The 72089-nt window shown below is 44.0% G+C and overlaps 2 protein-coding genes and 2 pseudogenes across 4 annotated transcripts; 3 read left to right on the top strand and 1 right to left on the bottom strand.

The window, feature by feature from the left end:
- Positions 1 to 32438: 32438 nt before the first annotated feature.
- Positions 32439 to 37780, top strand: LOC136545293 (leucine-rich repeat receptor protein kinase HPCA1-like; annotated as a pseudogene).
- A 75-nt stretch (positions 37781 to 37855) lies between these two features.
- LOC136545305 (probable dolichyl pyrophosphate Man9GlcNAc2 alpha-1,3-glucosyltransferase) lies at positions 37856 to 41905 on the bottom strand. 3 transcript variants are annotated; one of them, XM_066537337.1, is made up of 7 exons: positions 41395 to 41905; positions 41118 to 41307; positions 40891 to 40998; positions 39661 to 39822; positions 39025 to 39277; positions 38713 to 38941; positions 37856 to 38575 (listed from the first exon to the last, which is right to left on the bottom strand). In XM_066537337.1, exons 1-7 carry the CDS (start codon positions 41793 to 41795, stop codon positions 38557 to 38559), a joined length of 1362 nt encoding a protein of 453 aa, XP_066393434.1. In that variant the 5' UTR covers positions 41796 to 41905; the 3' UTR covers positions 37856 to 38556. The 3 variants fall into 3 exon arrangements, with proteins under 3 accessions (XP_066393434.1, XP_066393426.1, XP_066393441.1); XM_066537344.1 differs by lacking the exon at positions 37856 to 38575 and having other exon boundaries at positions 38659 to 38801; positions 38875 to 38941; XM_066537329.1 differs by having other exon boundaries at positions 37857 to 38941.
- Positions 41906 to 42620: 715 nt separating this feature from the next.
- Positions 42621 to 49659, top strand: LOC136466186 (cation transporter HKT2;4-like). Its single transcript, XM_066464625.1, has 6 exons — positions 42621 to 42898; positions 42993 to 43128; positions 44570 to 45117; positions 45211 to 45456; positions 45557 to 45682; positions 49518 to 49659. The coding sequence occupies exons 1-6, from the start codon at positions 42621 to 42623 to the stop codon at positions 49657 to 49659; spliced, it is 1476 nt and encodes a 491-aa protein (XP_066320722.1).
- A 14644-nt stretch (positions 49660 to 64303) lies between these two features.
- Positions 64304 to 67646, top strand: LOC136466176 (protein PHOSPHATE STARVATION RESPONSE 1-like; annotated as a pseudogene).
- The last annotated feature ends 4443 nt before the right edge of the window (positions 67647 to 72089 follow it).

The raw sequence follows: 72089 nt of genomic DNA, 5'->3' as shown, positions 1-72089 counted from the left end.
AGCTTGCATATGACCTTATTGAATCCCTGCAACCTGTTGATTTTGCTGAACTGTATGTTGAACAGGTAACTGTCCTGACCAACCATTACTAGAACTCATCGGTATAAAACTTACCGATGGCTGGTAATTTGCTGACATTGTTGGATAATTATAACCAGTTTGAGGCATAAACTGAACCCCAGTTTGACTCATAACAGGGGCTTTCTGCTGCATCGGCAGTAAGCTTGCCGATGGATTTGAACTGGATGTTTGAACCAAAGGCATCTGGAAACCTCCTGGAGTTGGTTGCACAATAGTTGCTGTGGCATATTGAGGCACTTGGGCCATCGGCGAAACAACCGATGGTATAGGAGCTTTTCCTACTGCGTCAAATACTTGAGGTAACCCAGGATTGAAAGCAGATGACTCCGGAGGCATACCATATCTCCACCAATTAGCAGGAATCTGGCTATTCTGAGACATAGGGCCTGACATAGCTGATGCCGCTAGATCTGTATTAAGCTGAACTCGTCCTACCAGATCTGATCGTATCGGTGTAGATTGAATATTAGGTAAGCCTATCGATACTGGAGGAGAAGTAACTTCTGTACCCACAACGGCCAAGGGAGCCGATGGAGTATTAATAGATACCGGCTCTGGTTGATGATAGGCAGGCCCAACATAATGCGGTGCCGTTTGTCCTTCTTTGAGAGTTCGAACTACAGCATTATGAACAGTATTGGACAACACATTGGAATGATTAATTAAAGCATGATTTACTGCAGAATTAACCATCTTTTGAAGTTTACCAGAATTGGAGTCAAAGGTAACCTACCGAGGCAACGACAAATCTTGCTTCTGGATGACTTGTCCACTCTTGTTCAGGCTAAACGATTTCAGACAAAGCTGTCTATATTCTTCTACAGCTTTTTCCATAGCCTGCCTCTACTCTTCCTTAAGATCTTCTTCTGATACCGTGATAATGTTCTCTGAATTGATCTCGGAATTGAACATATTGATTGGATTGATTGGTCCCACCGGGCGTGCCAAAAGATGTGTTGATGCAAAAGTGGATCTGCAAACACAAAGGGCTAATACCCGAATCGATATCCAAAGCGTGCTAGTCGATTTGACCTGTTAATCGACAAGGATGAAGATACGAGCACTTTGGTCCTGACAACAGCGATACGCCCGGAAGTCACGGCCAAGAGGTACTCACGCGGAACTCGAGAATCACCGAAGGTTGCACTGCGATGCAACTCGCCGAATCAATGAGAACTCGTAAAAAGAAAAATGTGCAAATTGATGAAGTCGCCGAAAAGTAAGTAGATGCAAATAGGAGTAAAAATTGGTTTTGATATTGATTCATATATCTTTTACATTGCCCTTCAATCCATATTTATACCCTGATCTAAAGAGACATAACCAAACATAACTAGGACACCAAATCCATACCTAAGGAAATACGCGACTCTTACATGAATCATATTCTAATAAATACAGAAAAGGAAATCAACTCATATCTATTTCCCTGTCCGCCTCAATTACGATGGAAATCTCACCGACCTCCTCTCCATCGGCATACTTCCTGTTTCATTGGCAGTAGTCTTCAAACCTTCCTTCATCGGCATCGACAATAACACCTCCAACCTCATCGGCAATGCCCGAGTCTAAATCAACCTTTCCATCGATCACCAGCAATCATCGGTAACCATCTTTACAAGCTGACTTTCATCGACTGTCAGCGTATACAGTAACTTTCCTCCTGCCGATTAGTCCACTCCGATCATTTTGACACGTGCAAAAAATGGTGTCAACAGCTATAGGAAGCGCAACCACCATTACCGCGGTTTACTTTTGCATCACAGGAGAAAGGAGGGAGCCGGAAGGGGATGAGCACTAGGGTGGGATAGGTAGAGCGAAAGCCTCTGGACCCAAAAGGAAAGGAGCCCAGTGAAAGCCTCTGGATCCAAAAGGGAAGGAGCGCCGGGTAGGACGGGTAGAGCAGAAGCGTCCCGATCAATTGTTCAAATTCGGAGGTCCGGGCGCTAGTATTTCCCTTTCTATTGAGTTGCCTGAGGGCCCAAACGTGTAAACATGAGTCGGTTGTAATTATTATTTTATGTAATCGTGCTGGTTAGGATTCAAACTTTAAGAGCTTTGGCCCTGGTATCATGAATGCATTTGCATCGGCCAATTTTGTTGGATATGTATCGAGTATTATGTACAAGTTTAGTTACACTAAGACTCTGAGTTGTATTTGGCAGTATAGGTTGATGTTGGACTCTATAGCCCGGTCTTCTCTTAAATACGAGAGAAGGGCTGCTATTGTAACGATGATGACATAGCGACAGATTCGCAGGAGGGTGGCGGCACGCTGCCGGGACCTGGAGCGACTGGTGTTGCCCGTATTAGGGAGGAGCATCTGTAGTCGTGCCTCAGGGACGTAAGCTTCGGTTGAACCTCGTTAACAAATACAGTGCCTCTAGTGTCTATGTGATCTTTCATATTCGTCTTGGTAGATCCAAATGACGCTTCCACGCGCGGAGATTAGCGGACAGCTCACCGTTGTGGGGGCTAATTTCTAACAAATTTTACCAATATAAACTTAAGCTATAAGCTAGGCAAAATGAGCAATTATTCCTACTTCGATATTTTTGTCTAATGTGACTGCAGTGAAGACTGAAAACTAAAAACTAAAAAGTTAATATTGGCATCTATCGTTTAGACAAAGACCTCATGGAACTTGGTACCTTAGAGCATATATAAGAGACTCTATATATATCCTTTCTAAATGCTATTAATAGAGACTGTGGTGAAAACTATCTTTCAACAACTTCTCTAAATGGTTATGCAAATATAGCCATCTTGTATTTTGGATTTTTCGCTAGCCAAAAATAGAAGACGAGAATAGCTCTCTAGAGTGCGCATAAGATATAGAAGAACTGTTGGAGAGTGAAAAGATATAGAAAACGATTTTTATATAAATGACTCTCCAAATAATAATTAGAGATAAAATTTAGAAAGGCTTCTGAAGATGCCTCTTGTATGTCCATCACAATCGGCATTCAAGTTCCGCTGGGCTCCGATGAAGATGAAGCCTGACCTAGTTTGATGATAAGCCCGTCGGCGACCACGTCCGCAAGGACCATGGAGCAAAGAATTTATTACGGCAGGGCCCGCCCGCTCAACTAGCAATGATAGAAGCCCTCCGCATGCTCACAAGTGACAAATGAAACTGCCACCATTTTTTGGAGCAATTTTCTCTTGCAGATACAAGCAACTACCTCTGTGGTAAAATATAAGCGATTTTTATCTAGATAGATAGCCAGAATCCCACTAGTTTGGATCTATCATTCCCCCATGGGGATTGGAGGAAATTGAGCGGAAAATTAGTTCTCATCCTCTCCAATCTTCACGTGGAATGGATTTATCCAAATTAGCCCTTAAGACAAATAGTATTATACCTATTGAATCTCTTCGTGAGTAAGTATTCAGATTTGTCTATAGTTGTTTTTGTTTAAGTCCAAGATATCAGTTTAGATCATAATCACATTCTTTCATTCATATGACAAAACATTCATTTGAGTTGCACGCAGATGTTTAATTGGTTATACATAAATATCCTGCAATTTGACCATGGTTGCTCCACTCTTCGAGATTGTGTGCCTTGCGTTAGGTGCTATGCAAGCTGCTTGGAATGGTTTTGTGCTTCACTTGGAATCTGGTTTATTTGTATAAAATATATCATGTGGAAGTAAAGAAAATACTCCCTCCTTTCAAATTATAGGATCTTTTGGCTTATCCAAATATATTGGTTTTATTATGTATCTAGACATAACGTATATTTAAGTATGTGACATGACTTCCCCGTCATGATCTTGAGCTCCACGAATTCATCGCGAAGGCCTCCACCTCTAAGAGTGTAGTGACGGTGGATTCACTCTTTAGAAAGAGTGTGGTAGACCGACTTTGAGATGGCCATCTTGTATGCTGGAGACGGTGGCAATAAAAATTTGAGTCAAGAATGAGTGATTATCTTTTAATACTTGTTGGTATTTAGTAGGCTGCTATAGTTTTCTGTGTGAAGGGGAAGATGAACGCCTGCCACAAATCCCGGGCTCGGCCGCTGTGCCTTGTTCTATTGCAACATTTTATTTTCAGCTGTCCAGCTGAGCAAATAAAAAGGAAACTTCCAACATAGCAGGAATGATGAAAATTAAGGAAAGCAATATGATGTGGAACCCAAAATGACAAATGCCAAGAGCATTTCCAAGAGTACCTAATATTTTTTTTTCTAAAAATCTAAAATTTTACAACTTTTAAAAAAATATCGGAAGACATAAAGAAGGCAATTTCTAAAAGTTTCTAATAATCCACTTCTCAAATATAGAAGATAAATTTACATCAGGAAGCATATACTATTTCTAAATTATCCTAACCACTTTTATATATTCTTTCTCTCTTGTACATTTGCATCACTGCACCTGCAATAGTACAAGTCAGTTACTAGCTCTAAGCCAACCCTCTCCAGTAGTGCTAGCTCTTAGCAATGACTCATAGTATGATTAGGTCCACATAACACTCTCACATGATATTAGAATATGTGTATGAGCCTAGCTCTTAATCCAGAGATAGCTTTTTTTTCTCTTCTATTAAAATATGAAAAAATACTAAGAGCTAGCTTATGAGTCAGCCATTGCGGGTACCCTCAGGAACACTTTCCTGTTCTTTATTCTTTCCTCGCCCTTCCACCTTTAGATTGGCCGATAAACACGCGCGGGAGAGAAGACACGCGCGACTCGGAAGTGTAACACCCCTGGTGTTACGAGCTTGCTTAGCATCGAGATTTAGGTCCGAGAGGGATTAGCCTAACAAGTTTTCGGGTTTTAAAAATTTATAACGCACGTGAAATGATAAGCGAATCCTATGTGACTCACTTTTATGGGCTCAAATAAATATCCAAGTTAACTTACTTGGTGCATAAAGCGCTAATGAAAATCCTAACGAGAAAATTGGGATAAGTCGTTTTAATTGTTTGGCATGAAAAACAATTTATATAAACAAAAATAAAATATAACTTGTGTGTAATACTTAAGTAAAGATGACGAGCAAGTGGTGTAATTGAAGATGCAACTTTAAATTGTGAAAATAAATATTGTTAACTAGTGTTCTTTGGAGCTCACAAATTAAATTTGAAGCTAAGATAAGCACTTTTCGTTAAGTCGGCAAACACTTGAACTATTGTTTAAAATACCATTTTTGGTGATTTATATTGAGCAAATAGTTAAATAGTGCTTAAGTATTTCGTTCCTATAGTCTAGTATGAAGTATAGGCTATCACATGTAGTATTTCTTGGTTGATGTTACTAAGGTATGGACCTCTTAAAAATTGTGGCAACAAGTGTTCATGGATGTTATGTCCAAATTGAACCCTTGTCTTTTCTAAGTCGGAAAAGAGTGTTGGACAATGCTATTTTGGCGTTTAAGTTCTAACTAAAATGCTTAAATACTAGCTTCATGATTTCATAGTGTTAGTTGCCTCTAAGTGAGTACTTTAGCATGGTGAAGTCCACGGATGAGTTGGAGTTGTCGTGGCGTCGCAGAAATTGCCCTAACTTTGTTAGAACACGCTGTCGATCTTATTTTGGGCTTCGGTAGTGAACTGGCGTTCAGCACAACGAACTCCTGTTGGCACCTCTCTATCTCCCTCGATGCTTACTCTTCGGCCATGCTCGTTGCTCGGACGAGAAGCCCTTAGTGGCTACTAGAATCTTGAACTCTTGCTTTAATTTTAACTGGGCTCTAAGCGGTTGGTTTTAACGCTTTAAAATTTGGGCTTCGCATGTGTCTAGCCGTTTGACCGGGAGTGCGTGGTCACCACGTTTGGTGCGCGCCATGGCTGCCTCTGGCCGCGCGCATGTGTGGGCAGGCTATTGGTGGCCGCCCTCAGCTTGGCTACGGCGTGGCCATGGCTTGGCTATCTTTGGCTACGACGCCTGCTGCTGGCCAATGGCCTCGGCACTCGCCCCTCGGCCGCCACTTCCACCCTGCTGCGCGGCTGCTCCACCTGTTACCCTCCTTGTCTCGAGCCGCGCTGCTACTCATGGCGCTATCCCATGCCCTCCGACTCACCCAGCCGCTGTAGCAATTGTTCCTAGCCGCACAACCCACCAACCAAGCTCGAGCTCGACATCGTACGTAGTCTACAGCATCATGATGCCACGCTGCCGCGTACACATGTGAAAGGGTCGAGATGGCGACTAGAGGGGGGTGAATAGTCCTTTTTAAAACTTAATCATGTTGGCTTACCGAAACAAGTGCGGAATTAAAACTATCGGTCTAGCCAAGACTACACCTCTCTATCTATGTTCACAAGCACCTTGCAAAGATACTAATCAAGCGACAAAGGTGCCGGGCTAGCTAGAGCTCTCCTAACCAATTCTAGAAGCAAGGTCACACAAACCTATGCCACTAGTACTTTAAGTAACAAGGGAGCTCCTACACATGCTAGTAAGCAAAAGCACAAAGCCAACTAAGCTCACTAGCAATGCTCAATAACAAGGCAACCAATGCCAAATTAGAGAGTGCAAATACTTAGCTACACAAACTAAGCAAGCTGACTAACAAGGTTACACAAACCAAATTAGCCACACAAGGGAGCTACTTCTATGCTACACAAGCAAGAAGATAATTAGCAAGCTACACAAGCTAACTAATTATTAAAGCAACAACACAAGCTCAATGTATATAAAAGTAATTGCAAGCTTGTGTAACGGGAATGCAAACCAACGGGAAGAACAAGGTTGACATGATGATTTTTCTCCCGAGGTTCATGTGTTTGCCAACACGCTAGTCCCCGTTGTGTTGACCGCTCACTTGGTGGTTCGGTGGCTAATTGGCATCACCCGCCAAGCCCGCACGTCGGGCGCCACAAGAACCTACCCTGGAAGTGAGGGTAGCTCAATGACATGCTTTACTAAAGTTACTCTTCGCGGCTCCCGCAGGGCGAGCACAATGCCCCTCACAAAGCACTTCTCTGGAGCACCGCACAAGCTTCTTACGGGCTTCCACGGAGACCACCACCAAGCCATCTAGGAGGTGGCAACCTCCAAGAGTAACAAGCACCACTAGCTTGTAACTCGATCACCTAGTGTCACTCGATGCAACCTCACGATGTAATCACACTAGAATCGCTCACTCACACAATCGGATGATCACTATCAAGTATGTGTGAGATGGAAGGCTCTTAAGCACCCTCAATCATGGACACAAAGTCCCCTAAGGTGCTCAGCACCAGCCATGGCCAAAGGCCACTTCTATTTATAGCCCCAAGGGCTAAACTAGCCGTTACCCCTTCACTGGGCAACTGTCGGGTCGACCGAACGCTCCGGTCGTGTTGACCGGACGCTGGACCTCAGCGTCCGGTCGCCCGATGATAGCCACGTGTCACCTACGTTCAATGGCATTCTTCCGATCTCAACGGTCATCTTCTGACCGGACGCAGCAGCTTCAACTGACCAGATGCTAGACCTCAGCGTCTGGTCGTTTACAGTAAGGTACCGACCTTGATCGGACGTGTCCGGTCACACGTGATCGGACGCAGCCCAGCGTCCGGTCATTCTCCGGCTCCTGTGTCACCATGCGTCAGCCTGATCGGACGTGTCCTACCAGCGTCCGGTCACTTCCAGTGCCAGCGTCCGGTCGAAGACCGATGCTGCATGCTCTCGGCCACCACTGATCGGACGCAGGACCCTAGCATCTGGTCACCACGCAACCAGCGTCCGATGCACTCTATGAGATGAAAGGTCCTAATGGCTAGAGGGGGGTGAATAGCCTAATAAAAATTCTACAACAACACTTAACCAAATGGTTAGACAATTATGAGGCGAAGCGAGTGTTGCGCTAGCCTACTCAAAATGCAATGAGTTAGAGCATCTAGTGGCACTTTGATAACCGCATTCCGATACGAGTTTCACCCCTCTTAATAGTACGGCTATCAACCCTAAATGTGATCACACTCTCTAAGTGTCTTGATCACTTAAAACAAAATAGCTCCTTTGGTTTATACCTTTGCCTTGAGCTTTTTGTTTTTCTCTTTCTTCATTTTAAGTTTAAGCCCTTGATCATCGCCATGCCATCACCATTGTCATGCTATGATCTTCATTAGCTTCTTCTACTTGAAGTGTGCTACCTATGTCATGATCACTTGATAAACTAGGTTAGAAATTAGGGTTTCATCAATTCACCAAAACCAAACTAGAGCTTTCAATCTCCCTCTTTTTGGTAATTGATGACAACCCTTATACAAAGATATGAATTGAAATTCAATTGAATCCATGTTGCTTGCCCAAGCATATTTACTATGTGTAAAAGGATATGGACAAGTTTTATGAACCCTAAGTGGTAGCAATTGCTCCCCCTACATATGTGCTAAGAGTTTGGATTAAAGCTTGCACATATGCTTAGATAGGAAATGTAGGAGTCAATGTCTACCATATGATGCTAAGGTATAAAAGATGGACCTTTGAAGCGTGATACTAATCAGAGTGCACCAATATACCATCCTTAGCATCATGGTTAGCTCAATACCACTTAGAAATAATTGGAAGTGAAATCACTAGATATCCTATACATGCTAGTTTGCATTTCATCATTCAAATCTACAACTAGCATACATCACAGAAGCATGGATATTATAAATATGGAACTTATGTCATGCAAGCAAACATATGAAATGCACGTTCAAATGCACCATACAAGTTCATGAGCTTGCTCCCCCTACTTGTGTGCTCAAAATTAAAGTTGATCCCTTTCCTTTGTTTCTCTCCCCCTTATCCCCTTTATCTTTGTTTCTCTCCCCCTTTGTCATCAATGACCACAAAGGTGCTAAATAGAATTACTTGTAGGGTCGAGATTATCAATGTCAATCAATGGGGTGAGGGTCATTTTCCCAAATTTGGTTCAATTCTAGATTATTTCCCAAAGATATTTAACTCGGTTTGATCCAAGGACAAGCTTCTTCACACCTCCAAATAAGGGTTATCTTATACCATGTTGAGTTAAACACTTATAGTTCATTTTCTAGATTAAACACTAGGTTTACAAGCCCATAAACATGTCATATGCCATCACTAGATCAAGTTAAGCATAGAAGCAATAGTGATACCATATTGACATCAAAATCATTTGATTTTCATGAATGAGCCTAATAAGATAGAACCATATGCAAGATCCTACTAAGATTGAAAATATGACTAGATGCACTAAACATGTCCTTAGCAAGGATGTATGTTATGCCAATCAACTTTTACCTTAGATTGCTCGAAGGAGAGGCATGTCATATGAGTGGGGGTTGCATCAACACATATTTGAGAAATCCAATATGTTCAACTCATTTCTTAGCTTGCAAAACCTTTTCTCATACAATGGCTTGGTGAATATATCGGTAAGTTGATCTTTGGTGCCTACACTCTCAATGCAAATGTCCCCTTTTTGTTGGTGATCTCTTATGAAATGATGGCGGACATCAATGTGCTTTATTCTTGCATGTTGCACCGGATTGTTGGTTAGCTTGATTGCACTCTCATTGTCACATAGCAATGGCACTTTCTTGAACTTGATTCCAAAATCACTCAAAGTGGCCTTTATCCAAAGTATTTGTGCACAACAACTACCGGCGGATATATATTCGGCTTCGGCGGTTGATAATGCAACACTATTTTGCTTCTTTGATGACCATGAAACAAGTGATCTTCCCAACAATTGACATGTGCCCGATGTGCTCTTCCTTTCAACCTTGCATCCCGCATAATTCGAGTCGGAGTAACCAACTAGCTCAAACTTTGCTCCTTTGGGATACCACAAACCAATATTTTGTGTATGCTTCAAGTACCTCAATATCCTCTTTGTAGCCTTCAAATGACTTTCTCTTGGTGAGGCTTGAAATCTTGCACACATGCATACACTAAACATGACATCCAGCCTTGATGCGGTCATATAGAGTAGGCTTCCAATCATAGACCGATACAACTTTTGATCCACCATGTTTTCACTAGCATCACTATCCAAGTTGCCATTGGTTCCCATTGGTGTGCTAATGACTTTGCTATCAATCATTCCAAACTTCTTGATCATGTCCTTGATGTACTTGCCTTGACTCACAAATGTACCATTCTTTAATTGCTTGATTTGAAGACCAAGGAAGTAACTCAATTCTTCAATCATGGACATCTCAAACTCATTAGCCATCATCTTACCAAACTCATCACAAAATTCTTGATTGGTTGATCCAAATATGATGTCATCTACATATATTTGCAACACAAATATATCTTTTCCAATCTTCTTGATGAAAAGAGTGGTGTCAACCTTGCCCATGGTGAACCCTTTAGAGAGGAGGAAGTCCCTCAATCTCTCATACCATACTCTAGGTGCTTGCTTCAAGCCATACAATGCTTTCTTCAACTTGTACACATGGTTGGGCTTCTTATCATCTTTAAAACCAGGAGGTTGCTCAACATATACTTCTTCATTGATATAACCATTGAGAAATGCACTCTTAACATCCATTTGATAGAGCTTGATGTTGTGGCCACAAGCATAGGCTAGCAAGATTCTAATTGCTTCCAATCTAGCAACCGGGGCATATGTTTCTCCAAAGTCAAGACCTTCAACTTGTGTATAGCCTTGTGCTACCAATCTTGCTTTGTTCCTTACAACTATCCCATCTTGATCTTGCTTGTTTCTAAAGACCCATTTGGTTCCAATCACATTGTGTCCCTTTGGTCTTTCTACCAATTCTCATACTTGATTTCTTGTGAAGTTATTCAATTCTTCATGCATAGCATTCACCCAATCAATATCCTTCAAAGCTTCATCTATCTTCTTTGGTTCAATGGATGACACAAAAGAGAAGTGTTCACAAAATGATGCTAATCTTGATCTTGTTTGTACACCTCTTGAAATATCTCCAATGATTGTATCCAAAGGATGATCTCTTGCAATACTTGTTGCTTGAAGGATTGGAACTTGATTGCTTGCACTTGCTTGATCATTTGGTTGAGATGATGTACTAGCCATTTGATCTTGATCAATATCATGAGAGTTACTTGCACTAGCTTGATTTGTATCATCTTGCACATTTGAGTTGGAGAGCACTTACACTTGATCATCTTCATCATCATTCACTTGCCTAGGTCTCAATTTACCAACATCCATATTCTTCATGGCATTTGAAAGTTGAATGCCTCTAACATCTTCCAAGTTCTCATTCTCTTCTTATGAACCCTTGGTTTTATCAAATTCAACATCATAAACTTCCTCAAGAGTACCACTATCCAAATTCCAAACTCTATATGCTTTGCTTGTAGTGGAATAACTAAGTAGGAATCCTTCATCACATTTCTTGTCCTTTCTTCAAGATATAGCATTTACAACCAAAGACCCGAAAATATGCAATGTTGGGCTTTCTACCATTCAAGAGCTCATATGGTGTCTTCTCTTTCAATCGGTGACAATAGAGGCGGTTGCTACAATAGCAAGCCGTGTTGATAGCTTCGGCCCAAAAAGATTGACTCACATTGTACTCACTAAGCATAGACCTTGCCATATCAATGAGTGTTCTATTCTTTCTCTCAACAAGGCCATTTGATTGAGGTGTGTACTTGGCCAAGAATTGATGTCTAATTCCAAATTCATCACATAACTCATCAATTCTAGTGTTCTTAAACTTACTACCATTGTCACTTCTAACTCTCTTGATGGTTATTTCAAATTCATTGTGAATGCCTTTGACAAATGATTTGAATGTTGCAAATACATCACTTTTGTCCACTAGAAAGAATACCCATGTGTATCTAGTGTAATCATCCACTATCACAAATCCATATTTATTTCCACCGATACTAGTGTATTGTGTTGGCCCAAACAAATCCATGTGCAATAACTCAAATGCTTTACTAGTGCTCATCATGCTTTTCTTAGGATGGGTGTTTCTAACTTGTTTGCCGGCTTGACAAGAACTACAAAGCTTATCCTTTTCAAATACAACATCTTTCAAGCCTTTAACTAAGTCATGCTTAATCAATCTATTCAATTGTTTCATTCCAACATGACCAAGCCTTCTATGCCATAACCAACCCATGCTAGACTTAGTGAACAAGCATGTAGACAATCTAGCTTCACTAGCATTGAAATCAACCAAGTATAGATTCTCATATCTAAAGCCTTTGAAGATCAAGTTAGAGCCATCTACACTTATGATCTCTACATCATCTATTCCAAATATGCATTTGAATCCAAGATCACACAATTGAGCTACGGATAGCAAATTGAAGTTCAAGCTCTCTACTAGCAACACATTGGATATGCTCATGTCATTGGATATAGCAATCTTATCAAGCCCTTTGACCTTGCCTTTGCCATTATCACCAAATGTGATACTATCATAACCATCATTGCCATTGGTGTTGATTGAGTTGAACATTCTTGCATCACCGGTCATGTGTTGAGTGCACCCACTATCAAGAACCCAATGCCTTCCTCTGGCTTTGTAATTGACCTACAAAAGAAGATCAATTCTTTTTAGGTACCCAAACTTGCTTGGGTCCTTGAAGGTTAGTAACCAAGCTCTTTGGCACCCAAATGGCTTTCTTCTTTGAGCCCATCCATGGTTTGCCAATGAACTTAGCCTTCACACCATTTGTACCCTTAACAAGCATATAGGAAGAATTAAGCTTAATAGAGGATACATTAGCATTTTTGCTTTTGTTGGTGTATTCATGCTCTCTATGACCAACTTGCTTGCAACTAGTGCAAAACCGACCATTGTTCTTCACAAAACTTGTCTTGTGAGGAGCAAAGGCTGCCTTGCCTTTCTTGGGGGTATAGCCCAATCCCTCTTTGTAGAGAGAAGCTCTTTGGCTACCCAAGGCCATAAGCAAGCGGTCCTCACCACCATAAGCCTTAGCTAAGGTGTGAGTGAGCTTAGTTACCTCCTTCTTGAGGTTCTCATTCTCAACCACTAGTGATGTATCACAAGTGAGACCATCACTACTAGATGAGGTGGAAGTGGAAGTGCTACAAGAAGGGTTAGTAGGAGTAACAATGATAGGCATAGGTAGTGATGTATCAATTAGATCACAAGTTAAGCCTACATTGCAAGTTTCAACATGCTTCTTTTTATCTTGTTCATTAAGCAAAGTGGAATGAGCTTTTTCAAGCTTTTTGTGAGCCTTGCCAAGCTTCTCATGGGCATCCTCTTGCCTCTCATGAGATGCATTGAGCTCATCAAATGCTTGCTTAAGGGCTTTTAGTTCCTTTCGCAAGCTTTTGCATTCCCTTCTTGAGATGTCAAAGTGTTCTCTAGCATCTTCTAGCATGTCAATTAATTCATCTTTAGTAGGTTCATCATCATCATTATCATTATCACTATCATGTTCACTATCACTTCCATCATCACAAGTTTGTACCTTAGTGGCCTTAGCCATGAAGCATGATGGAGAGTCAAAGAGAGAAGGCATCTCATTGATTGCTATACTTGCAAGAACCTTCTTCTTGGTGGTCTTGTGATCATCACTATCATCATCATCATCACTTGAGGAAGCATCACTATCCCAAGTGACCACATATGATCCACCCTTCTTCTTGAAGAATGTCTTGTCCTTCTTCTCCTTCTTTTCTTTCTTGTCCTTCTTCTTGTTCTTCTTGTCATCATCATTGTCGCTATTATATGGGCATTGAGCAACAAGATGATCTTTGCTTCCACACTTAAAGCATCTTCTTGACTCATCTTTATTCTTGGATGAAGACTTCTTTCTTCTTGCACAGTAGCCTTTCTTTACCATGAACTTGCCAAACCTCTTGACAAAGAGAGCCATCTTCTCATCATCACTATCATCCCATGAATCATCATCCTCACTTGATGTTTCTTGCTTTGCTTTGCCCTTGGATGATGTGGCCTTGAATGCCACACTCTTCTTCTTGTCATCCTTCTTCTCATCTTTCTTCTCCCTCTTTTCTTCCTTCTCATCATCATCTCTATAAGCATCATCGGTCATGATATCTCCCAAGATTTGATTTGGTGTCATTGTGTTCAAACCACTCCTCACTAGCAAGGTGACCAACATTTTAAATCTCCTGGGCAAACATCTCAAAAACTTGTTTGAGAAGTCCTTGTCCTCTATGTTCTCACCAAGTGCTTTGAGATCATTTACAATCACCTCCATTCGGTGGAACATGTCTGGCACACTCTCATCCTCCTTCATCTTGAAGCTTGCAAACTTTTCTTTGAGGATGTATGCCTTTGCACCCTTCATGGCTTGAGTACCTTCAAATGATTCTTCCAACTTCTTCCAAGCCTCATGTGCCATCTCAATATTTTTGATTTGCTCAAATGTTCTTGCATCAATTGCATCATGAATGACACTTAGAGCAATATCATTGTTTTGGAGAAGTACTTCTTCGGCGGCGGTGGGATTTTCCGGATTACCAATCTCAATTTTGGTTTTTACCACCTTCCACACTTTTCTATTGATTGACTTGATATGTGTGGCCATCTTTGACTTCCAATAAGAATAATTTGAGCCATCAAATTGGGGTGGCTTCTTGGTGTTGTTGATTTGAGCCATTTTAACACCGAAGGTTGTTAAGCCTCAAATAACAGTGACCTCGGCTCTGATACCACTTGAAAGGTCCTAATGGCTAGAGGGGGGATGAATAGCCTAATAAAAATTCTACAACAACACTTAACCAAATGGTTAGACGCCTACTCAAAATGCAATGAGTTAGAGCATCTAGTGGTACTTTGATAACCGCATTCCGATACGAGTTTCACCCCTCTTAATAGTACGGCTATCAACCCTAAATGTGATCACACTCTCTAAGTGTCTTGATCACTTAAAACAAAATAGCTCCTTTGGTTTATACCTTTGCCTTGAGCTTTTTGTTTTTCTCTTTCTTCATTTCAAGTTTAAGCCCTTGATCATCGCCATGCCATCACCATTGTCATGCTATGATCTTCATTAGCTTCTTCTACTTGAAGTGTGCTACCTATGTCATGATCACTTGATAAACTAGGTTAGCACTTAGGGTTTCATCAATTCACCAAAACCAAACTAGAGCTTTCATGAGACCCTGTCTTTTCTGAGTAGGGCGTCGGTGGAGTTTCTTCACCAAGTTGATCCACATCAACTCCAACTCCATCTCCTTTGTAAATATGCCAACAATACCAAGTATACACCACCATGTGTATGTGTGTTAGCTTTTCACAATCATTTCCCAAAGGGTTAGCCACTCAACTTGCCACGCCACTCGATCCTAGTGACGATGCAAAGTTAGAATACTCGAGTGGCACTAGATGACCGATATGCAAACAAGTTTGCTCCTCTTGATAGTACGGCTATCTATCCTAAACCCAGTCATAAACTTCTCTACACACCTATGACTGGTGAAATGAAATGCCCTAGGTTATACCTTTGCCTTGTGTATTCCATTCCATCTCCTCCAACATCGATGCAACACATGCACCAACATGATCAACAATGATATGATCCACTTTATATCATCATGTGATCATATTGGTTCATCGATCTTGACTTTACTTGCTCTTCACCGTTGCCATCATCCATCGGCGCCAAGTCTTGCTCAAGCTTCACCGCCACACGGTCCATCACTCCAAAGCCTTCGACTTGCCCTTCACACTTGTAACCAGTCCATCAAGACAAGTCTTGTTTTGATCTTCTCCACCTTGATCACATGACTCAATGTCATGTTTCATGTGCATTTAAGCTCCTTCATCATCACATGTGTGAGCTTTACAACATCTTCAAGCCATTTTCACCTTCATGGCATATGTTGCTCACACACATGTACCTGTGGACTAATCACCTGTGTATCTCACATAAACACAATTAGTCCACCTAGGTTGTCACTTAATTACCAAAACCAAACAAGGACCTTTCAATCTCCCCCCTTTTGGTAATTGATGACAACTCTACAAAGATATGGAAATTAAGTCCTTTTGGATTCATGTTGCTTGCCCAAGCAATTTTACCATGTGAAAATGATTTTGGACAAGTACCACAAACCCAAAATGGTAGTATTAGCTCCCCCTACATATGTGCTAAAGTGTTTGACTTTAAGTTTGCACATATGCATAGATTTAAATTGTAGGAGAGTAATTACTACCGAATGATGCTAAGATGTATAGAATAAACCTTTGAAGCATGTATCAATCGGAGTTGCACCTTGAAGTTCATCCTTAGCACCATGGTTAGCTAGACATCACTTGGAAATAAAAGCACTAGATACCTTGTGAGATCAATATTAAAAGCAAGGTGTGTCTAGCTATCATCCTATGCATGCTAGTTATCAAATCATCATTTAAGCTCTACACCTAGCATACACCACATAAGCATGCATATTGAATTTAAAAGCTTATGCAATGCAAGTAAGCACATGAATATGCACATATCAAATGCAATCAATCAAAGTTCATGAGCTTGCTCCCCTTACTTATGTGCTTCTCTTGTCCAAGAATTTTGATCCATCTCTTTTCTTCAATGTTGCTCCCTCTTTGTCCATGTCCAACCTTTATTTCTTTTATATCTCATCTCTCCCATTGCCATTGTACAATCTCTCCCCCATTCAATCAAGCTATATCTTTGTACAATCTCTCCCCCTTTGTCATCAATTTCCATAAAAGATGTGCTTCTCATTGATGCAAAGGTATGCATTTGGGGTAGATGGTTGAGGCTTGAATATTGCATTTTTTATGGACATCACTTGATTGTTGGAATGACACCATTTATAAATACCACTTGTAGCTTGTACCACTTGTATCTTGTGTAGGGCTTCTTGAGATACCACACATAAGATTTTTGATCTTGATATCAATTTGTGGTATATCTCCCCTATGTGATAGCATGGGTCATCCATTTGATACACTTGAGCTCTTGTAGGTGAGGGATGCATTCTTCATTTGATGATCACTTAAAGTTGAGGATCACTTGTGGAACCATCGTCTTTCATGGTTGATACTATGTATAGATACCACTTGTAGGAAGTGAATACTATTTGAAAGAATCTTCTAGTATAGAACCACTTGTTTGATTTATCAATAAAGACCATTTCTTGAACATTTACTATCTTCATGAGTACCACTTATAGGATATCACTTGTGAGTTGATCTAGACATTATTTGTAGATTCTTGATAAAATACTTGAGTCTAAATACCATTTGAAACAAACTACATATCCATTTACATTGTTGTCTTGTGCTTGTACTCTTATCACTATCATGAGCTTCTATGATTGACTTGAACTAAAATGATTTGCCTAAGCTTCCAAGTTCAGTTTGAACCAATGACAAGCTTCTTCACACCTCTTGCAAGGGTTATCTTACCAATGTTGTACTTATCACTTGTTAGCAATCCAAATTAAGTCAAGTACTTGGGTTCACTAGCTAATGAACAAATTCATGTACTAACCACTAGATCAAGTAATCATTCAAACAATAGTGGTAGGCTATGAATTTAAACATTTCATTTGTTATGCATGATTCAATGAAGCATGTACTATATGCACTAACCGCATACTAGTAAGGGATGAAATGATCATGCACATTACAATAATACCTTTGCTATGTTGGAGTAGAGGATAGTCACATAGATTCCAATTCATTACTCCAATAGCAATGTGAAGTTCAATTATAAGCTTGGTGAAGACCAATAGATACCATGTTGAATTTCATTCTTCACCCATATGAAATGAATACCACTTATGATCAAGTGCACTTTCTTGTTGTGGTTGACTTGCTTTATCTTTTGATCTTTGCTTGCATGAGAGCATCAATTTGAGAATACCACTAGAAATATCATGACTAGCTCTCTTTTGGGTGTTGCTTGCTTTTCTTGATCAATCTTTTGATTGCTTCAACTAAGCATCTCAAATGTTTCTTGGATCACCACTTTCATGTTAGCCTTCCAAGTACCACACTTGGTTCACCTACACATAGGCGGTAAGCCCCTACACTAGGGAGAAGTGACCTATCTCCAAGAATTATTCTTGATACTCACTTGAAATGACTTGATTGATTGATCCAAGTGATGGACTTAACTTGATGAGTAATCTTAATTCCTTCTTTAAGTCCTTTTCTTTCTTTTTGTTTAAGTCCTTTTCTTTCTATAAAATGATTTCCAATAGTCACTAGAACTTAAACTTCAACTTCATCTTGAGTTTGATCTTGATCTTCCAATTTGAGTACCGAATGTGTGCAAAGTACACTCTACAATCAAGTAGCCTTGTACTCATATCTTGTCATGCTTCTAGATTATTTCAAAACCAAACTTAGGTACCTCAAACACTTGTAAACATGTTTCCAACTTGATGACCTTTCAATCAAAGTGACTCTAGATCAATCCAACATTTGTCACTTTTCTGACAGATTTTGTACCCTTCAAAGAAATAAGCATATCTCCCAAAGTACAAATTCAAATACCATTAAATTTGGTGGAAGTGTGCAATACTAAGTTATCTAGCAGCTGTAAAAATTTGAGCTCCATTTGACTTCTAGATTGCTGCTGTATTTCAATTCTTCCACCACTGCTATATGCTGAAAACTGCTGCACTATAGCTGACAAGATCTATTCCAAAACCAAAGCATTTCTTATCCAATTCTTATGAAAATTGTATAGCATCTTATACCATAAGTCTAGAGCATGTGCACCAATTTTTATGCTAATCCAATAAGATTTGATCACTCAAACATGGCTAAGATCACAGCTAGCTCAGATTCTTAATTATAGGACATATTTCAATAATTGAGCTATACTTTATCAAATGTGAATCAAACTTGAAACTAACTTGTTTGAATACTTCCATAAGACATAAATCCATTCAAACTACTTACTAAAAGTCATCTTATGAGCTTATCCAACATAAATCAATCCAAACTTGATTACTAAGCAATTATCCATTCAATCAACTTATAACAAGCAACTTTGCATATTTATCCAATTCAACCAACTCATATGCACCCAAATGAATTGATCAACAAGAGATATACCTTGGTTAGCTCATGATCATCCAACTAGCAAGCTTCAACTTAAATATTTGCAAGTCATCAAATATATCCAATGAATCACCAACAACTTGAAATTTTCACTTGTATGTTGTAGCATATTTGGACTTCATTCAATTTTTCATGGCATTGGGTTAGATATGCACTAAGCTTCAATGCTTGATTCAACATATGATGATTAATATGAACACAATTGAATCAAGTCTCCAATGCCGATGGTACCTATAATCAATCATCCACTTTTTGATGGTACCCAAACTAGTTTGGGTCCTCTCAAGTTAGGAGCAACATACTTAGGCGTAGCCTTAGTATGAATAGCGGGATGTTTTGCAATTGCAACCAATGAGGTACCATTGCCATCCTTTCTAAACATAGAATCATCATCAATTGAAATAGGCTTAGAAATATCACCTAGGGGACATGAATGTGCCATGTGTCCCCTTTTCCAACATGAGTAGCACTTTCTCTTTGCTTGAGCCTTCTCTTCTTTGCTCATGTGGTGCTTCTCATTGCCTTGCCTCTTATGGATTGCTTGAGCCTTCTTCTCAAGCTTGGTAGAACACTTAGAGGCAAAGTGTCCCATATTTTCACACTTGAAGCACTTGATGTGAGCATAGACTTTCTTCTCATCTTCATTCTTGCTCATCATCTTGGCATCTTAAGTTTGCATTAGATGCCTTGCCTTTCCACCCCTTCTTGTTTTCTTCTTCTTTATCATCAAGTCACCACCATCTTCATAGTTGATCTTGATTTGAACTTGGGGTGTCTTCTCTTGCTCAACTTGTGGCTTTGGTTGAGGCTTCACTTGTTGCTTCACCAATTGCTTGGTTGGGCACATTGAGGTAAGATGACCCCAAGTGCGGCACTTGAAGCACTTCACATGCCTTAGCCTCTCTCCTTCTTTTATCTTCTTGAGCTTCTCAATGTTAGGGCAACCATTTGCAAGGTGTCCCGCTTCATGACACCGGTAGCACATGGTATGAGAAAGCTTTCTTTGTTGTAGCTTCTTATCTTTCTTTCTCTCTTTCTTTTGCCCTTTGTCATCTTCTTCTTGAAGCCAAGGCCACACTTGTCACCATAGTTTCTTTGAGTCTTCAACATATGCTCAAAGGTGACTTTTGAGTTGTAGCACCTCTCTAGCTTGTTGCTCAATTTCTTCACTTCACTTTTGAGCTCAATGTTCTCCTTCAAAATGTTAGTCTCACAAGATATGGAAGTAGAACAAGCATCTATATGTGAAGAGCATGGCATATCTAATAAATCATCACAAGAGGTGGATACATGCTTCTTGCCTACATCACAAGGGTTAGCAACATTTTGCGATTTATCATTTGATCCATGTGATGAGCTCTCATTATTTTTAAGTTTCTTTGTAAATACTTTAATGAGAGAAGCATGTTGTTCTAATAATTCATCATAAGATGCAAGTAGTGTCTCATGATTCAATTTTAGCTCATCATGTGAAGATTTATAAGCATCAAGTAATTTCTTATGTTCTTCACAAGAGTTCTTTAGAAATGAGTTTTCATTTTCTAAGTTCAATGTTTTAGCTTTCTCATTTTCTAAAGACATGGTCATGCTAGCAAGTCTACTAACAAGCTCATCATATGAATCAATATGATCAACTACATTATCATTTGTTACCTTAGTGTCACCTTGTGACATGAGACAATGTGGTGTGGTTGGAGAGCATGTAGTAGCATCTTCATCATGGCTTGAGCATGAACCATCTTTACCATCAAGTGTGCATGGGATAGCGTCATCACTTGCAACACTTGTGGCATCATCATCAACTTTGTTAAGTGAACTTGTAGTAGATCGATCATTATCATCACTTGACCATGAGGTGGAGCAATCTTTCACAATCACCAAATTGTGATCATACTCAACACACTCATGCACCTCCTTCTTTGGCTCATCCTCCTTCTTGAATTTGCCATCATCCCATGTGGAGGAATCACTGAAGGTTTCCTTGATGGACTCCCATATCTCATGAGTGGTTCCCTTGATGTTTACTTGTTTCATCAAATCAAAGCTTAAAGAATCCATTAGAAAACAACAAGCATGTGCATCAAATTCATAGAGAACTCTTTGAGCTTTGGTGAGATTTCTATGGTCCAATATATGGGTGAGACCACTTGTGACAACCCACCAAAATTTAGGTCCCTTTGCATGAAAATGATCAAGCATGTGATTTTTCCAAAGTGCAAAGTTTATGCCATAAAAAATGTGTGCCTCACAAACATCTAGCCCATTAGACGCCATCCTCTCGAGTCGATGAAGACCACAAATGAGAGACCGGGCTTTGATACCAATTGAAAGGGTCGAGATGGCGACTAGAGGGGGGGTGAATAGTCCTTTTTAAAACTTAATCATGTTGGCTAATCGAAACAAGTACGGAATTAAAACTATCGGTCTAGCCAAGACTACACCTCTCTATCTATGTTCACAAGCACCTTGCAAAGATACTAATCAAACGACAAAGGTGCCGGGCTAGCTAGAGCTCTCCTAACCAATTTTAGAAGTAAGGTCACATAAATCTATGCCACTAGTACTTTAAGCAATAAGGGAGCTCCTACACATGCTAGTAAGCAAAAGCACTATTTTGGCTCCCTCTATCCGGTGCTCACACTATTTTGGCCAAAGAACTCATCGGCGACATGGTGACGCGTTAGTGTCTGGCTCAGGGCTTCATCGCTGTGCCCGGGTGCACGTGGCTAGACCACCTTAGCTTTTCCATGCCTCAACCGTCAGTAGGGCGTACACTAGGGTGAGTTACTGATGCTTCTTCGTCATCTCTACCTTTCTATGAGGGCGTAGGCTCGTCAAAATAGTCGTGCCGCCACCGCGGATAGCCGCTCGCCGCTTGAAAGGTCCTAATGGCTAGAGGGGGGTGAATAGCCTATTTAAAATTTTCTACAACAATACTTAACAAACCGGTTAGACAATTATGAGGCGAAGCGAGTGTTGTGCTAGCATACTAAAAATGCAAGCCACCTACCACAATTCTAGTTTATGTAGTTTCTATCCATACAATAACTATGTCACTACACTAAGTTAGCATGCTCTCAAAAGGCTAACTAAAGAGTCACACTAACCAAACTAACAAGCTCTCACAACTAGCTACACTAAAGAGCTTGACAACTAGTTTACGGTAATATAAAGAGAGAGAGCAAGATAGTTATACCACCGTGTCAAGGAGTGAACCAATTAATCATAAGGATGAATACCAATGAAAACCAATCACCTCGGAATCAAATGATGGACACAATGATTTTTTACCGAGGTTCACTTGCTTGCCGACAAGCTACTCCTCGTTGTGGCGATTCACTCACTTAGATGTTCACGTGCTAATTGGCATCACACGCCAAACCCTCAATAGGGTGCCGCACAACCAACACAAGATGAGAATCACACAAGCCACGAGCAATCCACTAGAGTACCTTTTAGCTCTCTGTCGAAGAAAGGTCAAGAACTCCTCACAATCACCATGGTCGGAGCCGGAGACAATCACCAACCTCTGCTCAACGATTCTCGCTACTCCAAGCCATCTAGGTGGCGGCAACCACCAAGAGCAACAAGCGAATTCCATAGCAAAATACAAACACCAAGTGCCTCTAGATGCAAACACTCAAGCAATGCACTTGGATTCTCTCACAATCTCACAAAGATGATGAATCAATGATAGAGATGAGTGGGAGGGCTTTGGCTAAGCTCACAAGGTTGCTATGTCAATGCAAATGGCCAAGAGTGTAAGCTTGAGCCGACCATGGGGCTTAAATAGAAGCCCCCATGAAATAGAGTCATTGTACCCCTTCACTGGGCACAACACGGGGTGACCGGATGCTGGACCTCAGTGTTCAGTCACACGATGCGTGCCACATGTCCCCTCTCTTCAAATATTGATCGCCCGATCTTAACGGTCAAGTAATGACTGGACGTAGCAGCTCAAAGTGACCGGACGCTGAACCCCAGCGTCCGATCATTTCCAGTAAGCATCCAGAGATGACTTTTCACGACCAGACACGTTTGGTCATGCTCGACCAGACTCTCCCAGAATCTGGTCACTCGATGTCTCCTTTGTGTACTGCCATATCAGCGGGACCGGACGTAGCCTGTTAGCATCCAGTCACGTAATGACCTAGCGTCCGGTTAGAGACCGACGCTGCGTGCCCTCTGCTGCCACTGACCGAACGCGTTAGTCCAACCGAGACTAGCGTCCGGTCACTTACAGTGACCTTTATCTTTTCTGTCTAGGGCACCGGTGGCACCATCGAACTATCCGTACTCTACGTGCGGACACTCCACCGGTGAAGTTCCTAATCCTTGCTCAAATGTGTCAACCACCAAGTGTATCATCTTGTGCACATGTGTTAGCATATTTTCACAAACATTTTTAAGGGTGTTAGCACTCCACTAGATCCTAAATGCATATGCAATGAGTTAGAGCATCTAGTGGCACTTTGATAACCGCATTCCGATACGAGTTTCACCCCTCTTAATAGTACGGCTATCAAACCTAAATATGATCACACTCTCTAAGTGTCTTGATCACTAAAACAAAATAGCTCCTACTATTTATACCTTTATCTTGAGCCTTTTGTTTTTCTCTTTCTTCTTTTCAAGTCCAAGCACTTGATCATCACTATGGCATCACCATCATCATGTCATGATCTTTATTTGCTTCACCACTTGGAATGTGCTACCTATCTCATGATCACTTGATAAACTAGGTTAGCACTTAGGGTTTCATCAATTCACCAAAACCAAACTAGAGCTTTCACCGCTACAGCCCGCGACAGTGCACCTTCGAGTCACTAACCGCCACCCATCCTTTATTCCATCGTAGCGAGCCTAGTTTGTCTGGTGTAACCACCTTATGCCATCGGCCGCCGTGGCGGCGCGCGCGGGGATTCCAGGGACCTACCCGAGGTGCGGACAAAAATAACCGAGGGCTTGGTCGCAAAGCCACCGCCAATAGGAACAATACACATGGTAGTCGTACTATTACCTTAAAGCTCAGGGGCTTTTCTGCAAAACCATCGTCACGCGCGGGCGCCCTAGCCTTGGACCACGTTGGGCCGTTGCGACGCGCGCGCGGTAGCGCCCACGCTGGGCTACTAGGCCGAATCAATGGCCACCTAAAGCGTTTTCTAATTTAATTTTACGGTAAACTTGTAAATTCAATATAAATTTGCTAGTTGACCAAAAATTATGAAACTAATTTTGTTAGGTTCCTAAAATCATGATTTATCTGCTAGTATATTTTGTTCACATAGTTTTATAATATTTTTAGGAGTTATCTAATTAATTTAAGATGCTTAATATTATAAGATATTATTGTTGTTGTTATATTACTATCACATAGAATATATATGAATGATAATTGGTGACCGGATGGAATGGTACTTTGGATTTAGACTTGGTTAGGTATTCGAGCGAGGCTCAGATTTCACTTGTTCCGTCTATATCGATTGAGGACCGTCTGTTGCTGTGGATGGTAGTCAGGTCACAGACTTATTATCCTAAGCACATACTTAGTTATGGGAGTGGGAAGGCTTGTTACGCTCTTATCGTGGGTTCTGGCTCTTTTCGGACTAACAGATTGGAGGCAAGGAAAGGTGGAGGTCTAAGCACCATATTGAGACCGGGTCTCAAGTGTGGGGGCTTGGAGTCTAAGTTTGGATGGGGACTTGGACCCCTTGACAGGAGTGGAACGGGTTAGTCTTGTTTGTGGCTAGGGTGCAAATGATGCGTGTGTTTCGGGTGAAGGGTCGAGATGGTGACTAGAAGGGGGGGGTGAATAGTCTTTTCTAAAACTTAATTGCGTCGGTTAACCGATACAAATGTGGAATTAAAACTATCGGTCTAGCCAAGACTATACCCCACTATATATGTTCACTAGCACCTTGCAAAGATAACAATTATGCAATAAAGGTGCTGGGCTAGCTAGAGCTCTCCTAAATAATTCTAGGAGCAAGGTTACACAAACCTAGGCCACTAGTACTTTAAGCGACAAGGGAGCTCCTACACATGCTAGTAAGCAAAAGCACAAAGCTAACGATGCTCACTAGCAATGCTCAATAACAAGGCAACCAATGCCTAATTAGAGAGCGCAAATACTTAGCTACACAAACTAAGCAATGTGACTAACAAGGTTACTAAAACCAAATTAGCCACGCAAGGGAGCTATTTCTATGCTACACAAGCAAGAAGGTAATTAGCAAGCTACACAAGCTATCTAATCACAAGAGCAACTACACAAGCTTAATATGTATAAAAGTAATTGCAAGCTTGTGTAACGGGGATGCAAACCAACGGGAAGAATAAGGTTGACACGATGATTTTTCTCCCAAGGTTCACGTGTTTGCCAACACGCTAATCCCCATTGTGTCGACCGCTCACTTGGTGGTTCGGCGGCTAATTAGCATCACCCGCTAAGCCCGCGCATCGGGCGCCGCAAGAACCTACCCCTTGAGTGAGGGTAGCTCAATGACACGCTTTACTAGAGTTGCTCTTCACGGCTCCCGCGGGGCGAGCACAATGCCCCTCACAAGCACTTCTCCAGAGCGCCGCACAAGCTTCTTGTGCGCTTCGACGGAGACCACCACCAAGCCGTCTAGGAGGTGGCAACCTCCAAGAGTAACAAGCACCACCAGCTTGCAACTTGATCACCTAGTGCCACTCGATGCAACCTCACGATGCAATCGCACTAGAATCGCTCACTCACACAATCGAATAATCACTATCAAGTATATGTGTGATGGAGGGCTCCCAAGCACTCACAAGCATGGACATTAAGTCCCTTGAGGTGCTCAGCACCAGCCATGGCCGAAGGCCACTTCTATTTATAGCCCCAAGGGCAAAACTAGCCGTTACCCCTTCACTGGGCAACGGTCGGGCTGACCGGACGATCCGGTCGTGTTGACCGGACGCTGGACCTTAGCGTCCGGTCACCCACAGACGGCCACGTGTCCCGATTCCAACAGTCACTGACTTAACTGGATGCAGCAGCTTCAACTGACCAGACGCTGAACCCCCAGCGTCCGGTCGTTTCCAGTAAGCTCCCGAGCATGACCGGACGCGTTTGGTCGAACGCGATCGGACGCAGCCAGCGTTCGGTCACACTCCAGTTACTGCGTCACCGTATGTCAGCCTAACCGGACGCAGCCTTCCAGCGTCCGGTCAGTTGACCAACGCCGGCATCTTCGCGACCAACTCGTTTTCACTTCTAACTTCTTCACCCTTGCACCAATGTGCTAACCATCAGAATTTGCATCCGGCGCAATAGAAAATAGGCATTCCATTTTCCCGAAAGCGCCGAACCCTGCAAACACCACCGCCTTTGTAAATGTGCCAACACCACCAAGTGTACACCACCATGTGTATGTGTGTTAGCATTTTCACAATCATTTCCCAAAGGATGTTAGCCACTCAACTTGCCACGCCACTCGATCCTAGTGACAATGCAAAGTTAGATCACTCGAGTGGCACTAGATGACCGATATGCAAACAAGTTTGCCCCTCTTGATAGTACGGCCATCTATCCTAAACCCGGTCATAAACTTCTCTACACACCTATGACCGGTGAAATGAAATGCCCTAGGTTATACCTTTGCCTTGCGCATTCCATTCCATCTCCTTCAATGTCGATGCAACACATGCACCAACACAATCAACAATGATATGATCCACTTCATATCATCACATGATCATATTGGTTCATCGATCTTGACTTTACTTGCTCTTTACTGTTGCCATCGTCCATCGGCGCTAAGTCTTGCTCAAGCTTCACCGCCATGCGGTCCATCACTCCAAAGCCTTTGACTTGCCCTTCACGCTTGCAACCGGTCCATCAAGCCAAGTCTTGTCTTGATCTTCTCCACCTTGATCACATGACTCAATGTCATGTCTCATGTGCATTTAAGCTCCTTCATCATCACATGTGTGAGCTTTGCAACATCTCCAAGCCATTTTCACCTCCATGGCATATGTTGCTCACACACATGTACCTGTAGACTAATCACCTATGTATCTCACATAAACATAATTAGTCCACCTAAGTTGTCACTCAATTACCAAAACCAAACAAGGACCTTTCATTGGGGTACCCAGCTGGGATACATTGGTTCGTGAATCGTCGTTTCCTTGAGACAGAGTAAGAACTGAAATATGAAAGATGGTAAAATGATTCTGATTGCTCACCACCTGCTTGAAAGTAGCATAGGTGTTTACATAGAATGGTTAATTAATGAACTAATGATGACTGCTCATAAAATTGAATATAAGGACTCACGTTTAGTAATGCTTCCTGCAGATGCAATAACCCATAAGCTAGATAGCCTTGCATATCCTTGAGTCTTTTATTTTTCTACTGTCGGGTAAGTCTTGCTGAGTACAATCGAGTACTCAGGGTTTTATTTCTCCTGTTGCAGGTGATCGGATGATACTTAGAGCTGACTCTTTGAAGGGTCGAGACGGCGACTAGAGGGGGGGTGAATAGTCCTTTTTTTAAAACTTAATCATGTTGGCTAACCGAAACAAGTGCGGAATTAAAACTATCGGTCTAGCCAAGACTACACCCCTCTATCTATGTTCACTAGCACCTTGCAAAGATACTAATCAAGCAACAAAGGTGCCGGGCTAGCTAGAGCTCTCCTAACCAATTCTAGAAGCAAGGTCACACAAACCTATGCCGCTAGTACTTTAAGCAACAAGGAAGCTCCTACACTTGCTAGTAAGCAAAAGCACAAAGCTAACTAAGCTCACTAGCAATGCTCAATAACAAGACAACCAATGCCTAATTAGAGAGCATAAATACTTAGCTACACAAACTAAGCAATGTGACTAACAAGGTTACTAAAACCAAATTAGCTATGCAAGGGAGCTACTTCCATGCTACACAAGTAAGAAGGTAATTAGCAAGCTACACAAGATATCTAATTACAAGAGCAACTACACAAGCTTAATATGTATAAAAGTAATTGCAAGCTTGTGTAATGGGGATGCAAACCAACGGGAAGAACGAGGTTGACATGATGATTTTTCTCCCGATGTTCACGTGTTTGCCAACACGCTAGCCCCCGTTGTGTCGACCGCTCACTTGGTGGTTCAGCGGCTAATTAGCATCACTCGCTAAGCCCGCACGTCGGGCACCGCAAGAACCTACCCCAAAAGTGAGGGTAGCTCAATGACACACTTTACTAGAGTTGCTCTTCGCGGCTCCCACGGGGCGAGCACAATGCCCCTCACAAGCACTTCTCTAGAGCGCCGCACAAGCTTCTTGCGCGCTTCAACGGAGACCACCACCAAGCCATCTAGGAGGTGGCAACCTCCAAGAGTAACAAGCACCACCGGCTTGCAACTCGATCACCTAGTGACACTCGATGCAACCTCACGATGCAATCGCACTAGAATCGCTCACTCACACAATCGGATGATCGCTATCAAGTATGTGTGAGATGGAGGGCTCCTAAGCACTCTCAAGCATGGACACAAAGTCCCCCAAGATGCTCCACACCAGCCATGGTCGAAGGCAACTTCTATTTATAGCCCCAAGGGCTAAACTAGCTGTTATCCCTTCACTGGGCAAAAATCGGGCCAACCGGATGCTCCGGTCATGTTGACCGGACGCTGGACCGCAGCGTCCGGTCGCCCACAGACGGCCACATGTCCCGATTCCAACGGTCACTTGACCTGACCGAACGCAGCAGCTTCAACTGACTGGATGCAGAATCCTTAGCGTCTAGTCATTTCCAGTAAGCTCCCCGAGGTGTATTTCTTCAACCGGACGCGTCCGGTCGCACGTGATCGGACACAGCCCAGCGTCCGATCACACTCCAGCTTCTGCATCATCGTACATCAGCCTGACCGGACGCACCCTGCCAACGTCCGGTACTTTCAGACCCAGCGTCCGGTCAGTTGACCGACGCCAGCGTCTTTGCGACCAACTCGTTTTTACTTCTAACTTCTTCACCCTTGCTTCAATGTGCTAACCATCAAGAATTTGCATCCGGCGCAATAGAAAATAGGCATTCCATTTTCCCAAAAGCGTCAAATCCCGCCGAGCTTGCGAGGCGGGAGGGAGAGAGGGACCCAAACCCACCTCACCCCTGCAAACACCACCTCCTTTGTAAATGTGCTAACACCACTAAGTGTACACCACCATGTGTATGTGTGTTAGCTTTTCACAATCATTTTCCAAAGGATGTTAGCCACTCAACTTGCCATGCCACTCGATCCTAGCGACGATGCGAAGTTAGATCACTCGAGTGGCACTAGATGACCGATATGCAAACAAGTTTGCCCCTCTTGATAGTACGGCCATCTATCCTAAATCCGGTCATAAACTTCTCTACACACCTATGACCGGTGAAATGAAATGCCCTGGGTTATACCTTTGCCTTGCGCATTCTATTCCATCTCCTCCAATGTCGATGCAACACATGCACCAACACGATCAACAATGATATGATCCACTTCATATCATCACATGATCATATTGGTTCATCGATCTTGACTTTACTTGCTCTTCACCGTTGCTATCGTCCATCGGCGCCAAGTCTTGCTCAAGCTTCACCGCCACGCGGTCTATCACTCCAAAGCCTTCGACTTGCCCTTCACGCTTGCAACCGGTCCATCAAGCCAAGTCTTGTCTTGATCTTCTCCACCTTGATCACATGACTCAATGTCATGTCTCATGTGCATTTAAGCTCCTTCATCATCACATGTGTGAGCTTTGCAATATTTCTAAGCCATTTTCACCTTCATGGCATATGTTGCTCACACACATGTACCTGTGGACTAATTACATGTGTATCTCACATAAACACAATTAGTCCACCTAAGTTGTCACTCAATTACTAAAACCAAACAAGGACCTTTCACTCTTGTGTGTGGAAACCTCCTGATGGGCTTAGAGATGATTCCTTTCACGCTACGACCATAATGTTTATTTATAACCTTCACTAAAGGTTTTTATAAGAAAAGATGTAAAATCTGCTAGCATCTCTTGTATAAAAATGTCCACTGTGTTAATGCTCCACCATGTCATTAAATTAATCTTTGTTTCCTTTGTAACTCTGATAACATTGCTATATTCCGTTGTTATAATCAATTAAGGTAATATTCTACTACTGTAATAAAGTGATGTAAGAAATGGCTTAAGAATATTGTAAGCTTTATTCTCTCATTTATAATTTTGATGAAAAAAACGTGGATTTTTTAGTTCTCTTTTGGGTGTGCTCGACGAAACTGCGTAGTTTAGTGTCCTATCTTGAGTACTTAGTGTTTAATGGAAGACAAGTACTCATGGGAGGCATTGGATTAGGCGGTTCTGCCACAGGAAGCGCGTAACTTTACGGAGAACAGTGACTTTTCCCAAGTTCTAAAAAATTGGAAAGATAGATTAGGAGTTGTCGGAGAGGGTTTTTTCTCATCTTGCTAAAAACTAAGGATTAGAAAGGGATTTATGGAACTCCCGAAGATGCTCTAAGGTCCCAATTACAGTGTGCTTCTAGTCCTTATGTCGAGGTTCTTTACATGTAACCCTTGCCCAACTTGCTTATGTGTTTCCTAACTTGCTTATGTGTTTCCTTCTCCATTAGGGAATTCAACCTCGTTCGTTTGGCTGAATTTGACTGAAAAATACTATTCTGACTAAATTATTATGAGAGAAAAATATTATTTTAACTGAAAAAAAAAGTCGAACAAGTCAAAACTTAAGGTCAGCCGAACGGAGCCGAACACTACTCTAACGTTCGTTTTCAACACCGGCATCATGTCATCAAAGGCACGAGACTTCCTGTGCTACACTGCTCTAACGTTGTTTTCAACACCGGCATCATGTCATCAAAGGCACGAGACTTCCTGTGCTACCTTTTGATGGTGATTGTTTTCTTATGTAGTTTTGTATAGGGATCACAGCGGTTCGGATAAGATGTGGGAGAAATAAATATCTTCCCGTAAAAAATTTCCTCATATTTAAAATTTTGTATCTATCTATATATTTATATCCACATCATAGATGGAATCCCATATATTAGAATCACAAACGGGTGAAAAGATATACGCGCACCATAAATTTGGCGATCTTACTTGTGAGTGGAGTTTTATATCTACACCCACACCTATTGGATGCAATACTTGTACCTGCACTCGCTTATATATATAAGCTCAAATTAAGCTAGTACTATCTATTCTAAATTATAAGTCATTTTAAGAATTTTGGAGAGTCAAAGTATCTCAAATTTGACCAAATTTGGATTTGAGGGAGTAACTACTTGGGGTGTGTGTGTTTTTCAAAAAAATAAATAAAGAGAGCTTATGGTAGGAACACTCAGACTCAACTGGCAATTAAGTGAATCGTTACACTTTTATTTTTTCTAAAAAAAACAGCACAAAGTAGGTCACCTTTTTAAGAAAAATGGCACAGAGTAGCTAAACTTGTGCATTTCCCAAATTATGGCCTAAACATCTACCTGAAAAAGGGTGCTACTGCTAACTATGTGCCACGAAATCACTCTTCAGGTAACTATCCTGCCACCGCAATTTTACAGGCTTCAATCATCACAAATCCCCATCATGGTCTTAAAAGCATGAGAAACAACCAGTGGTAAAGGCAGGACCTCTGTGTTTAGCTTTACACTCCTCAAATCCAGTAGAACACACGAGTTGAAAACAATATTTGAAAATTATGAACGAAAAAGCTGTAAGCCAGGCTGCGGTCGCGGAAAAAACGAACAAAATAGCTGTGTGTAGATTTGTGATGAAAGATCAGAGAAAACGCGAGTGATTTGTGATGAAAGATCAGAGATATAGATCAGAAAAGCAGAGTCGAGGTCAGGCAGGCAGCTCTTCTCCATCCGAGAAAAATCAGAGAAAACCTTTACCAGGTCCATCTAGTTGTCGTTCTTATCTGGAATTTTGCAACACCATCCCGGCAGCATCAAATAGACTTCACTGTCGGCACGAGGACTATCAGTCCAACGTCAGCGAGTCACGTTCCAACGGTGGCCATCTTCGCAAATCGTGGCTCCCTGTCGCCGGACCAATCTCGCGCGCGTTCAGGTTCAGCCAAGTCTCGTGCGCGCGCGGCGTCACGCTACAGTATTTTTCAGCCGGACTTTGTCACTATCCTTCCTTGCTTCTAAAACAAGTATGGTTTTTCCTACATGCTCTACTAGGGTCACCTAGAACAGGGTGAAGAACCTTACGCTTCTGAAATCCCTTTTATGTGTCGGTACATTTTCCCCAAGCAAAAGATTGTACAGAAGCACGCCAAATGATGGGCAATAGTGTTTATTTAATCCCCACCTAATTGCCTCTCCACTTTACATCCCTTGAATCGCACCCGTCATCATCGCTAATCTTCCCATCCTCGCCTTTAATCCCCATGGAAACAAACTTTCCAGGCACCATCACACGAACAAACACTGGCGCAGTACGAGCATGCTCAGTGTTCAGGATCGACTTGCCGTAGAACAAGGGTTATGCCGCGTGCTGATGACTGCCCTTTCTTTCTTGTGCAGACAGCGAGAGGGGTGGGGGGACGACACGACACGGCGCGACCCGGTTGGGTCCGGCCGCCGGCCGCCTGGGTGTGCGTGCTTGGACTAGCCAGCGAGCTAGCTAGCGCTCCATTCCATCGGAGCTTGGCTTCGCTTTCAAGTCAAGTCGACGCCACCTCCCCACCCCCACCCCACCCCACCCCCATGAGGCGCATCATGGAGTTCGGTTGTGGTGCAGGTGGTTGTTGCTCTGCGCTGCGCCCCCGAGCTTTTTGCTGAGTGCCAGTGTCTGCTGGGTGACCTAAAACCGCACCTCGGGCCCCGAGCTCGGCAGGGTTGTTTCGCGCGCATGGAGCCACCAGCAGCTGGGTGCAGCGGCAGCGGGAGGACGATGGGGTTCCTTCTTGCCGTGGCCGTCCTGCTCTCGGCGTGCGCCCGAGAGTCCCTTGCCATGACCGACAGCCAGGACAGTGAGTACACCATGCATTCACTCGCTTTCTTTTCTCTCATGTGAAGCGAGGTTGTTCATGATTGTGTTAAACAAGTTTGAGCTTCGAGCTGCTCGCTCTGGCTTCTTTCTCTGTCCATAATCAGGGAACTGTGATGCTAATAGTTCTCTTAGTAAAAAGTGAAAGATTTACCCCAAGTAGGAAAATCAAATGAACCGAGGAGTTTCGTTGCAGCTTCTGTGCTCCGGGCGTTGATGGATCAGTGGCAGAACGAGCCCCCGTCCTGGGGACAGTCCGACGATCCCTGCGGAGACTCGCCGTGGGAAGGAGTGACATGCGGCAGCGACAAAGTGATCTCCATGTAGGTGTCCGCACAGCTCTGACAAAAAAACTCCATTGCACACTCATTCTACTACACCGATGAGCCTACTTGACTTCCATGCATGCGACTCTTTCAGAAAACTTTCCACCATGGGCATCAGAGGAAGTCTAGCTGCTGACATAGGCCAGCTCAGTAACCTGCAATCCTTGTATGTGGAATCACTCAGCCAGCTAATAAGTACTTTAATTAGCCTTTCTGCTCTTGCAGTTTGCCACGGTGAACCATGGCTAATCGTGTGTATGGTATGTAGGGACCTATCATTCAACAAGGACCTCGGCGGCGTGCTCACTCCGACCATCGGAAACTTGAAGCAGCTCACCACCTTGTGAGTTCTTGATGCGTCCTGTGTTCTTCTCCTTCTTGGTTTCTGCTGGCTTGTCTTGAGATGTTAAAAGAAACTGCTTGTTTTGCAGGATTCTGGCCGGTTGCAGTTTCCATGGCACCATCCCTGATGAGCTAGGAAGTCTGCCAAAGCTGTCCTACATGTAAGAATTTCTCGTTCTAGGTGTAGTAGTGGTCAGCTCCGACCGATGCCTTTTTGTGCTTCTGAAGTTCGCTGTTTTTGGATAAAGTTTGACATCATTCCCTTCCACCAGGGCACTGAATTCAAATCAATTCTCTGGAAAAATACCAGCTTCGCTGGGAAATCTCTCGAGCCTCTACTGGTTTGATATCACCGACAATCAGTTGAGCGGTCCCCTGCCAGTTTCGACAAGTGGTGGAATGGGTCTAGACAAGCTTATCAAAACCAAACACTTGTAGGTTTAATGATTTTGTTGACTGCTGTTCCTCTATCAGTCACTGACCTGAAATGAATGAATGGCTAACCAAACTGCCCGGGTTTATTTGTTCTTCTGAATGTTTCTCTGCAGTCACTTCAACAAGAATCAGTTGTCTGGTCCAATCCCTGACGCTCTCTTCAGCCCGGAGATGACCTTGATCCATCTGTGAGCTCGTGAATCCCACTGTTTCAAGACTATTTTTGCAATTCCACGAAGTTTACTGACACCCTAAGATACTTGGCACAGGATCTTAGATGGAAACAAATTCACCGGGAATATCCCAGACTCTCTTGGGTTTGTTATTACACTTGAAGTTGTGTAAGTTTCCTTTTGACAGAAGAAATTATACAGATGCAGATCTTATAATTTCTTACTACCAAATATGAAATTGATGAGCATTCACTGCGTGTTGTTTGAGCAGACGGCTGGACAGAAATTCCCTTTCTGGCCAAGTTCCTTTAAATCTGAACAACCTCACCAGAGTAAATGAGCTGTAAGTTCATCAAGACTTGCACAATACTTAGTAGCAGTGCATTTTTGTGCAAGGGAAGATACAGTAATACTAAACAGAGTGTGGGTATGTTTTTCAGCAACTTAGCCAACAACCAGCTCACCGGAACATTGCCAGATCTAACTGGGATGGATCTTCTGAATTACGTGTAAGCAATAATGAGCATCATGAAGATCTAATTATGTTATTTAAACCCATCACTGGATAAGATTAATCTGAAATTCTTTTCATCTAATCACACCGCAGCGACCTGAGCAACAACACATTTGATCCTTCACCATGCCCAGCGTGGTTTTGGAGCCTGCCACAGCTCTCAGCTCTGTAAGTTTCTTCCTCACACCTTGCATATTCATCACATATATGTTGAACAAAACTGACATGATGTCTGTATGTTCATCAAGGATCATACAGTCCGGGAGGCTCTACGGCGCCGTGCCGACAAGGCTTTTCAGCACCCCGCAGTTGAATCAAGTGTAAGAAAGAGCTCACTCACCAACCTTCGGTGAAATGATCAAATGACGTGACGAACTGGTAACGTTTTGCAGGATCCTCGACGGCAATGCGTTCAACGGCACCCTGAACATGGGCACGAGCATCAGCAGCGAGCTGAGCCTGGTGAGCTTCAAGGACAATGAGTTGTCCTCGCTGACGGTGACCTCCAGCTACAATGGCACCCTTGCGTGAGTGTCCGGCCCCGCTGCTGCTTCTGGATCCTGTGACATCTCCATCTGATCCCTTCTGGATTCTGCAGGCTGGCCGGGAACCCGGTGTGCGAGCGGCTGCCCAACACGGCCTACTGCAACGTGACGCAGCGGCCGCTGTCGGCGCCCTACTCGACAAGCCTGGTGAAGTGCTACTCGGGGGCGTGCCCGGCAGGGCAGAGCCTGAGCCCGCAGAGCTGCCTGTGCGCGTACCCGTACCAGGGCGTCATGTACTTCCGCGCGCCCTTCTTCCACGACGTGACCAACGACATGGCGTTCCAGGCGCTGGAGAGCATGCTGTGGACCAAGCTGGCCCTCACCCCGGGCTCCGTCTACCTGCAGGACCCCTTCTTCAACAGTGACGCCTACATGCAGGTGCAGGTCAAGCTGTTCCCCGCCGGCAGCAGCGGCGCCTACTTCAACCGCTCCGAGGTCATGCGTATCGGCTTCGACCTCAGCAACCAGACGTTCAAGCCGCCCAAGGAGTTCGGCCCCTACTACTTCATCGCGTCGCCGTACCCATTCCCAGGTCAAGGTCAAGATCAAGATCGAAACTGAACTGCTGAAGTGAGATTCAGAGGCGGCATAGCAGTGTTGACAATCAATTTTTTATTGTTGCAGAAAGCGAGCCATCGTCGAAGAGCAAGGGCGTGATCATCGGCATAGCAGTGGGCTGCGGCATCCTGTTGGTTGCGCTCGCCGGAGCGGCCGCCTACGCGTTCATTCAGAGGCGGCGGGCGCAGAAGGCGAAGGAGGAGCTTGGCGGCCCTTTTGGTATGTTTTGTGTCATGTTCATCTGACAATATAATGCCGCCGCACACTGAGACTAAGAAGGGCTGGCTGTGTCAAACTGTCTACTGCGGCAGCGTCGTGGGCTCGCAGCGAAGAGCGTGGCGGCGCGCCGCGGCTGAAAGGGGCGAGGTGGTTCTCCTACGAGGAGCTCAAGAGGAGCACCAACAACTTCGCCGAGGCAAACGAGCTGGGTTACGGAGGGTACGGCAAGGTTTACAGGGGCATGCTGCCGACGGGGCAGTTCATCGCCATCAAGAGGGCGCAGCAGGGGTCCATGCAGGGCGGGCACGAGTTCAAGACGGAGATCGAGCTGCTCTCGCGCGTGCACCACAAGAACCTCGTCGGCCTCCTCGGCTTCTGCTTCGAGCAGGGGGAGCAGATGCTCGTCTACGAGTTCATGTCCGGCGGCACGCTGCGCGACAGCCTCGCCGGTAAGGACGACGATCATACCTGTTCTGTGTCATCAGGTTAGAATTGCAAACTGCATGCCGGCGCTGAAGCTGTCAGCTGGGTGGGTGGGAAACTGCAGGCAAGAGCAGGCTGCACCTCGACTGGAAGAAGCGGCTCCGGGTGGCGCTCGGCGCGGCACGCGGGCTGGCCTACCTCCACGAGCTCGCCGACCCGCCCATCATCCACCGGGACGTCAAGTCCAGCAACATCCTCATGGACGAGCACCTCACGGCCAAGGTCGCCGACTTCGGCCTCTCCAAGCTAGTGTCCGACAGCGAGAGGGGCCATGTCAGCACACAAGTGAAAGGAACACTGGTACGCCGTCAGGCTGTCACTGCACATCCGGTCATCCGCTACCGCCAACGAACGACTCTTTCGGTGACCTGACCTTGCATTGGTTGTTTCATCCACCTGCAGGGCTATCTGGACCCTGAATACTACATGTCTCAACAACTGACCGAGAAGAGCGACGTCTACAGCTTCGGCGTGGTCATGCTGGAGCTGATCGTCGCGAAGCAGCCGATCGAGAAGGGCAAGTACATCGTCCGCGAGGCAAAGAGGCTGTTCGACGCCGACGACACCGAGTTCTGCGGGCTCAAGGACATGGTAGACGCAAGGATCATGAACACCAACCATCTCGCGGCATTCGGCAAGTTTGTTCAGCTGGCCCTCAGATGCGTCGACGAGGTGGCCACGGCCCGGCCGTCCATGAGCGAGGTCGTCAAGGAGATCGAGATGATGCTGCAGAGCGAGGGGCTCAGCAGCGCCTCCACGTCTGCATCGACGTCCGCGACCGAATTCGACGTCACCAAGGGGCCTCCTCGCCATCCGTACAATGATCCTCTCCCAAAAAAGGACAAGGACGTGAGCACTGACTCGTTCGACTACAGCGGAGGATATTCTTTCCAACCCAAGGTCGAACCGAAGTAGCTGGTTTCTGGATTGAGACTATCTACTCCGCTCGGCCTTTTCCTTCTTCCCCAGCAAGTGGATTGACGAATATGTAGAGATATGGACAACCTTTTTTTTATTGTACTTTGCTTAATACTTGTGGGAGACTAGTGACTTGTATGGTTGCTAGGAGAGACACATCAAGAGCAAACCCATCTGCTTCTAAAGTGCTGCTAATTGTTGTTTACGGACTAGAGGAATATCATAGAGCAAAGATGGCAACAGAAGCGTGTTTGGACCCCCCACCCCCCCGCGTCTCGGTAAGCAATTCTATCAGCACGAGCAAAGGGATTTCGTTGCCACTCCAAGAGGGCTATTTGGCTCTCCTGTGTGGCTAGTTCTTCACTCTCACTGTTTTCACTAAGGAGATCCAATACAGACACCTAATAACGACTGGCGGTGATCACACCACCTGAAAATCGAGCTACCAACCTACTCCAATCAGACTCCTTACCTTAATTTGAATTCCTTTTCGCCCAAATCGAACAGCGCAACTCACTGTCTGAATTGAGCACCTTCGCCCTCACGCAAATTGAATAGCTCTCTATCCAAAGGGGAGAATTCAGAGAACATGGGAAGCAAACAGAATTAGGGAAGGTTGCCTCAAACTGGGAGAGATCAGCAGAGGTTACAATTTCCACACATGCACCAACACCAAACAGGACACCAGCATTGGCAGATTCGGGCACAAACACTTCGAAAGATGACAGTAAGTCACAAATCCTAATATGTTGTGCCACAAAAGCTGGCGTTGAGACTACATCACCTAAATTCTAGTTTCCAGCTCTGAATGTATAGAAATGTCTGAATTTGCACCATGTGCACATTTCATTCAATAAACAATGTTAAAAGGGACTACACACAAGGTTACAAAGGTGCGACTTTCTCCGTAAAACTAGCAGTCAAAATTTTCGATCACAGATCCTTCTTCACACCTATTGATCTAGAATGTGTGTCCAACATCCATTGCTTATAATTGGTGTACAGAGCTAAGATGACAAATTGTGAAAAACAGACGAACATTATCAGTGCATCAAAGAGGAAGGGATACCTCTTGGGAGGCTCTATTTGCAGGTAGGTAATGTGAAGTAGAAGTGAGTATAAAAATGGCAAGCTAAGAACTAACTTTGCCCTGCATGAAATGTTTGATCTCTTTCCATAGCTTCCGCCAGGTGAGTAGTATATAAGAAAGAATAGGCCAAGAACAGCTACATACTGCAGAAGAAGCTGGTCACGGCCAATAAGTGGGTACATTGAGAAAAGGGCAAAGTACACAAACCATCCATACATCCGAGGTTCTTCCAGTGCTAAAAGACTTGCAGGTAAAAGAGGAAGCAAAATTGATTTCTCATGAACTGCACATAGAAAACAAAGGGGAAAACGAAATTAATATACTTACAGCACAAGAAAAAACTAGCCAATTTACAGTAAAGCATACCTTGGTATGAGAATAGGTAGAAAGAGAAAGAGCTGTTCATCAGAGAATAAAGGAAGCCAAGATTACTTGGAGACTTGACTTGCTGAACGAATGAAGGCAAGAAAGCCAGTATGGTAGCAGAGAGACTCATAAGTTTCAGCGGCTTTATCGTGAACAATTTCTTCCACTTGATAATAACTGAAGTACTACACCAGAAATTTGCAACATAATCCTCATATATGCCTCTCTCAAATGGAGCTAATCGAGAGATCACCTGATATTACAGACTTCACAAGTTCAGTACCAACTGAGAAGCAGTGTAGTAAGTCTATGAAAAAGTATAAAACAAGTTTCTTGATGAGGAATAGCACCAGATAGTTGAAAACAAAACTCTACTGGTTGTATTGATATAATTCAGCAATATAAAATGGTTTCCTTGAAGGGCGGGCCTGGTGCAAGCGGTAGAGTCTTACCGCCTGTGACCGGAAGGTCCCGGGTTCGAGTCGCGGTCTCCTCACATTGCACAGGCGAGGGTAAGGCTTGCCACTGACACCCTTCCCCAGACCCCGCACAGAGTGGGGGCTCTCTGCACTGGGTACGCCCTTTAAAATGGTTTCCTTGAGCATAAAGTAACAGGAGAGTATAATTGATCATTACCTGTAGGGCAGCCTCATGAGAATGCAAAAATGGCCACCAGACAAGAGCAAAAGTTCCCAAGACCACAAAAGCAAGTTTCGTTACTTCGACAATAGGATACTTTCGTTTGAGGCATTTCCCCAGAAGATGGCTAAAAAAAGCTGGTGCAAAGTACAGGCTCATCTGCAGCACATTATAAAGTTGTAAGATATATAGGAAAGTCATGGGATATTAGAACTTGAAACCATATCTAACAAATTCTTTGTATTAATGGGCATCAAGTGCCCTAGGTTAGTCACTTGGAAGGGTCGTAAACATTATAATAGACTAAAGTTCATGTATAGATTGGGTATGTGTGCAACTGTGCATGTGTATCATTGTGGCTTTCCCATGATCTCATCAAAATAATTGACAGGATGTAATGATCCCCACTTATATTGCCAATTTGAGTGAGCTGACAATCCAATAATTACGATGTATGAATCAACAGTTGAGAACTAATACTGAACCAATACATATGCATGCCTTATGATAGCATATTTTATTAACTATTACTCCCTCCGGTCCTGTATATCTGGCGTACAGGCATTTTTCGTTTTGGCCATAATATCTGGCGGAGTGGGGATACCGAGAGTAAATTAATTAGTGTGCAGTTTAAACGAATGGCCAGGAACGAAGTGTTGCATGCACGGTGGCTAGCAACGAAGCGGTTCATGCATGCGTACTCTCAGCAGGTTGCCTTTTTCACCTACGAGCGATGAGGTAGGAAGCGTTTTCTCTCAGCAGGTTCATGCATGCGGCGCGGCTGTTAACATGCAGTTAATACGTTTCTTGGTCTCTGGAATTAACCTTGTCGCGCCAGATATACAGGACCGGAGGGAGTATTTCAGGATGAAATGTAAAAAAAAAAGGGATAGTAGGTAGTCCCCAGTCCAGCATCACATCTTAACAATCCATTGCCAATCACTATTTATACTAGGACTCAAGCATAAAGGTAAAGAATAAAATTAACAATTTTGTTGGTTGTTGACGCGATTTTCAGTTGGATCATAGGGTCTACTTTGTATTCTCAGTGACAACCTCCTGATCTAAGTAACGAAGTATCCACTGGGTCTGTTTCACAACATTGTGTAATTAGAAAGGCGTGGACTTACAAAAGCATAGCATTCTCTAGGATGTTTGACCGTACATGTATGGTAACAAAGCTTATGGACCACTGAATGAACATAATTTTCTAGACATAAGGCAAACCTGTTTGTGATTTATTGCAAGAGTGAAGAGAGCTGCAGCAACAAGCTCATTCCTCGACAGAACACCAGCAGTTGCTCCAAGCGTAAGTCCAAGGCTAATGCAGTTATACTGTAATACAACACCTAGTTGTTAGCCTACAAACAAAATGCGACGCAAAGCACTCTGCTGGTCCGCGCACTTGCCCCACCTAAATCACACACATTATTAGTTAGTGCAGTAAAACTCACCTGAAAATGGCCATGATCGATCAATACTAAGCAAGGACTCATCAGGACCATGGATAGCAGCCACATCCACCCCTCCCGTCTCTCCTCTCCACCGATTCCAAGTTTCATGTATGCCCACACAAAGCACAAAGCAGCAGGGAAGAACACCAACAGATCCGATGACAGCACCGTCCACCGCATCAGCAACTTCCTAGTGGACCAATTCAACAGCAAGCCTTTAACAACACACGATTTTACACGCAACGAGCAGAAAAAATCTACTGGGGCGGGCGCATACGATTCCATAGATTCGTAGCCACGGGAGGAGCGGAGCGCGACGGCCTCGGGTAGTGAGGCGTTGATGATGCGGCCGTGGAGGAGGCTCTGGTAGGCGGAGAGGGGCGGGTAGTCCAGGCCCCAGTAGGCAAGGTCATTGTCGGAGGTGTTGCGGTACCAGTCGGAGGGCGTGAGGTGGAGGGTGAGCTCCATCCAGTGCCGCTGCGCCTCGTAGTCGCCGAACTTGGGTGCCGCACCCTGACCGGAGTAGGGGCCCACGGAGACCAGCACGCGGACGAGGAGCGCGGCGAGCGAGATCAGAACGGCCGTGGGGACCGGCGGTGCCGGTGGGTGCCACGGAAGCCGAGCAGCGGATACGGGCGGATCTGGAGCCGAGGTGCGGGGTTTCCTCGGCTTCGCCATCGGCAGCGTCTCTGTGGATCTCGTAGATTGGCAGGCCGCCTGCCCCGACCACCCGACTGTTCCCTGCTGGACGCCGGGGGGCGGGCGCGAGGGGGGGGGGGGGGGGGGGGGGGGGGGGGGAGGACGGCCGGGGCCGGTGCCGGGGAAGGAGAGCACGGAGCCGGGGGTGGTTGCGCGCCGGGGACGGAGAACACAGGTTGGGGAGGAACAGAAGCACGAATCTTGATGCCCATCCAAGGGCCACGGTAAGCCCGGTTCCCCGAGCCAAAGTTCTGCCGTCTCAAGTGAGTGAATCGAACCCTTCCTCCAAAGTGCAAAGAGGCTTTTAGGTATATTAAAAAAGTTTGTAATTACACATAAGTTATTAAAAAAATTGATCGCACACGAGTGTCATCGTTCTGAACTTTTTTTTTTTTGCTCTTCAAGCAATTTCTGTCGGTGTTCTGTTCGTTTTCACCATTTGGGAGTCCTGACAAATTGGTCCGGTCAGTCAAAACGTCCATAATACCTCTCTCATCCATGTACTCTCTCTCTCTCTCTCTCAAACTCCACGCGAACGCCACCACCGTGCTGCTGTGGTCGCTTTGCTCCCCTCCCCGGCATCGACCAGGCACACGTCCCGCGGCAGTGTCCAGCATGGCGCCCTCACGGCGGACCGCGCGGCGGCGCTACTGGTGGGCTGCGCGTCCGTGCGCCGCGCCTCGGAGCTCCATGCCGCGGCGGTGCGCGCCGGCGTGGACCAGGACAAAGCCGTGGCCTTTCGTCTCCAGCGCGCGTACGCCGCATCCGGCCGCCTAGACCTCGCCGTGGTGCTGCTCCGCGTGCATGCCCGACCCGACCGAGATGCTGCTGTCCCCCCACGGCCTCCTCCGCACCGCGCACACCCTCTCGCCCTCCCTCCCGGCTTGCAGCGGCCTCGCGGTCGGGCGCGCGCTACATGGGTACGCCGTGAAGCTGGCACTCTCCGGCGAACCGTACGTGGCCACCGCACTGCTGGGCATGTACGCGCAAGCTGGGGACACCGTGTCCGCACGCTCGGCCGCGGCGCGTCGGGCGCAGTGGTGTCGCTCGCCGCCGACAAAGCCTCGGGCGCGCTCTTCGCGGTCAAGTCCGTGCCTGCGGGGACGGCAGCGGTCGAGCACCTGCGACGCGAGGGGGCATCTTGTCTGTGCTCTGGTCCCCGCACGTCGTCCCCAGCCTGGGCGTCCGCGCCGCGCCCGACGGGGGCTGCCAGGTGCTCCTCGAGTTCGCGCTGGGGGGCTCGCTCGCGGATGTGGCCACCAATTTGGACACCGAAGACGCCGTGCACGGCTGCGAAGTCATCCGCCGTGAAGTAGGGCGCGGGGGAGCTCCGCCCCGGCCATCGCGGGCGCATGCGGGCGAGCTCGGCCCCGGCCGTCGCGGGCACGCGCGGGCGAGCTCCACCCCGGCCGCACGCACGAGAAGAGAGAGAGAGAGTTTGAGAGAGAGGATAGGGATAAGAGGGGTATTATGGACGTTTTGACTGACCGGGCCCACTTGTCAGGACTCCCAAACGGTGAAAACGAACAGAATACCGACAGAATGGCTTGGAGAGCAAAAAAGTTCAGAACGATGCACTCGTGTACGGTCAATTTTTTTAATGACTTATGTGTAATTACAAACTTCATACATGTAAAAGCCTCAAGTGCAAACCCTCTGCAAGTGCAAGTGAGATCTTTCTTCTCTATCTCTACAACTAGACCCAAATGTCATTGTTTTTGCCCCGCTAATGATCCCCCGCCCGCGCTAATCCCCCGCCCCGCTCCCTGTATCGCGCGTCCTTAGAACCGTCGGCGCGCACGACGTCCAGCTCGCCCCCTTCTCCCGCGCACGAAGCCCAGCTCATTTGCCTCCTTCCCGCATAACCGCAGTTGCAGCTCCGTCTACCCCGTGAGGTCCTCGCAGTCCCGATCTCTACGCGCTCGTCGTCCCACCGCCGTCTTCCTGTGTCTTAGCACAGTAGCAGCCGGTGGGCCGGCTCCGGTGCCGTGTCGCGCGAACCGCCGGGGTATTCCGGCAAATTGAGCAGCGCTGCCAGGCGCGCGCACTCGGTCTTCCTATAGGCACCGGCCCGCCAAGGAGGGATTCGGCGACTTCGGCACCAACGGCATAGGCGGCGTAGGCGGGACGTGCGCGGCCTCCAACCAGACAACCAGGAGCCGAACAAGGTGATCCCGCCGCCCGCTGCCCTTCCCTGTCCTCCTCGGTGAGGCTCTTCCTCATCGAACCACGGCAGCGGCGCGCGCCCATCTCCATCGGCCGACGACAGTGCACGACAAGCAACAGGGAACCGCCGCCAAGCTTCTCTTCGGATCTCGACCAGGTGAGTCCCCTACTCACCTTCTGGGAACTAGGATCCCTTCTCCCTTCTCCTGTTTGCCAACATATTGGAGCTGCACGATGGTTGATCTGCTGCGGCGCTGTGGCCACGCCGGTGTGGCGGCGTGAATGCACTTAAATTAAATTTAGCATCGTGATGCCTTTGGTTGATTGGATTCTGCTATTCTTACCTATCTGAAATCCTCAATTCTAAAACATTAAAAAAAAAGAGTTAAATGCACCAAAGATCCATTAACTTGTGAGGAAATTTCAGTTGAGTCCATCAACTTACAAAGTGGTTTTTTAGTCCATAAACTTTTAAAATAATTCATAGTAGTACATACCTATTTATTTAACCTTAAATTCAAATCACATCCAACTCCTTCCCACACGCACGCGGTGCAGGCATGGCCGGGTGTAGTGCTTTACTGTAGCTGGCGAGGAAGGGAATCAGCGCCGCGCTCTTCTCGGTGTCCACCACCGTCTCGTCCTTCACCAACGGCGGCCTGCTCCCGACGAACGAGAGCATGGCGGTGTTCGCCGCGAACCGTGGCCTGCTCCTGCTGCTGGCGGCACAGATCCTCGCCGGCAGCACGCTGCTCCCGGTGTTCCTCAGGCTGGCGGTCAGCGCCACGAGAGGGCTAGCGAGGGTGTTGTTCTTGCTCACCGGGCGTGGAGGACCCGTCGAGGAGCTCGTATCCATGGACATGGAGAACAGCGCCGCGGCGGCGGGCTTCGGCCACCTGCTGCCGAGCGACACGCGGGCGGCGTCCCTCGCCGCCACGGTGGTCGCCGTCGCGGCCGCCGCCGCGGCGCTCCTCTGCTGCCTGAACTGTAACTCCGCGGTGTTCGCGGGGCTCACCGCCGGCGAGAAGGTCACCAACGCGGTGTTCATGGCCGTGAACGTGCGGCAGGCCGGGGAGAACTCCGTCGACTGCTCCCTCGTCGCGCCGGCGGTGCTGGTGCTGTTCCTCGCCATGATGTCAGTCATGCTCCTCCGCGCGAAATTGAAGCATACGCGACAGCATATTGTTCGATCATTGACAGATTTTGCATGCCAACCGACGACTTTCAGGTGCATCCCCGCGTCGGCGACATTGTTGTCGGTGCACGACGACGGCGACGAAAAGAAAAGGAGCGGCGCCGGAGAGCCGGAACGCAAGGATGGAGAGAAGAAGAGGAGACTGTCGCTGAACAGCATGCTGCTGTCACCGCTGGCCTGCAACGCCGCAGCGGTAATGCTCGCTTGCATCACCGAGAGGCGATCGATCTCCGGCGACCCGCTCAACTTCTCCACGTTCAACGTGATCTTCGAGGTGATTAGATGGGGTGCACATGCACGATCGACGAACATCACAGTTCACAGCCCATATATGGATTTTGGAGCTTCTGAAACTGACATATGGATTCCTGCATGGATGCAGTGCTTATGGGAACATGGGTCTGTCCACTGGCTACAGCTGCTTGAGGCTGCTGCCGGCAGCGGAGGCGACCGCCACCTGCCATGACAAGCCGTACAGCTTCTCCGGGTGGTGGAGCGACCAGGGGTGATGCAGAGGAGCGCCGCGGCGGCGGCCACGACGGCGACCACCGTGGCGGCGAGGGACGCCGCCCGCGTGTCGCTCGGCAGCAGGTGGCCGAAGCCCACCGCCGCGGCGCTATTCTCCATGTCCATGGGTACGAGCTCCTCGACGGGTCCTCCTCGCCCGGTGAACAAGAACAACACCCTCGCTAGCCCTCTCGTGGCGCTGACCGCCAGCCTGAGGAACACCGGGAGCAGCGTGCTGCCGGCGAGGATCTGTGCCGCCAGCAGCAGGAGCAGGCCACGGTTCGCGGCGAACACCGCCATGCTCTCGTTCGTCGGGAGCAGGCCGCCGTTGGTGAAGGACGAGACGGTGGTGGACACCGAGAAGAGCGCGGCGCTGATTCCCTTCCTCGCCAGCTACAGTAAAGCACTGAACCCGGCCACCTGCGTGCGTGTGAGAAGAAGTTTTCTATGTGCTTTGAATTTAAAGTTAAATAAATATGTATAGACTGTAGTGAACCATTTTAAAAGTTTATGGACTAAAAAACCATTTTGGAAGTTGATGAACTCAACTGAAATTTCCTCACAAGTTAATGGATCTCTGGTGCATTTAACTCTTAAAAAAACACGTAAAGAGTATGTACCATAATTTTGTAGAATTTATATAGAGGAAAATAAATTACAAGATAGGATTCCAGTATTGAGCCCATCGAGTTATAAACATTCTTAACTGTCAATTACTACTACTACAGTTTACATGTGCACTGATCTATTCTGTAAGTAGATACTCCTAGGTCAATGTGTGAACATTGCATTGCCTGCACTCCAGTTTTAGATGTTCTGAATTAGTGAAGCCTGAAACTAATGCAGTTAATTTTAGCGTTACTGTTGGTTATAATTGCCCACCTCTCCCATCAGCTTAACCTTTTGAGTTGAATTGGTCGGTGTATACAACTTAATATGGTATCAAAGCCAGAGGTCTTGAGTTCGAATTCTAGTTAGCGCAATTGAATAAAATAATTGCTGTTCGCTCCTATTCCACGTCTGGGAGCCACCACGTGAGGGGGAGTGTTGGAATATAAGCAGCTTAAGCTTTTGGGTTGAATTGATCGGTGCATGCAACTTAATAGTTACTACTGTCTGCCTCAGTTCTAGAAGTACATCACAGCAATTCTGCTTAGTAACGAGGCACTTCAAACTTGGATCAACCAAACAAACAGGGGAAAGGGGTTATCTCATCCTTGCGGCAGTGGTGGTGCAGCAACAAGAGGATGGGTACTGAAAGGTCGGAGTACGTCGTTGTGAAGGTCCTGCTGCTGGAGCAGGTGCGCAGAAGGCAGGGCAAGGGTCCTAATATACTGTCATCGACGGCGTTGCCACTCCCAGGTTAGCTGAACCATCCATACACTTTTTGTCAACTTTACTTTCCTGCTGTAGTGAAGAAATAGTTGTTTACATTTTGCAGCATATAAATAGCAGTCATGTCTGGCCAATACTATAATGTGTAGTTTGCGCTGATCTCAGTAGTGAAGTATTTAGGCTTGAGATGTGCACATATTTAACCTTACAAAATTTGAAGATGGCTCTTCCCTCAATGCTGATGTGTTAGAAGATGAATCAGAGTCGGTTCTTTGGCGCTGAGAGGTAAGTTGGGTGTTACTTTACAAATTGGTGCTCTTTTGATTCTATTGTTTTGTATTTCATTGAAAAAAGGTAAGTTGGGTGTTACTTTACAAATTGGTGCTCTTTTGATTCTATTGTTTTGTATTTCATTGAAAAACTAAATCTTTTAAATGCATATGCTGATAGGAGATCTGGAAATTTATGCCTGGGAAAGCTCACAGTTTCGTCTTAGTACGGAATGCACTGATTGACAGTACCAGTTGGCAAGTGAATGCTTCTCTCTGTCATCAAGTTGATCGAGAGGAATGGGGTTCGATCCAGATATCCAAACTTTTAAAGAGATCATCAGTGGGTTCTGTTGCATTGGTAAGATGCACAGCGCGATGTGAGTGCTGCCCCTTTTTTCTGGCCTTTGTGATCATGGAGACAGTAGTATAGGGTGCAACAACTATCAGACTGCATGGAAACTCTAGACTGATTGTCTTGTCTACATGAGAAGGGCCATGCTTTTGTTTGCTTGGAACTGTTGTCAGTAATGAAGTATAGACACTGTTCTCCTAGAGCTAAGATATATGTCCCTTCAGTTAGTTTAGTTAGAGGAATGGGAAGGAATACAAATTGGGTTGTTCATTTTCTTGTTGTAAAAAAATACATTCTAGACACATGGATGATCTGCCACATGGTTATTTCTAAGAATGATTATGAACATAAGCAACTGTTTTTTACCAGAAGGGCAATGAGGCCTTCGATTGATATTGAACTCTTTCGAACTTGGTCCATGCTCTGTGTACGTCAGCACTGAAAGTGAGTTTAATCATGTTCTACACCCGTTCTATTTGAATACAGATTTGATGTCTTCACACTCAATCAGTCAGTCTGTACCTTCGAATACATGGTCTTTCACTCATTGTCTGCCTGAAATCAAGTTTTTGGCAAGCTTCCAATGTTTGATCAGTGTGGTACAACCTTTTCCTTGTGATTTATTTTAATAATTTTATATCCACCTCAACTTATCTGTCATATGACACTGTTATGTGTAGCTAATTTGTGCTTCTGCATTCACTATGTGAAGCACTCCATTCTGCGATCTAATTGTTATACTGCCTCTGACATTTTAGACGATCTTTTGGCTTAATTTTTTGTGTTTGCAAAAACATTATGGTTTGTGTAAAGTGGTTCGCTTCTTCTACGGAGTATGGTCCATGAGACTATGACTGTAAGTCAGAGGAACTATTAGGAGAGATTGAGTGCAAGAAAAGCACTATTAGTAGATTTTACTTACAGCCTTACAGGATGGGAATCCATAATCTTTTATCATTTGCTAGCATGTGGGCATGTTGTTTAGTTCAAGCACCATGTATTGCATAAAAAGAGGGTGCTATATTCTCGGTACTTTCAGATACATCTCGAGGCTATGTTCTTATATTTAATTCTTCGACGTTTATTGATGTGCTGATTCAGACTATGTAGAAATATTTTGAAGTCTAAAACGTTTGATATTTCAATGATACTTCATTTGATTACTGATTCAGAATGTATGCCGTTTTTATTGTACCTTTGTTCATATAATGACAGTTTTTCTTGTCAATAGATAGATGACCACCTAAATAACAACAGTACATTTTGGAGTAGGAATTGTAGTATTTAGTTTATTTTTTATATAGATACTGCCGGTTTTCGCAGTTGCATGGCCTGACACTTCAGTTTTTAATCTAAACGGTCTTGCAGCAAACTAGCAAGGGAAGGCAGACGCTTCAACCTCAAAAAAAAAAAAAAAACCTGTGGTGACCTGAAGATGCCACCAATAAGAATCCTTGAAGATACAGAAGAGAAGATCCACCTCTGTTCCTTGGTTTGAGGTGTTGATATTGACACTTCCATGGTTAGGCTCTTTAGGTTGGTTTCATAATTACTGTTTTATTATATAAAACTGGTAACCAAGTAACTAAGTACCACTGATGCCTTGTTACATGCCGCTTTCTTATGCATTCTATTCCTTTTAATGTTTGAGGCCTGATGATGCAGATGTACCCTCATCGAAACTTCAATGTGCCTTTTTTCTCACTTGTCTATGCTAATATAATGAGTTCACCACATACAGATGTGCCTTTGACGTTTTGGTGGTTTGAGCTCTCAACTTATGGGAGAGTGCATAGGGCTGATGATTTTGCAGTTGCCTTCTCTTTCAAGTTTCAAACCACCATCTTCTTCAGATTTCCCCAACAGCACTCAAGTAAGTTGGTAATCATACTGAGGTTGTGCTGGTCATTTAGCGCACCAGGAGCGCTGAAGGGCGCACACTACCTCGCAAGTCGCAACTGGCAAGCTGGATGTGCACACTACTTCCAACATGACTCACAAGGTCTGGCGACGTGAGCCTGAGATTTTTCTTTCCAGTTGTTTGTGAAAAGAGAATTAAATGATAATAATATAAGATATCATAAACGGTACTGCTACCATGATTGAGAGACGGTGTATAACATATTAGTGTCTGAATGCAAAGAAGAATTCTGAGTGTTAAATTAAAATGGCTAAGGACTAGGATTTCAATTTTGAAAGTCCATTCTTGTCGGATCCACACATGGTACATAATAGCATTATTTCATTGGCCAGTGGCATGTGTCTGTTGAAGTGTTTAGTGCACTCTTTGTAAGATTCTAGCATTTTCTTTAACAAATGAAGAAATAGAAAATGAGAGGCGGCCTGCCTATTGTCTTCGCCATCGTCGAATCCTGATGCACCAAAATAAGTGTCGGCCTACATGTCCGCCGACCTCGGTTGTGGCTGTAGCTCGCTCCATGCTAAAGTGGTTGGATATTATTTTTGTTTCCGTAGCAATTAGTTAAAGCGAAAAATTAATTGATCGTTTCTGGACATCGTGGCATTACTTTTTTATAAATTTGAAAGGAATAGTACATGATTTGCTAGATTAATATTCAGGATCTGTTGTCAAAACTCAAAACCTATACGTTTTTTTTTACAACAACTCAAAACCTATACGTTGGTTATGGCCAACAATGCTACATGTTTCCTACTTATATTTGATATAATTTTTTTAAATGTAAAATCTATTTTTTCAACCTTCAGCTAATTTGATTTTCAATAGTATAATACCAAAAACCTACACTCCTCGTAACTATCATCAAAACCAGCACATCATATAGCAATGTTGTTCTAATTTTTTCATCCCACATGGTGTTTGTGTGGAACGCTTTTGACACACCAACTATTAATTTTAAATTGAATGTTAGAAATTCAACTTTCATGGTAATTGGAGATTCAAATCTAGATGTCACCTTATTATAATTATGTTACCTCTAGAAAATATATTTTTAATGTATTATTTAAAGTACATTTTAATTTATCCTCAGTAAAACCTTTTTTACCTTTGACAATGAATATCTAAATTTGTATTTTTCTTTCATTAGCATATGATTTTTGAAATATTAATATTACCTATAATATGACTATAACACTACTTCGATTGACAACCACTCTATTAATATAAGCATATATGTCATATATATATTAAAACCATGAATATTTTTAACAACGTCAATTCTGTATTAAAAATCACGTATCAATAAATAAATATAATTTTAGATACTCTTTGTCAAAACTGTGTGTGTGTGTGTGTGTGTGTAACACAATTCTATTAAATGTTTGTTTGGATGCACATATATCTACCCCATTCCATTTGTGTTGAAGTGGATTGGAATAAAATTAAACTAAGTTCCACTTCGCTCCGACACACATGGATTAAGGTGGATACATGCGTGTTCAAACAAGGACTAAAAGTATCTCCACCAAATCTTTGTTCCCCTCTCCTTGAAATCTGTTGTAGGGGATTGAAAAAGCACAATTGTGAGCTATAGTGAAGTGTTGTTGCACTAGATTGAGAAAATCTTATCTCCTTTATTAAATGTACCCACTTGTCAATCATTAGAAATCTCCTTTCTTCTCCCTTCCCTTTCCCTCTCTTTGTGCATGCTGGCCATGGATGCCGAAAATCCAATGGTGTTCACGAACAATGGAAGAAAGGGGTTTGAGAAAAATCTGAGCTTCTTCCCCTTTCTTCAAGGGATTGTGGGGAGGTTTTGAGGGACCGAGAAAAAATATAAGGAAAAAGGATTCTGAAAGGGGATTTGTTGGAGGTAGTTTTTTTTCTACCAAAACCCCTATATCAGTGGTTATGGGGAAGGGGATTGAGTTTTTTCAATCTGGTGGAGATGCTCTAAAGTGACATTTAGATTTCAACACCCAATTCTACCTAAAGCACTCCATGCAAAACACCGCATGGGATGGAAACTAAGGTAGAGTTGGTATGGGGCTGTGTTTTGTCCACTTTTGATAGTTAGAGAGCACAAGTCGTGTCCAAATTTATAGTTTAGGGTGGAAAATGTTTGAAAATGAACTCTACCTATTTGTAATCTTGGTCGCTGATTTTATATGATACATGGCCCGGATCACTTGATTGGTTCCAGCTTCCAGGTCAATAACCTACTCACAACTCACACATTGAACGCATCTAGGCCTTGACTTGGTAACTTGGGGGTGAGGGGTTGTCGATTGTAAACACAAGTGCTTTGTGGACTAATGTGTATTTTGTAGCGGATAATCACATTGGTTTGAAACAAGATTGGGCCATGGTGTCTTGGCCTTGAAGATGTGTGATAAAGTATGGCATAAAGGATATTTGTGAATAGTCAGGATTCTATAGGATGAATGTTCAGGTGTTTGGAGACATTCAATGTACAATGCATTAGGGCTTTTGTGCATGTGCTTTGTTAAGAAACTTCAGATTTTGCCTCAACACATATATTGAGCAATTACATGACAAATTCTACTTTTCCAAACCATGAAACTAGATGTTTTTTTGGATTTTTGCAGTCAATTTTGAGGCTAATCAAGTTAACCTAGGACTTGAATACAGCGATACGGAAAAAGAACTATTATTTCAAAAGTGTAAGAGGTATGATGATGCAAGCAAAACCATTATTCTCCTAAATGCTAATTAGTAAGAGTCGGTGACTTGTTGTTTACTCATTATTCGTGCAAAACAACTGTTAAAATTGGATAACGGCCGATTAAATGAAAATGGCATACCACTGTGTAGCATTTTAATGGTGCGTAAATGGGCTAAACGATCGTTTAGGTGAGTAGTGAGCAAAATGGATCATGCTTATTTTATAACATCTACTTGAAAATTTTGAAGAACTTTTTAGATATACGTAGGTCCTTTATTCTAGATCGACAAAAAACTAAAAGCATCAAAACACCTAACAACTAAGAACCACCGGACAAAAATACGTATCATGCCATAGGTGGTGATATGACTCACCTACTCAGTCATATCGTCTACTTTAGTGTGATTCAGCTAACTGGCACGACTCAATATCATGCCACTTTGATGACTTAGGACCTGTTTGGATTCTATGATCTAAAGTTTAACCACTAAATTTAAAACTCTTTTAACTCTTGAGGCTTCAAATTGGTGGTTGAAGAGCATCTCCAAGAGTCTCTCCTAAAACCACTCTCTAATTATTATTTGAAGAGTCATTTGAATAAAAATCGTTCTCCATACCTACTATCCTTTAACAGATTCTTTATATCTTATACACACTTTAGAGAGCCAATTTCCATCTCTGTCTTTTTAACTAGCAAGAAATCCAGAATAGGAGTTCAGTGGCGGAGCGTGCAGAGAAAACAAGTAGGGGCTAAATTTTTTTTTTCAATGGCAATCATAACTGGTAGCAGCTATCTGATGGAGTATACTAGGCTCTTCTACCATTTTGTGTTTGTTCTGTGCAGGCTGCAGCCTAGGCTTTCTACCCTTCATATGCTTTATAGCTTCATGAAAGAACTTTTCACAAAGCAATATAGCGAGAATAGTACTATACTAGTCCATGATGCGCCATCGCGCGCGCCGGCAAATCACCTGGTTAAGGCGCAAACAAAAAATATGTTTAATCTTTGCATGGAAACAATATTAGGAGTTTAATGTAGAGGACTGTTATTCCAAACTGAAAGGTTGGGCTGATGAACATACCATGGCTTTATGATCAGAAGACCTGGTCATTTACATAGCATAGGCAAACTATTACTGAAGAGTAAATTTTAAAATGTGCAATACAGGGATGGAACCGAAATGTTGACGGATTTAGTATATGTCAGGAAGAAGTATTGGATCCTTTATTCATCTCTGCCTATATAGTGACAACAAACTACTGTGATGAAGAAAAGTGAACCGATTTACATAGAAGAATCTCCAGAATGGTAGACAAAATCCGTTTCATACATAAGGGCCTCAGAATATGTTCAGGTAGCTACACATGCATATCTCACTTCCATTTATGATTATGGAGATCGTGGTAGTCTCCTCTTCAGCATCTATGTACTCTATATATCCTTTTGAGAGCAGTTCAGGCTAACCTTCATCAAGACTGTCCTGGATAAGTGGAGAAAAGGATAAAAGAAGCTAACAAGGGAAACTAAGCACATGAAAATCTAAGTGGAAGCCAGCAGATGTCGATCAAAGTGAGACCCTTTGTTGTAAGACTCCGATATGTTCCTTCTTAAAAAGGATTACCTCAATCAGTTATATATATATAACTTGTATATATGAGTGGGTAATAAAAAGCGGTAGATTTGTTTAAAAGAACTTTTTGTATAAAATCAGTTTCGTCTGTGACTAATCTAATTTGCCTTTGAATGTGCAATTAGAATGTATACCATGGAAGGAACCTATCTTCTTAATAACCTAAGAGTCTCAACCAACAGGTGAGCATTCTGAAAAAGAAGGCATCTAACTTGAAATATCACACACAAGAGTAAAAAATAAGCATGAGACATGGCATGAATGGACTAACCAATTGTTGGAGGACTCAGGTGCAAAGGACCCACCCAGACCTCAATCTCGGATGTTTAAGACTTGCATACAGCATAGGAAAAAAATAGCTAATCGAGCATCAGAAAAGAATGAGCACTGCCAGCAGATTATAGCAAAGAGGAAGGCTATCACGATAGCTACGTTGTATATGGGCATATGGAAATGTAATAGCTATTAATTCAGGCAATAACTGGAGGTTAGTCAGAAATAGAAATATCTGTGAATCCTAATAGCAATTGATTCAGGTAGCAACCGGATGCTACTCAATAATGGTAATAGTTGTCAATCCTATTGGTCCCCTACTGGTTTGGGTGGGTGGGGTGGGGGGGAGGGGGTTGGAAAATGACCTGACCATAATCAATCAATGCAGTGCTTTCATCCATTCTGTAAGGCATTGTCTTAGAGAATATCTTCGTTGCATATATCTTCTTGGTGCGAGTCTGCAAACAGTTGTAGGTACAACCGCTGAGGTACAAGAGCATGTACAACATCATATCAGAATGTTATCTAGAATTATTGGGAAATATGAACCATAAATATCCACGCCTTTTAATAGACCACATATTTATATACTGTATTACTTGAAACATATAGTACACAGAAAATAACAAAAGAAAGTAAATCTAGATAAATCAAAGGTACTGAATGTATAGCAAGCAATGAATTAACGACAGTGCATAATCCAAATGTAGAAGAACCGTCTGTTACCTTCCGGGGATGCGCCATGAGGATCGATGCGTAAGCATGGCAATGAGTTAGGTTGTAATATGTTTGCTTCATTGGTGGAGCATTAGGTCTGTATACAGTATTGGTGGAAAACTAATAAAGCATGGAGAAATGCTGCACCGGACTCGCCCCAAAACTGATAGCTGTTGCTGTTAGCTGTCGCTTTTCTCAGACGCTGCACATGAGTGCATGACCATACAAAATCGATAAATAGTAGGAGGATCAGCAGCCTGGCCCACGTGAGTGAACTTGCATATTATAAAACCTGATAATATTGCAGTAGCGTAACCAAATTTCCATTAAACCTTGGTAATTCAAAATAGCATTTATGAGTGGAAACAGAACACAGAGGACAAATGAGTAGAACTGACGTAGGATGGACAGATGACAGCAAGTAACTAAGCTATCAAAAATAGATTAATCATTTTTTTTTGTTTACCAAATTAATTTAGCAAACAGCATAACTCAAAGGATCTTCTGTTGCCATCTTCACTATCTATGACTGTATTAACGTGTTCATTTGCATTACTGGAAAAAACATATGACAACAACAAAAAATATATAAGCTTAGTATCAGATTATGATTCAGAATAATTAAGCCGTTGCTGTAAAATTTCAGTGCCCATTTGTAATCTATATCTATATGGTTCTTAAATTTTAATCAACCTATGGTGCACGCTTAAATGCTTTGGCCTCCCAAATAATAAGTATAATGCAGTAGCGTTCGGAAAAATATATACATATATAATCTAATTGTATTACCAAAAAAAATTGAAGAAACCATGTTAAATCCAAATGCACTGCATTGACATTTGTAGCTAATATTTGTTTTGATAAGCTTATTAGCATTCATGACTGGAAACACAGAATAGAGGACAGATGTAATCCAAAAATTTCAAGAAACCTTGGTTATACCAAGTCCACTGCACTGTCATTTATACTTAATATATTTGTTTTCATAAGACTAATAGAATTCATGTTTGGAAATCGAGCATACAGGACAGACGAGAAGAAACGTCAAGGGATGTAAATTAGAATTTATGTTTGGAAATTCCACAATCATTTCAGGCTATTTCATTTAAGTGGAAATCACATACGCATCGACAAAATCATAACTACAAAATCCAAATAGATGAGAACCTGGAACTGGTACACAAGCCCAATCAAAACATGTTAACGAACCTGCTGTGGTTACAAAGCACTCAAATAATGCAATGCTTCTCTTCACAGCTAAAACTGAAACAACGGTTTTGGTTAGTTTTTTTTACCCAGGAAGAAGGTGTGCGAACCAGAAATCACAATGTCATACATACCTATGGAAGGGTGCAACCACGCCGTCAACCAGCGGGAGGGCTCGCTGGGTCACGTCGTGCCTGGGGACGGCGGCCATCTGGGCCCCCTCAGTGGGGGGCGGCCACCCACGCCACCGGCGCAGCACCCGTCGGAGGGCGCCATCGCTCCACCCCTGCGATGCGGGGGGGGGGGGGGGAGGGGAGGGCCGTGGAGGAGGAGGAGGGTGCTGAGGGCTGGCACTTCCGTCGGTGAGGAAGAGGCAGCTAGGGTTTCGTCGAGCGCCCGCGGGTCGCCGGGAGGATGCAGCGTAGGGGAAGCCACGACGGCGTCCACCGGGCGGGGCTATCCGCACCGCTCCGTGCCCGAAGACGGCCACCGGTGTGGCGCACGTGTGGCGCTGTACCACGTGCTGAGGGCACCGCCGCTCTGGCCATCCGGCTTCGCTGGGCCTGGCCGGCACGCTAGCATGTTGGGAGAGAGGGAGAGGGAGAGGGAGGAAGGAGGAGGACGGCCGCCACCGCTCCGAGGACTGGCTGCCGTCGCCGTCGGCCGCATGACGCGAGAGGGAGGGAGAGCAGCGGGAGAGAGGAGACGCGATATTTGTTTAGAAGCGTGTAGAAGCTGAAGCAGGAGCCGAGTATATATTTGTTTCTCCCGGATTCTGATGAGAAGCCAGGGGATAACGATCATTACAAAGCGAAGTAGGTAAAAGCTAAACATTAAAAGAAGAAGCAGATCCGGGAGAATCTGGTGGAAGGAACCGAAGCCGTCGATCATGTAGATCCAACGGACGAGCGAATTTCAGGCGACGTGGCCACCCTGGTTGGCGGCCAAACCTCCCTGCTTTGATAATAAGAGATGCAGTAAAGGGGGGCAAGAGCCCAGGTTCACCTCTACGAGGCTCCGCCCGTGGTTGGAGACTTTTTATTCTCGCCAAATTTCTATTTCAGGATAGATATAAACAGATTATTAGAGTTTCTCTAAAGTTTAGTAAATCTTAAAAAATCATTAATTTATTAGATCACACAAATTAGCTAAAGTGATCCTCAATTAACTAAACTTTAGACCATGAGATCCAAACAGAATCTTATATAGTTTACATAAAAAATGTTCTACATACGTATCTGTTTAGTTAGCCATACATGCTCTATTTCAAATATTAGTTTTTTTATTAAGTTCACTTTTGTCTCATCAACTATTGTGTTGGTCTAATTTTAACCTTTAACTATAAAACCGTTTAGTACTGGTATTCCAACTGTCAAAATCGTTCACTTTTAGCATCTGAGATAAGGACAAGGCTGTTTTAACCGACATTGAGTAGTTTTTATGTTGACTTTTGGTCCACTCGTAATGGCAATCGTGGATAAGCAGTGGGCCCGGTAACAAAAGGCTCCATGCATGTACAAAAAGAAGGGAGCATTTTTTTTTATGTTGACTCCATGCACATTCGGCCAGCTCAAACATGGCTCTCGAACAACAACTTGATCCTGTCGCCCTCCTGCTCACTGTCCTCATCGCCGTGCCTACGTCCTCCTCCTCGTCGGCGGCGGCGGAAAAAAGAAGCCCGATAGTGCTGCTGCTCCCACGTCACGCCACGATAGCCAGAGGCTACCGCTGCCGCTGCCGCCGTTGTCGCGGGGTGTCCCGCTGCTGGACCGCCTCCACCTGCTAGGCGCGCTGCCGCACTGCTCGCTGGCATCTTTGGCGCGCACGCACATCCCGGTGCTGCTGCTCCGCCTAGGCCGCGTGCCCACCTGGCGTTTGCGAGCCGACCCCGGAGCGCCATGGCCAAGCGCCTCCTCTACGGCCGCGACGTCGCGTTCGCACCCTACGGCGAGTACTGGCGCCAGGCGCGCCGCGTGTGCGTCATCCACCTCCTCAGCGCTGAAGGGTCGAGATGGCGACTAGAGGGGGGGTGAATAGTCTTTTCTAAAACTTAATCGTGTCGGCTAACCGATACAAATACGGAATTAAAACTATCGGTCTAGCCAAGACTATACCCCACTATATATATTCACTAGCACCTTGCAAAGATAACAATTATGCAACAAAGGTGCCGGGCTAGCTAGAGCTCTCCTAAACAATTCTAGGAGCACGGTTACACAAACCAATGCCACTAGTACTTTAAGCAACAAGGGAGCTCCTACATATGCTAGTAAGCAAAAGGACAAAGCTAACGATACTCACTAGCAATGCTCAATAACAAGGCAACCAATGCCTAATTAGAGAGCGCAAATACTTAGCTACACAAACTAAGCAATGTGACTAACAAGGTTACTAAAACCAAATTAGCCACGCAAGGGAGCTACTTCTATGCTACACAAGCAAGAAGGTAATTAGAAAGCTACACAAGCTATCTAATTACAAGAGCAACTACACAAGCTTAATATGTATAAAAGTAATTGCAAACTTGTGTAACGGGGATGCAAACCAACGGAAAGAATAAGGTTGACACAATGATTTTTCTCCCGAGGTTCACGTGTTTGCCAACACGCTAGTCCCCGTTGTGTCGACCGCTCACTTGGTGGTTCGGCGGCTAATTAGCATCACCCGCTAAGCCCGCACGTCGGGCGCCGCAAGAACCTACCCCAGAAGTGAGGGTAGCTCAATGACATGCTTTACTAGAGTTGCTCTTCGCGGCTCCCGCGGGGTGAGCACAATGCCCCTCACAAGCACTTCTCCGGAGCGCCGCACAAGCTTCTTGCGCGCTTCGACGGAGACCACCACCAAGCTGTCTAGGAGGTGGCAACCTCCAAGAGTAACAAGCACCACCGGCCTACAACTCGATCACCTAGTGCCACTCGATGCAACCTCACGATGCAATCGCACTAGAATCGCTCACTCACACAATCGAATGATCACTATCAAGTATGTGTGTGATGAAGGGCTCCCAAGCACTCTCAAGCATGGACACAAAGTCCCCCAAGGTGCTCAGCACCAGCCATAGCCGAGGGCCACTTCTATTTATAGCCCCAAGGGCTAAACTAGCCGTTACCCCTTCACTGGGCAACGGTCGGGCCGACCGGACGCTTCGGTCGAGTTGACCGGACGCTGGACCTCAGTGTCCGGTCGCTCGTAGACGACCACGTGTCCCGGTTCCAACGTCACTTGACTTGACTGAACGCAGCAACTTCAACTGACCGGACGCTGAACCCCCAGCGTCCGGTCGTTTCCAGTAAGCTCCCGAGCATGACCGGACGCGTCCGGTCGAACGTGATCGGACGCAGCCAGCGTCCGGTCACACTCCAGTTACTGCATCACCATACGTCAGCCTGACCGGACACAGCCTTCCAGCGTCCGGTGCATTCAGATCCAGCGTTCGGTCAGTTGACCGACGCCGGCATCTTCGCGACCAACTCGTTTTGACTTCTAACTTCTTCACCCTTTCACTAATGTGCTAACCACCAGAATTTGCATCCGGCGCAATAGAAAATAGACATTCCATTTTCTCAAAAGCGCCGAATCCCGCAAACACCATCTCAACCCTGCAAACACCACCGCCTTTGTAAATGTGCCAACACCACCAAGTGTACACCACCATGTGTATGTGTGTTAGCATTTTCACAATCATTTTCCAAAGGATGTTAGCCACTCAACTTGCCACGCCACTCGATCCTAGCGACAATGCAAAGTTAGATCACTCGAGTGGCACTAGATGACCGATATGTAAACAAGTTTGCCCCTCTTGATAGTACGACCATCTATCCTAAACCTAGTCATAAACTTCTCTACACACCTATGACTGGTGAAATGAAATGCCTTAGGTTATACTTTTGCCTTGCACATTCCATTCCATCTCCTTCAATGTCGATACAACACATGCACCAACACGATCAACAATGATATGATCCACTTTATATAATCACATGATCATATTGGTTCATCGATCTTGACTCTACTTGCTCTTCACCGTTGCCATCGTCCATCGGCGCCAAATCTTGCTCAAGCTTCACCGCCACGTGGTCCATCACTCCAAAGCCTTCGACTTGCCCTTCACGCTTGCAACCGGTCCATCAAGCCAAGTCTTGTCTTGATCTTCTCCACCTTGATCATATGACTCAATGTCATGTCTCATGTGCAATAAGCTCCTTCATCATCACATGTGTGAGCTTTGCAACATCTCCAAGCCATTTTCACCTTCATGGCATATGTTGCTCACACACATGTATCTGTGGACTAATCACATGTGTATCTCACATAAACACAATTAGTCCACTTAAGTTGTCACTCAATTACCAAAACCAAACAAGGACCTTTCAAGCGCGCGCCGCGTCGAGTCCTTCCGCCGCGTCCAGGAGGCCGCCCGCGTCGCCGCCTCAGCCAGCGCTGGCGCCGGAGGCATGGCCGTCGACCTCAGCGAGCTCCCACCGAGTACGCCAACATCGTTGTGTCGCGTGCCGCGTTCGGCGATGAGAGCGCGCGCGATTGAGACGCGTGCTGCTGTCGGGCAAGCGCGAGCAAGCTGCCGCATCCATGACGGATGAGCCTTGGGACGAGGACGGGGAGGCCCACCTGACGGTGAGGTTGGTGATGTAGATGACGGAGGGCGTGTTCTCCTGGAAGAGGCGCACGGTGGCGAGCTCGTCCGCCTACAGCTTTCGGGGCGTTGTCGAGGACCAGCGACGCAGAGGCGAGTGCCACAATGAGAGAGCCCGCGGCCAACGACAGCAGCCGCCCCGCGGCCTCGGCGGGGACTAGCTCGCGGAGCCGTCGTAGCCGCGCCCATGGCCACGGCGAGGGGAGGGTGAGCGAGGAGGCGAAGGCGGGCGTAGGCTTGGTGGCCGCGGCACGCGCGAGGTGCCTAAGGAAATGACGCGGGCGGCGTGGCGGCGGGAGCGGGGAGAGGAAGCAGGCTGTGGCGGAGGACGCGACGGCAGCGGCGGCCATCGGGGCTTGTGTTGTGCGCGCGGGGGGCAGGACAGTGGAGCGAGCGCAGCCGCCCGCGCCCAGGGCTGTTTGGATGATGAGTCGATGTTGAGTGGATGCGCTGCTTTGCTGTTGCCTGGTGCAGTGGCACTGCTTGTCTGGCGCTTTCCTACTGGTTGCTGGCTTGTCAAAACCGTTCAACATCGGTCAAAACAGTCTTGCCCCTGCCCCAGGTGCTAAAAGTGGACTGTTTAGACAGTTGAGATACCGGTACTATACGATTTTGTAGTTGAGGTTTAAAATTAGACCAACACAATAGTTGATGAGCCAAAAGTAGACTTAATCCTGTTTTATCTTCCTAAAACCATGGATTTTTTTAATTCGTCAAAAAATATTGGGAGGAATAAATAAGACCATCTCCAACAGTTTTCAATAATTTATACTCCTAAAATATAGAAGATAATTTTATGTCAGGAATTTTATACTATTTCTAAATTATACTAACCACTTTTATATATTCTTTCTCTCTATACATTTACATCAGGAATATTTTCATATCCTTTATTCTTTTCCACGTCCTTCTACCTTAGACTGAGAGACCGATACGACCGTGGAAGACGCGCAGATATATGCAAAGATTGGGAACTCTTACTAATGAGTTTTTTTATTCTTGTCAAAAATCTCCTTTTGGATCCCTTTATTTTGGAGGAATTGAAATCTACATAATGGATTAGACTATTTAGCCTGGAATTTGACATTCCATAGCATTCCCAAGCTCATAAATTAGTCTATCTCAAATTCATGGTGTGGGAGATGAAAATGGATTCTATAGATCAGTATGCTATAATTCTATTCTCTAACTTATAGCACACTCTTCAATTTACTTTTCTACAATAGAAATGTAACATATAAGTATGTCTCTTATATGCCTAAGAATAAATATATAAATATATTCCATATATAACTATATTAGTTTAATTAATCTATGTCTAAATTATAATTATTAGAATAAATTCAATTCAAGAATGTAAACGGGTCCTTAGATTTTTTTTTTAACGGGAGACTTTATTGAAACTGGGAGATACTCATAGGCATACTTTTCACAAGCCATCCAAGCCGTCTAAAGTCCAAACGCACCACAACGGCAACGGCAAGGGGTTACACACGGCCACGGCGATGCTGCATGGGCCTATCCGCAAAAACCTCCACCCTAGTACCCCACCATGGTCCAGACTCTAGCCCCCAGAGAGAGAGAGAGAGAGAGAGAGAGAGGTGCGCTCCCGGCAGCATTTCTCTCCACCACCGCGATCGGCGGCGAAAGGCGATCGTCCCACCCAGAATTTCCCCCCTTCCCACGCACCTTTCTTTTCCCCCTTCCCACGCCTACCAGCCCTATCATCGCGCCGGTAGCGGCGGCCTGCCGGCCTCCTCGCACCCTCCCAGGTACACTCCACACGCCCCCTCCCCCACCGCGCCCCGTCCAATCCAGTACAATCCGGCCCGTCTCGATTGCCCGACGCCGCCAAGTCCGTGTGGGGTGCGATCGGCTCGCTGGGGCGATCCCGATTGGAGTCGTGGACTCGTCGGACCAGATGCAACAGGAGTGGAGGGGTTACCTAGGGTTTTTTATCGCGACTGGGGATGCGGGTCGGGGACTTTGCTCCGTGCGAGTTTGGTGGGGGGAGAGTGCACGTGGTTAGGGATTGTGATGGTGTGAATGTGTGATCGCGGTACGGAAAGCGATGTCAGACTGGGTGGGGTAGGATTAATCGGGGGTCATTTCAGGTCAATTATTAGGTGCTGTACTGTGATATCTTCAATCATGTGCGGACCTGCCATATCGTGTCCTTGACTGGTGGAATATCTTGCTTGCCCCCAAGGGTTTTTAATCTTAATCCAGCAATCAGGGTCTTGTACTAGTCCTGTGAATTGATTGCACATGTATATATTTCCTTGTTCTGTTTAGCACTCGATCCGCAATTCATAGACTCAGGTGGACCCGCGTGTCATTCACTCAGTGGCCAATTTCCAATTGTATCGTCTTACAGATTATCTGTACATAATAATATTAATTAAGTACCACACTAATTTGGATTTGTGATGATAAAATGGTAATTAGATAAAAAATGCTACTGCCTTCTTTCTTAGCAGTAAGAGAGCTGCTGTTATGAATAGGGATATTGCTGGGAGGAGGATGGCATATAATTTTGTTGTGGGAGATGGTAGGATGTGGCTCTAGACCTCAGTGTGGCTTAGGGCCAGTTTGGTAGAGGTCTCCTTCCTGATCATTGAGCTTCACTTTTGATTCTCTGATAGGGTGATTCTGGTGGGGAGCTGGTGAGAAGTGATTCTACATTGATTCTAATGGTGATTGAACGGGGAGCTATGGAGAGCGGGTTTTTTTAGCTTTCAGCTCGTAGTGTAAATGGAGAAGTGATTCTCGTCAGCTCCCCACTAGAATCCAGCTGCATTTGAACTATTTGGTAGGGCTCTTAAGAATCCGCTCCGAAGAAGCTAGGAGTGGAGCTGTACCAAACTGGCCCTTAGGTGCCATGGTGCTGTGGTTGGTCACTGCACCCAGGAGACTGGGAAGGAGGAAGGGGACAATAGATTCAATCTCTGCTTGGCTTCTAAAAATACTGTTCTTGGGTTAGCAATGACACCGGCCGGGAAATAACAAACCTCCAAACTTAGCCATGAAGCCAAACAACATGCCAACAAGCCAAAGAAATTGCTAAGTAAACTGAGATATTCAAGCATCAGGCCTGTACTTGGCCTGATGGCTCTGACAGTAGGCTTTCACCTAGGAACCTGGCCTACCTCTTTGCACCTCTCATTGTAGAGACTCCACAGTCCACATGACAGTTGAGGTCAGTGCAACCTTGTCAAGGTATCAGTTATTATGGCATAATGTGCCGGTTTCTAGCTTCAAAGAAAGTATGGATTGAATGATGATACCTTGACCCTGGCAAAAAAATATTTACTGATTCTTTATTGCCTCAATTGCAAAGATGTTGAACCCACATTGATCAAAGTATTCCTTGCATATGACAAATTACCAAATGCCATTGACACTAATTATGTTTGCTCAGTTACATTATTTTCACATCACTTCTCAATATTTTACCCTTATTTAATTGAACTTCTCTTCTGTTTGCAGAGTAATGGATTAATGCTTTTCTCAAGGTGATGAAAGGTACCAAAAGTGACTTATGGGAAAGAAACAAAGCTTGTTCACTGTTCTAAAAGAGGAGGTTTAATCTGATGCAGTCTCAAAAGAGCAGAGTTTTGGGAGCAATGTCATCCTCTTTGCCTATTCTGCCAAATCCTTTGAAAGGGTGCTTCCCAAGGCCTTGTAACCCCCAGCATATTCCTATGTCGAGGCAGCTGCCTGATGACTCTATGCCCTTGCGTAATGACATACATCAGTCTGCTAGTTTGCACCCAAGAGCTGGTGTTATCGGGGCACCATATTCAGGCTACTCTGCTAGTCCACTTGATTCTGTGTCTAACCATGATAGCCAGTCAATGGTTGCACCCCATATTTCTCAGTCATCCAGTTTTGAAGCTTTCCAGTCTCTATCTGATAATACCCCAGGAACACACACTGAGGCAGCCTGGTTCACATCTTCTATGGATGTTTCACCACTGTACACAGATAATATTGCTGCTCCTGATGATAATCGAATCCAGAGTATACGTCCTGCTATGACATCTGATGAGACTGCTAAACAGAATGATTGGTGGGCAGATATAATGAATGATGATTGGAAAGATATTCTAGACGCAACAGCTACTGATTCACACTCAAAAGTACGCAACTGCAGAACCATAATGAGTAAACTTGTAGCTCCATCTTCTGTTCTGGAAGTTTAGAAATACTCTCTTCTTTATTATGACATTAGTTTTGATACTAAACCTACTGGTAGGTTTGTGCAAATATTTTATGTATTTTAGTCATTGAAACTGGAGATTTTTTTTTTTTTTTTTTTTTGCTTTGCACATACTTCTGTGACATACATCTGTAAATGAAGGTTCCCCGGCCTTACCCCTTATGAGAAATTGAGAAGCCCTAATGTTGTGCAAGTAATTTGGTCTAGCTCCAGTTTTTAGTTGTTTAAGATGTCTTATTGAATTGGCGGTGAAGATAGCAGAAATGATTCCCAACATATTTTCATTTGAATAGTGTTATTGTACATGTTAGATTGACCACTGGAGATACCATGTTAGAATCCTTTAAGAACTTTTCATGTTATTAACGCTAAATGGTTACCGCTGGAAAATTAAAGTGCTGTTGCTGCATCTCCTCTTTGGTACAATATAGGCACCCAGTTGTCTGTGTTTAAGATAGTCGTAGGCTTGTAGCCCTGTAATTTCTGTGACACTAGCTGTAATGACTTATGTTTCTTTTATGACTGTTACTCCTTTCTGTTATAGGCCATGATTCAAACTTCCAACTCAGCTACATCACCACCTGCAGTAAACCAGTCAGCTTCATCTCATAGTATGGAGACTTGCCCTGTTGCTAGTCCTCCCAATAGCAGCAATGCTTCAGTTGCTAAACAACGGATGAGATGGACCCCAGAACTCCATGAATGTTTTGTAGATGCTGTAAATCAGCTTGGCGGTAGCGAAAGTATGTCTGGCCTGTTGTCATTTTCCCTCAAATAGTTTAATTTATGAACCCTATATCACATCATTGAATGCATGTGTTCTTTTCTCTTATTCCTATTCAGAAGCTACTCCCAAGGGCGTGCTAAAGCTTATGAAAGTTGATGGTTTGACTATATATCATGTCAAAAGCCATCTGCAGGTTTGCTGTTTAGCTTTCTAAGTAGTATCCATGCCCAAAGGAGACCTTTTCATTTTCTTATCTGAACTGGTTTGTGTTGCAGAAGTACCACACAGCTCGCTATAGACCAGACCTGTCTGAAGGTTTATCTCGCCTGGACTCTTCCCAACCTATCTTCTTTGTGTTGTGGATTACATTTTGCATGGCAAATGTCTAGGGGTCATGAAACTTTCATCTTATTTATTTATTTGTGTCATGGTAACCATGTCATGAGGAATTCTGTGTTGCAGACAGCATGCATACGTGTAGCAATATCAAAATAACTGTGAATTGTTAGTGTTAATATTATACTTTTGTAACTCATTATGCAGGTACAATCGGAAAAAAGGACAGCTGCTGAAGAGCTGGTCCTGGACCTGAAAACGTGAGTGAATAATTACCGTATGTAATCCCTAATTTCACTTTCTGGTGTGCTATTTGTCTCATTTGGTGGTAAACTGGTATCATGTTGCTGTGTGATACATTGCTTTTACTTTGTATATAGACATAGGGTATATGTAAGTGCATAACAAAATCTATGTATCTCGGAAAGCCAAAACGTCTTATAATTTGGAATAGAGGGAGTATGAATTAAAGAAAATTATTCTTTGTACATCTCTTGAAATGATGGCAGGGTATTAAAAGTATCGTCTTTGCCATTTGGATTGCTAGTTACTTGCCAATTTATGCATGTCTAATTGGATGATAGTGGTTTTTAGGAATATGCTTTGCTTTTTGTTCATAATGATACTAAAGTGTGTCTGAGCATGTAAGGTTTGCTGCCCTAGAATTGATCTATTTCCGGACTGTTCTCAATTGACACATTTGCATCCATTGATTTGCGTTATTTACCATGCATTAAAGAATTTTGAGGGCTATGAATTGCCTACAAGCTGTTTCAAATCTATTCTTGAAGGGCCTTTTTACAATAGCAATGCTTTTACAATTACAATCATGGTCTGAAATTTAACAAGTAATAGATACTCCGAGCATAGATCATGCCCTGAGTGTAGATGCATGTGTCAACACCCTCTTCTAGTTCTGGAATTGTCATGATGCGTATTGAGCCCATTCCATTCACTTCTTTTCTTGCTTCTTTTGAAACAAAAAATCTAATTTTGAGGTTTTCCTATATGTTAAATTGCATCATGCCATCATCTTTGTTGGTTACTTCTTGGAATACTCTTTCATGATATTGGCTATTCTTGTATAGGAGCATGGATCGTACTGAAGCACTGCGCCTTCAGATGGAAGTCCAGAAACGTCTTCATGAACAGCTTGAGGTACTATTTCTAAATTTAGTTGGTGTTGATTCCATTAGTGCTTTTTCTCTTAACATGATGCAGCATGTGCCCAACATTAATGCCAATGAAGCTCACTTTATCCTAACATGATACATATATTCCTATATTGCAGATTCAGAGAAAATTGCAGTTGCAGATTGAAGAGCAAGGAAAGTATCTGCAGATGATGTTTGAAAAGCAGAGTCAATCGAGCACGGAGAAACTCCAGGATCCATCCTCAAGGGATACAGCGGCAAAACCATCATCTACTCTGAACCAGTCTGCAAACAAGGATAGTGGTGCAACCATGGACCCAAATAGAACAGGAGAGCGCGCGAAGACTGCAGAACTGGGAGAATGGTCGTCTGGATTAGGTGTCAAATAGAAACTTGTAGAGATCGAATCTGATACTGAAGGAGCCACAGACGATGGATCTAAGATCTCCCAAGAGACGCCGGCGCAAACTGCAAGATAGTTAACATATCGGTTGCACCATTCAGATATAGCTGTTCAATCCATTGCTTGGTCAAAAATTGGTATCATCAGTGTGTGGAATTCTACTATTGATCCGTACGTCTATTGATGAGTTGTACCGCCTTTAGTTAGCTATATATTTATATTTATATTTATATAAAGGATACAAAGGAGGAGGAAAGAGAACCTCCTTGCAGCCGTGTTTATAACATTAGCAATAAGAGCTGTCCCCGAAGTGGGGTAGAATAAGGCCTTGCTCTATCTGGATTTCTTTTGTTTGGGTGGGTGGTGAAGTGGTCACCGAGTTAATGTAGATGACCACATGAATTTATCGGAAGCAAGCCAGTGCTTTTCCCTAGCGGCATAGGAACCAAATATTGAAACGCATGAGCATTGTTTGATGTTGCAAACTTTTAGAATTAAGTCTACATCGATTTGTTTGGTGTTGTTTGGGACTTTGGGAGATGAGGGAGTGATAGGGGCCTTGCTTGCCGTGCGGAGCAAATGTAACGACCACGGACACTTCTTAACTATATGTATGATAATATACCCGCTAATTATGGTACCTAACTATGTCAACAAGCCACCTCATTCCATATCAACATACATTTACTTATCCATGTTAGCATACCAAACAATCCACTAAAATTTATTTTTAATAATTTATCCCTTCATACAAGTAAATATAAGTTGTCTAATTGTATTCTAAATTATTCATGATCTCCGCAATAACGCATGGGGTATCCTTCTACTTTTTAAAATTTCTCATTTTTAAATTGAAAGTTATATATTTATACACAACTTTTATATATAACATTTTTATTAGATAAATTCTAAAATAACTTTCCTTGCCCAACTTTCATGAAAGCGTTGTCGTAGGCAACTTATAAAAATGATTTTACATATGTTTTTTGTCGGCCAACTTATTTAGGAAACTATTTTTGGAACCCCGTTTGTTGCACATCTTTGGACAATTTTGATTGAAATAAGTTTTTAGGAAAAAAAAATCATCCAACATGTCCTTAGTCACGATTACATAGAGAATATGATCCTTAGTTACGACAACTAAAGTCTATGGCTAAGCACACTCTAGCACAAAGAAGTAATCCTAGTTGTCACCCAAAGATTCTTTCATAAACAAACAACTTCTCATTTTTGAATTGAAAGTTATATATTTATACACAACATTTAACCTTTTTATCAGATAAATTCTCATAATAACTTTCTTCACACAACTTTCATGAGAACATTATCATAGGAAACTTCTACATAGTTTTTCGTTGACCAACTTATTTAGGAAATTATTTTTGGAACCCTGTTTGTTGTACAACATCATTGGAAAACTTGATTGAAATAAGTTTCTAGAAAAAGCCATCCAACATGTCCTTAGTCAAGATCACATTAAGAATATGGTCCTTACTTATGACAAGTAAAGTTCATGGCTAAGCACACTATAGCACAACAAAGTAATCCTAGTTGTCATAACTAAGTACAAAGAATATGCAGAAAGTGATCCTAATGTCATGAATGACTTCAAGGACCTGTAAGCTGTTGAGTTTGAACGAAGAAATGGTGCCAATTAGTCTAGTCTATTATTATTATGTTTGTTGTGAGTTGTGCCTTTGTTCAAGCATGCATGACTATATTAGTTGTGCACTTGTGTGCCGTAAGAATCAAGCACAAGGTGCACTCCAACTAGCCACAAGCATTCCAGTAGAGTATCCCTTTGGAACTACGCGAGGTGGGATCCCAAATCACCGATTGGAGGCAGAGAACAATCACAAACACAACCCTCAACAACCACAACTGCTCAAGCAATCTTGGTGGCGACAACCACCAAGAATAATAATAAAACCACAACCTAATTGAAGAACTAATGCCACTAGATGCAAATCAACAAAGCAAATGCACTAGGTCTCTCCCAATTTCACTTTAGATCAAGCATAAGTCAAAAGATGAGTGTGAGGTGTTCTTGAAGGCCCACAAGTGTGTTGGATTGCTTAGAATGCCAAGAGTACTCTCAAAGAGCCGACCAACAACTATTCATAAGCCCCATGTGGGCTATTTGTGTAGGCACCGACAAGTCTGGTCCCCACAGAACAGCACCATTGGATGAAGCATTATGGGAAACATGCAGCCTAGCACTTTGTCCGGTGCTTGGTTATTAGTACCACCAGACAAATCCGGTGGCAACTCAAACAGTGGCCCACAAAACTAGCTATTAACTCCCCTAATGGCTATATTAGCGGTGCATTGTCCGGTGCTCGGCCCCTAGTGCACCACCGGATAGATCCGGTGGTTACCAGAGAGGCTCTAGTAAGGATTTTTGCTCATCGAACAAGTCTGGTGCTTCACACCGCCAGTCCAGAGCATGTCAGTTGGTAACCACCATACAAATATAGTGGATAACCCTAGCCGGTGTTAAGTGACCCTGTGCACCCCTATACGGCTATACCATAGCACTTCGTTTGGTGCTCTCTACAGGGCAACACCGGACAAATTCGGTGCCAGCAGATAGGCCTCAAACAGCTTCAAACCAGTCCCTTTTTCAAATGTGCTAAATCCTTCAAGTGTCCAACTAACATATGTGCATGCGAGTTAGCATTTTCAAAACATATTTTAAAGGGTTTTCACTTGCATTTGAGCACGTCACTAGGTCTAATACATATGCAAAGTCATTTTACACCTAGTGGCACTTAGATAACCAATTTGACTTTAGTGTTCCTCTCTTGGTATGGCTATCTATCCTAAACCTTACCATGCACTCTATTGCGTCTTGGCCAACAAAATAAAACCCTATCTTGTACCTTTGCTTTGATCACCATAGGGATTTGTTTGTTCTCTTTCTTCTTTTCCAAGTGTGAGCTTGCTCCAATTGGATTGATCACCCTTCATCCATCTCCAAGGCTTGCTCACCACTTTGGTATGGACCTAACCTAGCTTATACAATACTTACCAAAAGGTTAGTCCACTAGTTGTCTTAATTACTAAAACCAAGCATAGGGCTTTCAGCCTCGGGCCTTAGTGCCTGCTTGTGTTAGATATTGGGAGACTAATCATGTTACTTTCTAGTGTGTTTGACTTAATCAAGACATAGATGTTGGATGCTTGCACATGGTGTGGGACAAATTCCATTTTATGTTCCTAGTTTCCTACCACTTTTGATGGGTTCTTGACCGTATATCGCTTTCCTTATCTCGCTAGTCATGTGTTCATTCTCATTCCAAATTTCAATCTTAACAAAATAATATGAAACTAAAAACAAGTGAGGGGTTATCTAGATTAGTCATGTTCATTTTCATCCCTAATCTACAAAATGGTAGGAAAATCCTGATCTCGAAACAGATCATATGAAACAAATTTGAAAAATCATATTATTCGTGCTTATAAGGCCCTCTTGCTGACTAAGAGTCTAGTTTCTTCTTAGGTTCCCCCGTGGAACTAGTCAGACTGAACATTGAAGTGTGCTCTATATCTTAATTATTGGGATGGATAGATATGTCCATTGGATTTCTAATACAGATCAATGTAGTGTTTGAAGGTGCGACATTTTGGTGAAATGCCTTGACCCCAAGGAGATGCACGGGTTGATTCTCCTTGTTGCATTATCTTTTACCATTAAAATTCTTTGGAGACATTATAGCATGGCATTAAGCTTGCCATGATTCTAAAATTTCAAACGCACTAAAGTAATAGAACATTGTTAGGACTTAGGATGATGTTAGTGATGATTCCTTTGTAGAAGTTTATCATACACTTTGACCTGAGGTAATTTAAGAATTCTTCTAGGACAAACATAGTAATATAAATTCCTACAAATGAAACTATGGATAATCATGGTTGGCATTGATAAGAATGACTTCCATGTGTTGCTCATAGCACTCTTTGAGAGCTAGCCATAAAGTGCATAGATTTACATCCATGAGATACACATTTTTATCTAGATGTGTATGGTACTTTATAAAAAACTCTTTTTGTGATCTATAAGCATTGATGCTCTATCATATGGTGCTTTGAATGCCACTATAAATCCATAGGATGATACGTTGAACTTTACATCCATTGACCATGTTGGATAATTGTAACTATCAAGAATGATTAGTCAAACTCTTTCTTGGACATGTTAATTCAACTAGGTTCAAACCATGTACTTTTCTCTTACATTGAAAATCACTATGGTGGTTAGATTTGTTCTGTTAAAAGCTAAGATAAAAACATGTAAATCACTCATGCTTCTTCTTATATATATGTGGTTTTTTTTCCTTTTAAGAGGTAAGATTGAGTTATTTCTACACATGGAGGGGGGCATGTGCCCCTGCAATCATAAATAGTTATACAAATGTTCACTCTGTTTGGTGTTTGGTGTTTGGTAAGAGTGTTAACACTGGATTTTGGTCGATTCTGGAAGATGACAGGTAGACCCACATGCGGGAAGAAGGGTGTT

The sequence above is a fragment of the Miscanthus floridulus genome, chromosome 1 (genome assembly GCF_019320115.1).
Source record: "Miscanthus floridulus cultivar M001 chromosome 1, ASM1932011v1, whole genome shotgun sequence".
NCBI lineage: Eukaryota > Viridiplantae > Streptophyta > Magnoliopsida > Poales > Poaceae > Miscanthus > Miscanthus floridulus.
This window is presented reverse-complemented; position numbering and strand designations above follow the sequence as displayed.

Bases quoted from the DNA above. Each gene is read 5' to 3' on its own strand.
- LOC136545305 (XM_066537329.1), bottom strand. From the start codon at position 41,795: ATGGCGAAGCCGAGGAAACCCCGCACCTCGGCTCCAGATCCGCCCGTA. The intron at 41,308-41,394 runs GTATGCGCCCGC...TTGGTCCACTAG, and splicing joins GGCTACGAATCTATGGAATC to GAAGTTGCTGATGCGGTGGA. The intron at 39,823-40,890 runs GTTTGCCTTATG...AATGTGCTGCAG, and splicing joins TTGCAATAAATCACAAACAG to ATGAGCCTGTACTTTGCACC.
- LOC136466186 (XM_066464625.1), top strand. From the start codon at position 42,621: ATGCCCGACCCGACCGAGATGCTGCTGTCCCCCCACGGCCTCCTCCGC. The intron at 43,129-44,569 runs GTAGGGCGCGGG...GCTTTACTGTAG, and splicing joins GCGAAGTCATCCGCCGTGAA to CTGGCGAGGAAGGGAATCAG. The intron at 45,457-45,556 runs TAGATGGGGTGC...CCTGCATGGATG, and splicing joins AACGTGATCTTCGAGGTGAT to CAGTGCTTATGGGAACATGG.